This window comes from Panthera uncia, chromosome B1 (genome assembly GCF_023721935.1).
Source record: "Panthera uncia isolate 11264 chromosome B1, Puncia_PCG_1.0, whole genome shotgun sequence".
Classification (NCBI taxonomy): domain Eukaryota; kingdom Metazoa; phylum Chordata; class Mammalia; order Carnivora; family Felidae; genus Panthera; species Panthera uncia.
The window spans coordinates 45,550,325-45,622,413 of NC_064811.1; positions in this window are offsets into that span (position 1 = coordinate 45,550,325).

The window sequence follows — 72,089 nt, forward strand, 5'->3', positions numbered from 1 at the left end:
GTGGCAGTAAAAGATTCTAGGCCATGGGATGACAGAGGTATTTTTTCCTATAACCTACAGATCAAGGTCTTTTTTTTGGTGGTAGAGGCACTGGCAACAACAGTATAAACACATAAGACCTCTCAGGATCCCAATATCCTATGTTGTCTTTGATAAACTATACAACATCTCTGAACCCCGTTTTCCTAATCTGCAAAATGGGACAGTCCTTGCCCTGAAAACCTGTGTGTATTTTCTCCAAGATTTTGTCTCTGGAGGGAATCTAAACGACAAATTACTACTCAAATATTAATAGGACTTTGTCATTCCTTCACCTGAATAGTCATCTTGTATTGATAAGTAATAACAGCCAGAGGGTATTAGCTCAAATGTTGGATATACAATACATTTTAAGAGGGTAATAGAATGTCACCCCTCCTAAAATTGAGCTCTATGTACCTAAATGAGAGGTCCTCTGTGCCCTCTTAAATAGTGTTTCACAATCATTGCTTATGCACATCAACAAACACCATAGAATAATTAGGGAGAGTAGAAATCATTATAATGTCAGCCCTTCCTATTATTGAATTGTAACCACTCGATAAGGAACTGCCTAAAGCAATTGCTGAATGCAATAGATCCAACTGTATCTCTTTCAGAGCCAACAGAACCATCCTGCTATAGCCTGCGGGTTCCACACAAGGCCCTTCCCTCAATTAGGATTTAATCATCTTGGAGAGCAGCTGAGAATTTGAATCATTATTTTTTTTTCTGAGGTCCCATCAATCTTGTCTATCGAAGTAATTTGATTTTTTGATTTCTCTGTAAGAATACTGAGTCTTTTTAGTGGAGAAAAATGATGGGGTGAAACAAAGTGGAAGAAACTAATTTTTATATGATATTTAAATAAAACTCCTAAAAAATTTGTTGTTTTATTTTTTTTTTTTAACGTTTATTTAATTTTGAGACAGAGAGAGACACAGCATGAACGGGGGAGGGGGAGAGAGAGAGGGAGACACAGAATCGGAAGCAGGCTCCAGGCTCTGAGCCATCAGCCCAGAGCCCGACGCGGGGCTCGAACTCACGGACCGCGAGATCGTGACCTGAGCTGAAGTCGGGCGCTTAACCGACTGAGCCACCCAGGCGCCCCAAAATTTGTTGTTTTAAATCACTGCATTATGCCTGTACCTTAAAGCCTTGGGAGGAGGAAGGAGTCCCTTTGAGGGCATCACTACTTATTGCTCAAATGCAGCAGTTTAGGCCACATTTGCCATTCAGGTCTGGAGGTAGTAGGTATTGTGGTTAAGAGCTAGGGATTTAGAGACACATGGCTCTGGTTTCAAATCCCAGCTTCACCATTTAGGAACCACATAACCCATATGTATTTATTGCCCTTAAAACTCAGTTTCCTTGTTCCCAAGAAGGAAAAAATAATAGTACTACTTTGGATTAAGATTATGAAAATGAAATGGAGTCAATGACCTTAAGTGTCTAAAACAGTTCCTGGTCCATAATAGTGTTTAAAAATAGTAGCCATCATTTTTTAAAGTTTTTGTTGTTGTTGTTGTTGTTGTTTATTTTGAGTGAGAGAGAGAGAGAGAGAGAGAGAAAATGAACAAATGGTGGAGGGGCTGAGAGCAGAGAGAGAGGGAGAGAGAGAGGATACCAAGCAGGCTCCATGCTGTCAGCACCAAGCCCGATGCAAGGCTTGAACCCACAAACCATGAGATCATGACCTGAACTGAAATAAAAAGTTGGATGCTTAATTAACTTAGCCACCCAGGCAGCCCATTTTTAATAATAAAAGCTATCATTTTATTGCCTTGACACACCTATCTTCAGTTCACCATGATGAAAATTAGGTCAATAAATGAAATTAGATGGATTTTTTTGAAGATCAAGATCATCATGGGAATATTTAGAATTAGTCATCATTCTCATATTTTGAAATCATAGAGTTTAGCAATATGTACTAAGGGACACCAAAGTGGAGGAACATATTGTTTATCTTTGTTTTTATGCTATCTTTGAATATTTGGAGATTAATTTTTAGCTGATGATTAAATACATTTATTGGTATATAATGATTACTCATTAGTTATCAATGAATCAAAATATCTCCTTTTTTTTTGAGACTGTTGTAGGAAAATAATGTGAAGTAAAGTTTTTAAAATAAACCAACAACACTGTTTCTTTCAACCTTAAAATAAGGCCTTAAGTACTCTTAGACAATTGATTTTGATTCTTTTTTTAAAGTTTTTATTTAAATCCCAGTTAGTTAACAGACAATGTTATATTAGTTTCAAGTGTACAATATAGTGATTCAACACTTCCATACAACACCTGGTGTTGATCACAGCAAGTGCACTTCTTAACCACCATCACCTATTTTACCCATCTCCCTCCCCCCCTTCCCCTTTAGTAACCATCAGTTTGTTCTCTATAGTTAAGAATCTGTTTCTTGGTTTGCCGCCCTCTCTCTCTCTGTATCTCTCTCTCTGTCTCTCTCTCTTTTTTCCCTTTTACTCAATTGTTTTGTTTTTTAAGATCCATATATGAGTGAAATTATATGATATTTGTCTTTCCATGACTGATTTATTTCAGTCATACTCTGTAGCTCCATCCATATCATTGCAAATGGCAAGATTTCATTCTTCTTTATGGCTGAGTAACATTCCATTATATATTTATATTTATATTTATATTATATGTAAATTATATCTTCTTTATCCATTCATCAGTCAATGGACACTTAGGCTGTTTATATAATTTGACTATTGTAGGTAATGCTGTTATAAACATTGGGGTTCATGTATCGCTTTGAATTAGTATTTTTGTATTCTTTAGATAAATACCTAGTAGTGCAATTGCTGGATCATAGGGTAGTTCTCTTTTCAACGTTTTGAGGAAACTCCATACTGTTTTCCAGAGTGGCTGCACCAGTTTGCATTCCCACCAACAGTGCAAGGGGGTTCCCCTTTCAGTTTTTGATTCTTTCATTACATTTTGGTCTTACTCTGGTTGGAAGTCTGATTATATAGCCTTGAGGTTATGTTTCTGTATCTTTCTTTATCTCTACATCATGAACTCCTCAAGAGTGGAAATCAAATGTTTCATCTTCATATCAAACAAGGATCTCAAACAGAACCCATAGCAGATGCTATTCTACCCTTTTTAAGGAAGAAACAAAGACATGGTGAATGGACAACACCTTGCTGTCAAGCCAAATTAGAACTTTATTCTTGTGTTCATAGGATCCTAATTTTGGAGGCCATCAGAGAAGGGTATTTCACAAAACTTTCTGGTTCAATGTTCAATCACCATTTCTATCAAGGCATTTTTTTCTCCTCTAGCTGTAATTGTGTATACTTGCAAGAGATTTTCTTAAACTTTAGCTTTATGTAGGACTGAAGAAACCATCCTTGGTAACATATTAGCTCACATGTATTTAAGACTACTGTCTTTACTCTCCAACTGAATAAACAATCCTATCACTCATTTTTCTCAACACCATTTTTCTTATCTCCTGAAACTAATAATACTAGTAATAATAATTATAATTATAAGTAACATAATAATTAACGTGCTACGGACTTTACATACACCAAATTATTGCATCTTCACTAAACTCCAATGAGAGTTATTATTGCTATCCACATTTGACATCTTGGAAAACTGAGGCAGTTTAAATGGTTTGCAAAAGATCACGTAGCTAATAGATAGCAAGCCAGGATATAAACATAGAATGTGTGCTCTTTTCCATTATGCCTCCAAATTGCTTTCCTCAGAGTGAAAACCTCTCTCTCCAGCTTATCATTTGTTTGGGATTCAATTGTGTGATACTGGCACTGTCTATGATAATGCCAAGTCATACTTGATATCCTGCATTTTGTGAAGGATAGGGTAAAAAAAAAAAAATGAGGACTTCTGCTATTGGCCAAGAAATATTGCCATTAGGATTGCACTTCTTTGATTCAACCAGAAAAACAGAAGAAAATATGTGAAACAACCATTTTTTTCAACATTAAACAACAGGCAGTGTGTATCTATTATCTCCAAGTAAAGATAAAACCTTAGGCTAGTCTAGGATTGCCTTGTTTTAGTGTCTAAAAGCAGTTTCCAGGCTGCCATGGAGGAAGGTATGGAGGGAGAGAGAGAGAGAGAGATCTTAAGCAGCCTAGAAATCACCCCAAGTGAGAACATAGATGTCAGAAGACAGGGGGCTTGAATGTATAGGGTACAGTACAAGAGAGGAGGGAGAACTAGATCTGGAGATTTGCAGGCATGTGACTCTCTAATCTTTTGCTGGGTACTTACTTGGACATTCGTGATGTGAATCTGTACAAAACTATGTATGTGTGGGGCGGGGGGGGGGGGGCGGAATGCTAGAAAGTAGTCGTTGAACTTGCAGCACTTAGTCTGGTGTAAGAATAGAGGATCATAGAGGGAGGTGACTCAGGAAAGCACTGCATGGCTTGCTGGGAAGGAGCTCTTACTTTTAGAAATGAGGATTTTTTCTTTTTATCGCTCACTACCTTATCCGGACTTAAATGGAAACATTCCAATTGAGTGACCTAAAGTTCTCTCTGATGTCTCTCTGCTAGGAAAGGAAGGTCCATATGCTAACTAACTGGCAAGAATTCAAATTCTGAACTCCTCATTTGCATTCCCAAGGACCAGTCACGAGCCAGGGTTGATGAATGCAGCTTGGTAGAACATATGATGAAAATAGTTCAGTGAGTAGATTGTTGGAACTATCCTTGGCCATTGCAAATATGCAACACATGTCCAATTATAACATAAACTTTTCTTTTAATTGAATAAGTTACTTTATTTTTTTAAAAAGGAATTTTATATTATCGTTTGTATTTTAGCAGTCAAATAGGGAGTTAACTCACATGGTTTTGGATGGTTGGGGATACATTTCACATTAGAGTTAATCTCACTGAATCCTCAAATAAGGAAAGGACCTAACAGATTTCCTCTCATTTCTTTAGAATAATAATGTAGGGGCCAGAAGAATAATTATTGGTATTAGATACTTCCTCATTATCGTCTTAACAGAAAAGACTCCAATGATGAGTAAAATAATACAAGATAATGGGAAAATGGAAATAAAACAGTGTCTTTTGCTATTGGAAAATAGGCATATTGAGTGTACTTAATATGCTCTGCTTAAATCACATGCACAAGTTTTTACTGTTTCAGCTACAAAAGACTCTGTTAAAAGTGGCTTTCTTGGTGATGAAACAGACAGTGATGAGGAAAGAACAGACATAATTTACAGATACTTTCTTATTCACTTATACATCTTTAGAACCAACGCTATTTGATATCTCTTACAGTTAGAGTGAGAAACAACATGGAGCTAATAGTTAAAGGTGAATAATCTTTTGATTTACATGTCTAAATTTTAGGGTTTGGTCAGTTGATTCAGTGCAACTATTTTAAGTATTCAGTTTATAATCAGTATCTCAGGGGGAATAATGATCAGTACAGGGTTGAAACTTCTCAAAATATCATTTAACCTCTTGGTTTGACAGTTATCACTAACTAGATCAGGGTAATAACAAATCCTTTGCCAAGAGTATTAACTTTCTATTACTGCATAACTAATTACCACAAACTTAGCAGCTTAAAACAGTACACACTTATTATTTCACAGTTTGTACGGCTCAAGAGGCTAGTCACAGAATAGCAGAGATCTCTGTGCTCAGGGTCTCATAAAGTTGCATCAAGATATGGCTGGGGGATGCCTGGATGCCTCAGTCAGTTGGGCATCCAACTTCGGCTCAGATAATGATCTTGTGGTTTCCGGGTTCAAGCCCCGTGTGGGGCTCTCTGCTGACAGCTCAGAGCCTGAAGCCTGCTTTGTGGATTCTGTCTCCCTCTCTCCCTGCCCCTGCCCAGCTCATTCTCTCTCTCTCTCTCTCTCTCTCTCTCTCTCTCTCTCTCTCTGTCTCTGTCTCTCAAAAAACAAATAAAACCTTAAGAAATTTAAAAACAAACAAACAAACAAACAAAAAGATGTGGCTGGGCTGTATTCCTGTCTGGGGATGAGGAACAATCAACCCACTTCCAAGCTCACTAAGGCTCTTGGCAGAACTTAATCTCTTAGATCTCTGCACCAAGAGCCTTGGCTTCTTGCTGGTTATCTGCCAGAGGCTGCAATTTCCTTCTACAAGTTGCTCACAATTCATAGACACCACTCATAGTTCCATGCCATGTGGCTGTTTCAATATGGCCACTTATTTCATCAAGCCAGCAAGGAGGGCCTTTTGAGAGTCTGTTAGTAAGACAGAGTCTCATACATAGTAAGCAATTACAAAAGTAGTATTTCTTCACCTTTGCCATGTTCTGTTGGCTAGGTGTAAGTGACAAGCCCCACCTATGATCAGGGGGAGGGGATTACACAAGGATGCACCTACTGGAGGCAGGGACCATGGGCAGCAGGCCTGGAGTCTGTCTGCCACATCAGCTGATGTAATATTGTTGTCACAGCCAGACAACAGACATGTGGCATGGATGTATCTCTTTCAGAATTTAACCTGTCATCTAACTTTCTTTACTTTTGCTAAACATAAATGCCAAAAACATTCTGATGAATAGCAACCATGTTAGAAAATCTAGAACAACAGTAATGAGCTCGGCAATTAATATATTTTATACTTGGGTTGCATATTACACTTTTTAGAGCTTCTTTGTTTGTTTGTTTCTTTCTTTTTTCTTTTTTTTCTTTTTACTTATAGGTATAGTGATAAGTGAGAGATATCACTTATGTGCAAGTGATATTACACATAAATTACAGGAAAGGAAAATCAGTGGTTTCATAAGAGATGGGGAGATAGAATATAGTCCTGTCCATCCTCAGTAGAATGTTCCTTTCAGTGAATTTCACCTACTTTGAAAACATGACTAAAGTCCTCTTTCCATCTGTTTATCACCCAGCAATTATGAAGCAAGGTAGTTGCTAACAAGAAGCTTGAGAAATTGAGAATTCCGCATGGATCTAGATTTATTTGTTGGCAACTACTTCATCAACGTTTATTTAAAAATGAAATTTTGAAAATAATAATAAAAAGAAATCTTGTGATTTCTACAAATGAGCCTTATTTTCCCTTGAAAAGAGAGAACACAACATTTATATGATTAAACTATCTTCTGAAATTGTGATAAGGCACAATGTATTCTAGTTTATCACTTCTATATTTTCTTGTTACAAAAATAATACCTTCAATATGGTTAAATACAATTCTGTCAAAGCAGAAAAAAATGTTCTTTTCTATGCCACAATTTTCACTTTAGTGGAACTTTGAGTATAACTTTTTCCTGATTTTCCTCTATAATTTCCTCCAGGCACTGAAGACAGATCAACATTTTACATTTCATTCATCTTTACCAAAGGATTATAATATATATACTGTCCAGTTTGAAACACATTTAAGAATATAGTATATGCTAATACTGAGTTCTACAAGAAAAACATTTTTTCTTTATCATTAACTTCAATGGGCTAAATATAATTTCTCAATCATGCTGGGCATTCATACATATTTGATGTATTAATTTTCAGATATCAAAAATGTCAGTAATAAAATAAAACAAATGTGTTTTGAGAATTTGCAAAGAGAAGGTGTCAAAAGCATCAAAGATGTAGCAATTCTTTTTGAGTCAAAAACTCATTCACTTTTCACTGTGGCTCAACTTCCATAAATGCCATCAGGCTTTGCTGCCTCCACAAAGAACACATTTCAATGAATGGTTAATGTATTGGTTTTTCTTTTAAGTAGGGGGGATATTGGCAGGTGGAGTACCAAGAAATTTTATTGTATCATACAGATTGAAAGCATTTTGGTAAAATATTATGAGACAATGTATCGTAATTGCATGACTTACTCTTCAAACAGTAAAGTGAGACTCAAAATGTCAACTAGTGTGAGTGACGATGGTTTAGATGTGGAATGAAATGCTCTCTCCACTTCAGTTTCAGTTGGTTGCTCCGTGTTAGAAAGTACTTGAGGAATCCAGCAGTATGATTAAGAAGACTGTCAAAAAGAATGTCTTTAGAGGAAGCCAAAATTATTATTTGGGTTGATACACTGGTATAAAAATCAGAGCCATTAGGGACAAAGCAAAGAAAGAGTGAACTTCTAAAGATGCAAATCTGTGTGAAGGTGTTTTCCCAGTTATTACATCTAAATTCTGAGACTCTGTAATTGATAAACACTTGGAAAAGTGATGATGAGACATTTTCTAATAATGACATAATTCTAATCCATCTTGGCTGGTCATCCATCAAAGCTCTGTTTGTGATGCTTTGATTGATGGAATGAGAAGAAGGAATCATTCCCTATTTTAGTTAAAGAGTGAAAGGACAGATTCACTTTAAAAATTGCACTCTGCTTTCAGGATAAAAATAAATATCTCTTAATCAAATGGATACTATCAAATAAATAACTAACTTGTAACAGATCCTTAGATCTTATGATAGCAATTAATACTGCCACAAAAACAGACACACAAACACTGCCATTAGATGAGAAGAGTTAGCTCTTTGTCTTCTAATCCCTCTTAACTGATTAGCCTGAGACACTGATGAGAGTGCCAGGATGTGGGTCACTAGAAGTCAGATCACACCTCCATAACCATGGGAATCAGGATAGCTCCTTCGAAAATCGTTTGAACCAAGTTATTGCCAGGATCTAAGATGGGGAGATAAGAGGATTAGAAGAAGCAAGGGAAACCAGGGTAAGGTTGTCTAGGCTACTTCTGGGGATGGAAATACACAGTAAGTGAGGGGCAATGTCCATGTGCAGGAAAGTTCCATTTAAGGTGAGCAGGATGAAGTGGGTGGTGTGCACGTTTATGGACTTTGTATTGTGACTTGGAGGAGAGTGACAATCATAAATATTCCAGAGAGAGCCTAAATCTGTGAGACAAATATATCCACCTAAGTCATTCTTGTTGAATAATTTTAGAGTAAATAGACACTGTAACTGGAGTAAATATGTAAATGCTGTGATTAATACAATCCTATAGGCATTTCTCAACTTCATTTTATTTAGAATTAATTATATTATTGGACAAAATGAGAACTATTTAAAAATAACAAATACTATTTTAACAAGTTGTTAAAGAACATTTGATTGAGTCGCCAAAATCAAATAAACTACATATGCCAAAATGAAGAGCAAAACAAAAGGCAAAATTTGTAAGGAAATATTTGAGAATCAATTACATGATTCTTTGCCAAAACCTGGTAGTATCAAGGGTCAGATTAGTGGAGACTGAGAAAGAATTTCCTTGGAAAGACTCTATCATTAGCCTCACCTTCTAATCCAATGTAGAGGGAAGCATGGCATGTGCCCTCTGCATTGGAAGAACAGGAATAAATAGTACCATGGACTGGTGTCTGCATCCATCTAAGACACCTAAATGGTGAGTGATGAAGTGGCTCTGTGGGGATGAGCCTGCATTCCATAAGCATCCGAGGGCATGAGCATATGAGGGCATATGGGTGAGCATGTCACTTGCAGCCAATGTGGGCAATGGTAAGATCAAACTTGAGTAAAATTATTTCAAGTCCTCACAAAGTGGGTTGCCTGGATGAGCAAACAAAGTCAGCAGAAAAAGTTTGGATGTGAATTGCCAGATTCTGATAGGTGGAGGAAGAGGGAAGTGATAGAGTGAGTGTGTGGCCCAAATCAAGGATATCGCAGGTGAGAGAGCCTCAGCAGTTGGGACAGGACCAACAAATGTACCCACACCAGAAAAAAAAATCAACTTTAAATAGCAGCTAGGTCCAGAGAATTTAGAACCATTTATGACAAGTACAAATGTTTCCCTCTCTAATATCTTTCATTCCCTATGCTCCAATTTCAGATTATTGAAAAATCATGGTTAGTAATATAATGGAAGATGGAAGGAAGGAAAAAGCATAAGCTGAATATACCTTCTTCACTGGACCATTTATATTTCTCTCTGCTGTAGGCCCTAGCAAGGAGCATAGTATCCGTAACTGTGAGTGAAAGTAGAATCTTAGATTATTAAGTTAGTCTAGATATGGTAAGAAATGAATAAAGTCTACATATTCATTGCTTTAAAGAAATATTAAATTATCTTAGTTTTGAGTCCTAAGCAAATTTTACCCAAGGTAAGAAAAGCTAGCTTTCTTGAACAAAGGTAAAAGACCAGGGAAGAGGAAAATAAAGTGGCTTGGCAGTTGGATTCCACTAGTCTTGCTTGTTCATTGTTTGGTTGTGTTATATGTTGGGTCCATTCAGGATTTCTTTTTTTAACAGTTTACATACATGACAACAAAGGTATGTTGGATATTCGTCAAAATTCCGTAGACATGAAAATGGAGCCAGGAGTTTAAGGACAATTAAATGAAGATCAGAGTTTTAATTATTATGGGTATCCCAACTTTTCAAGTCCTGCTGTATTTGATGATTTAAAGTAACTGTGAGTCTAGGGTGCCTGGGTGGCTCAGTTGGTTGAGAGTCTGACCCTTGATTTCAACTCAGGTGATGATCTCAGGGTTGTGGGATTGAGTTAAGCCCCATATTGGGCTCCATGCTGAGCATGGAGCCTGCTTGGAATTCTTTCTCTCCCTCTCCCTGCCACTGTCCCTTTACCTGGCTTGTGCTCTCTCTCTCTTGCTCTAAATTAAAATTAAAAAAAAAAAAAAAAAAGAAACCATGGATCTTATAATCTAAGAGTCACTATATAAGTCATGCCAGTACTTGAGTTTTCTTTCATGCAAGAGGAGGGGAAGGATTTACTAGACCAGGTGAATTTCAAAGAGAAAGTGGGAGATAAAGTCTCTTTGTGATTATATGCTATGTATCATGATTTAAAGACCTACGAGTTACAAAAAGAAGAAAAATAACAACAAAATCATCCCACCAGAGGCTGAGTTTATATTCACCACATGATTTAGGCTCTGAACATTTGTTGTCTCCATTTCTATAAGAACTTGAGTAAGTCCTCTAATGCTAACAAGGTTATTTGACAAAAGGAAATTCATACTGGTCAAAATCCAATTGATATTGAAAAATACCTGCTTTTTCATTCTTGGGGATTTTCTTTCTCTGTACCTCTAAGTATAGCTCTATACTCAGTGCAATGCTATTTAAACTTTTTTTTTAGAGGGCATCATGGACTCCTTTAACAATCTGTAGAAATTGCTTCTCTTGCTCATAAACATGCACAGATGTAGTTAAGGCTGATCTGCCACTTTTAGTCTCTCTCTTTCTTAGAGTAAAATTTCCCCCTTTTCAGTGGTGGAACCCACTTAATTGTGGAACTGACCCACCCCCCCCAAGTAATCAACAGAATGAAAAGGCAACCTGAGGAATGGGAGAAAATATTTGCAAATCATATATCTGATAAGAAGTTAATCTCTAAATTATATAAGTAGATCCTAAAACTTGACAGAAAAACAACTATTATTAACTCAATTAAAAAAATGGATGCAGGGCCTGAATAGCCATTTTGCCAAAGAAGACAAATACATCACCAATAAGTAAATGAAAAAATGCTCAGCTTTACTAATCATCAGGAAAATGCAAATCAAACCCACAATGAGCTATTACCTCTCTCCTGTCAGGATGGCTATTATCACAAAGACGAAAGACAACATGTACTGGCAAGGATGTAGAGGAATTACAAGTCCTGCACTCTATTGGTCGAATTGCAAAATGGTGTAACCATTATCAAAAAAAAGTATAGATATTCCTCAAAAAAATTAAAATAGAACAACCATATGAACCAGCAACCCACTTCTAATATATATATAGAAAAGAATTAAAATTAAGATATCAAAGAGATATATTATCATTCCCATATTCATTGTAGCAGTATTCACAATAGCCAAGCTATGTAAAATGTGGAATGCACATTGAGATAATATTCAGCCTTAAAATAGAAAAAATATGCAATATGCAACAACATGGAAGAATCTTGAGAACTTTATGCTAACTGAAATAAAATAATCACAGAAAATAAAATATTACATGATTCCACCTGTAAGAGGTAGCTAAAATAGTCAAATTCAAAGAGTGGAATGGTGGCTGCCAGGGTTTTGGGGGTGTGGAAAATGGTAAGTTACTAATCCACAGGCATAAAGTTTCAGTTAAAACAAGATGAATACATTCTAGAGATCTTCTGTACAACATTGTACCTATAGTCAACAATACTGCATTGCATACCTAAACATTTGTCAAGAGGGTAGATCTCATGTTAAGTCTTCTTACCATAATGAAAGTTAAAAATAGGACCAGACCTGTTACCTAGGTTTAACTCTTCAGCTATGCCACCTCCCTCACCTCAGTGATTCATTAATGTATGGGTACACAACCTAAGCTAAATCCAGTAGACTTTTATTAGTCAGGGTTCTCCAGAGAAACAGAACCCGTAGGACATTCAGAGATATATAGAAAAAGATGTGTTTATGAGCAATTGGCTCTTGTAATATGGGGATTGAGAAGCCTTACAATCTTCCTTCTGCAACATGGAGACACAGGAAAACTGATGGTGTAGTTCCAGTTCTGAAGGCATGAGAACCAGGGGAGCCAATGACAGAAGTCCCAGTTGGAGTCCAAACGCCCAAGAACCAGGAGTGTCGAAGTCTGAGGGCAGGAGAAGATGGATGTTCCAACTGATCAGAGAGCCAGTTCTCCCTTTCTTAACCTTTTTTGTTCTATTCAAGGAGGGTAGATAGCCCACTATAATTGTGGAGGATTCTGTTTACTGAGTGTGCCAATTCAAATGTTAATGTCTTCCAGAAACACTCTCACACATACACCCAGAAATAATGTTTTGCCAGCCATCTGGGCATATCTTAGCCCAGTCAAGTTAACACAGAAAATTATTCATCACACCCCTCCATGGAACTTTCTCCTGAGACATGGGGAGGACACTCTCTTTTCCTCAGATTCTCAGGTGGCAAGATGTGAGTCTTGAGCAGGTGGAAGATAACTTTTGCCACCCTTTAAGTGTCTGTTCTAGAGGTAAGGAAAAGACAGAGTTGTAATTTTCCTTGTGCCCCAGGAACAAGAATTTCTTGAAGCCAACTGTGTTCATTAATTTTTGGTAGCATGATCTAAGAAATTCCCTTTTTAATTTAAAACGTGTTTTCACTGGGTTTATTTTTTTTGCTAACACATGTACTAATTGATAAAGTTTGTTTATAATTTCATGGGTTTCTAGATCCAAGAAACCCATTAACTTCCCAACTTAAGTTGAGAAAGCTTTTCTTTTACATCAGTTTTTGAAATTCAGTCCTGAGAAAAAGAAAATGTAAACAAAGAAGAGGGAAAGACAAGTATCTCCCAATTCTTGAGTATTTCTCAATTCTCTAGTATTCCTGGTTTACCTTCATTGCCTCGGAGGAAAAAGACACCACATTAAAACATTGAAAAATCCAGTAATATGTTAATGTTTGTAGGAGAAAGAATAGATGGTTAATATATAGTCAATCATGGAATTTATTTATAATTCTAGCTAATTGTTCCCCAGAATGTGGATTTATTTGTGTCTCAGCAACCACTTAGTACCTAATAGGTAATCAAAAATAACTGTCACATGTATGAATAAATTGTGCACATATATGAATAAATTTATAACATGCCCAGTCATGAATGCCATATGTATTTTTATAAACTTAATACTGCTTCATTGTGTTTCTTGGAATGCTATACTATTTTTATCCTCAAAACTACATGAAGTATTTTCCTAAGAAGGTAGAGTTGCTGGTCAGATGGTAAAGAGAAGATGGTTTTGTGTATGTGTACTGTGCCTATCTCTGTGTATATGTATTGTTTGTGAGTTTAGATTTATACTCTAAAAGAAGAAAGAACTAGTTTTTGAAGGAGAGGACTCTACCAATAGATGGAAAAGGGAAACTCCAAATTTTTTCTTAAATTGCAAAAAAAAGTCACCCACTGAGAAACAACTGGTAGACTATGACATAATAACAATAAATTATACATTCCAGGTATGATAAATATCTCAGGTGAAAAAATTTAAATCTTTCCTTTGTGATAAAAATTACTATGTTTTGGGGCTCTTGGGAGGCTCAGTCAGTTAAGCCTCCAAGTTTGGCTCAGGTCATGATCTTGAGGTTTGTGAGTTTGAGCCCCACATCGGGCTCTGTGCTGACAGCTTAGAGCCTGGAGCCTGCTTCAGATTCTGTGTCTCCCCCTCTCTCTGCCCCAATCCTGCTCATGCTCTGTCTCTCTCTGTCTCTCAATAATAAATAAACATTAAAAAATTAAAAAAAAATTACTATGTTTTTCAACTCTTTGAGTTATGATAAGCTTTCCATTGGACATTTTTTAACATGTATTTGTTTTTGAGGGGGGGGGGCGAGGAAGGGCAGAAAGAGGGAGACAGAGGATCCAAAGCAGGCTCCCCGCAGTGAGCTCAGAGCCCAATATGGGGCTTTAAGTCACAAACTGTGAGATCATGACCTGAGCTGAAATTAAGAGTCAGACACTTAACTGAGCCACCCACACACCCCTCTACTGAACATTTTTTCCTTTTTGAATATCATGTTGCATATACTGTCTTAAGTCATAATTCAAAGCACCATCATCCCTCTGCAGGGCTTCCGCAATGGCCTCCTAAATTGGTCTCCCTACTTCTGACCTTGCTTTTTAGTCTGTTCTCTACCATTTAGCCAGAGTGATCCTGTTAAAATGTAAATGAGACTCTGTCATTCCTGTGCTCTATCCAAATCTTTTCATGGCCTTTAAGCTCTATCCTACTTGGACACTTGCTACTTTTCTGACTTCGTCTTCTGATATTCCCCCTTTTGCCTTTTCTCTCTTTTGGCTAAGAATACTGGCCTCCTTGCTGCAACTTTAATTTATGCACTGCTTAGAATACTCTTCCCCTAGATACCAACATGACCCACAGTCTTACTGACTTCAAGTCTCTGCTAAAATGCCACTTCGTCAGAAATACAACTCAGATCACTTTCTATAAAACAGCCACTTCCTACCATTGTCACTTTTTTCTCTTACTCTGACATTGTTTATTGTCTATCTGCCTCCACTTGAGTATAAACTCAAGGAGGACAAGAATTTCCTTTTGCTCGTAGCTGTATTCCTAATTTTTGGAAAAGTGTGGAACCATCATGAAAATCTGTTGGATAAATGCATTTTCTCAACACAGAAGTAACATGCACTGATTTTATGGTATAGGTACCTAGATAATCACTGGTAGATAAAAACATTAACATCTAACATTTGCTAATGAACCTGAGACAGAAGTCAAGGGATTTGTGGGAGATAACACATTAAAAAGATAGAACCAAGTCTAGAGACCCTGCCTTCAGAATTTTTCCCCTATTTTTCTTACATCTTGTGAGTGAGAATCAGCTGGACATACTTCCCAACCATAAATCAGTAAAGCTTCTGACACCTGACAAAAGGGCAGAGTAATAAGCTGCCTTATTTATAAGATGCTGTGCTCAGAGAAAAAAAAATCTATGTGGTAGAAACTAACTGTTGAGTATGATGTAACAGAACTTGGAGGATATGCCACAGCACAGTCAGAATTCAGCTTTCAAACCCCTTCTAGAATGTCATGCGGCATTATGCATTGTTAAAGAGCTGCCAGCTCCTTTCCCAGAGGAGATTCCATCTCTGTGATGGGTGAAGCAGTTGTCTCTGCTGATCTCCGAAGGTTCTTCAGCCCATGAGTTCTTTGTGATTATGGATGCAAGATATTATGAGTGTGATATGTTAAAAACAACAACTCATTATTCATGACATTCAAATGTAACTTGCTTGCAGGAAAGACTTAACTTCTTTTCTGAAGTGGTGTAAGCTTTCAAATTAAATACTTATAGGAAGAAATATTGGTTACCTTATGATCTGTGTAATTATAGATTAACTCTCAATTCTTTTATTACTTTTCATTCATTGTGCTCAGTACAATCCATTGTATATTATATTTGAACACAGAACAAATGTGTCATACACATTTGTGTCATACATCCCTTTCTGGCTATGCTGTCCGTCAGCCACCCCTCACCATTCTTATACAGGATCCAATTCACAGAGGAAATATGGTAGGGTGCACAGGGTCAAATTTCTTCCACGTATCCTTTTGCCCCTAATTCATCATTTTTCTCCTACTTTGGTCATCCTCTTTTATTTTTAGGCCTGGTAAGATAGAAATAGAAACCATGTTGTGGGGCACGTGGGTGGCTCTCAGTCAGTTAAGCGTCTGACTCTTGATTTCGGCTCAGGTCATGATCTCATGGTTTGTGAGATCCAGCCCCATGTTAGGCTCTCTACTGATGGCACAGAAGCTGCTTGGGATTCCCTCTCTCCCTCTCTCTATGCCTCTACCCCCTACCCCCACTCCCTCACTCTCTAAAGTAATAATAATAATAATAATAATAATAATAAATAAAATAAAAACCATGTTTAATTGAAGTGATTTTGATTAAAGAAAATTCGGTAAGATTGAAGAAGGCAATATAGAGATAAAGAGCTAGGGACGTAGGGGGAGAGATAAATAATGAAAGAGGGAATACAATGAAAGAAAGGGAAAATAAATGGGAGAGTAATATGTGGAGATGAGGAAGTGAGGTTTGCAATTAACCTGGCCAAGGGGCACTTGCCTAAGAGAACTTTTTCCCTACCAGCTTGTCTTTTTCTCTAAACATGGCGAGATTCCTTTGTCTCCATGAGGCCCAATCCTCAGGGACTTTAACAACACAGTTTTTTGTTAGAGGGTGGAACATCATTAGAAGGACTAAAAAGGGGGAAATGGGATAGAATATTTTTTTATTATTTAGTAAATTGTGTCAGACAATGCCTAAAGTTGCTTTCTACTTCAAGTCATAAAATTGTCATTCTCACTTTTAACCTGAATCATTTTTAATATTAAATTGATTTTATTCTTTTTCTGTGTTATATGAACTCAGGTTGTTAGGGCATGTGGCATATCAATGCCTTCTGTTGTAGAATGACACCTTGAGGGACCTACTAACCTCAACTTCTGGTGTCCTCCAGTTGTCTTGACCTTGGATATTGACTCAGCACAATGATATTTCAGTGCAGTGAACTGCAGTAGAACTCAGGTGCTAGTGTTTGATCCATTCCTGCTCAGAGGTAGCCCAGTACACCTCTTCTGTATTTTGTTAGGGCCTACGATTAGATAACAAGACTGACATGGCTCCTCTCATCACAGCATTTTAAGTCTCATGCAGGAGACAGATACATAAAAAATTATTAAAGTGAGATACATGTGGTAAAGAAGAAATGCAAAATGTAGATGTATATAAAAGACTGACAATCTCTGAAGAAGTGACATTTAAGGTGAGACCTGAAAGTTAATAAGAGTTAACAAGTGAAGGACAGAGTGGGAGGAAAATTCCAGGTGAGGGGAGGCAAAACTCTATGACAGGAAAGATCATAATATAATAAGGAACTGAGGAAGTGTTGCTGGGGCAACGGGTATGAGACCGAACATGGCATGTAATTGAAATGGGGGATGTAGGTAGGGGCCAGAATACTGAGGTGTTAGAGGGTATGAAAAGTTTTTTCATATTATTACTCTGATGGCAGTAGAAATTCCCTGCAGGTATTAAGCAGATGAGTGACATGACTGACTTAAATATTTTTAGTCAGGAGACTTTCTTCCCTGCAGGAGAGAATTGATGGTGGCTTGGCCTGGCAGATGGAAGTTGGGTTGGAGAGAAGTTGATAGCTTCCAGAGACGTTACAGAGTGACTTTTTTTTTTTACATTTATTTATTTTTTGAGAGACAGAGCATGAGCAGGAGAGGGGCAGAGAGAGAGGGAGACACAGAATCCAAAGCAGGCTCCAGGATCCAAGCTGTCAGCACAGAGCCCAATGCGGGGCTCAAACTCACAGTGAGATAGTGACCTGAGCCACCCAGGTACCCCCAGAGTGACTTCTTAAATACTAAGAAATTCAGATGCTTTGGAGAAAAGACTGAGTCGCTGGCTGTTCTGAACCATCTGGATTCAGAATTGAAATTTATTTTCTGATAATTGCCATAGTATTTATGGGAAAAGGGATAGAATAGTTGGATAAAAAGTATATCTCAAAAGATGAGGGAGGTTCAGTGACCATCTACAGTGAGGTTCCACGTGGGCACACTATGTCTAAAGATAGTTTTCACACAGCCTTCTGTCTGTGCCAGTGTGATAGCTCTAACATAGTTTTTACCAGTTGTTCACTGCTAGTCCAAAAAGTGTTAAGTGTTTAACTACTTCATTCATACCATCATGATTGCTTTTCTGATTTTTCCAGTCGAAGTGTCAACATATTTTTTCAACACCAGTTTTTTCTTCTAGTATCTAAATGAAATTAAAATGACTAGATAATTGACTTTTATTGGTTTTTTAACCGAGGAATAAGATATACACTATTTGGATGTCTAATTGTTCCTCTTTTCTAACTATGTAGAGGATATCATCATGGACCTTGCTCTAATGTATACACATAGTGTTACAGCAGGTCAAGTATGTGCTTTTGCACAAAAGGTTGACATTGTCTTCTATCACAATGGTAGCATTCCAAATTTATTTAAGTAAAGGCTGGTCAGTGGGAATTAAAGTTCCATATTAAGTAATTTAGAGAAACTATGGGCATTGCTAAAATGGAATAAGGGGCTGCAACTTGAAACTGTGCCCATTAAAAGCTGTCACTTTCAGTAAATTATTTAATCTCATTAATGTCTGATAGTTAAATCAAATGCCATATTTCAAAAATATCTGGGTTTTTTTTGTAAATAACAAATGATTGGCAGTTTATTCATGACTAATAAAATGTTTTCTTTATTATTTAGCTTCTAACATCCTAAACTAATTGCATCATTCATATTAAGAACTTTAGAATTGTCTCTATTTAAAATCCCATTGTGTTAAATGCCTCACCATTAAATAGCCACATCATTAGTTCAAGTACAGTGGGGAAGTTTTTATCCCATTTTCTAACCTGGTATATTCAAGTGTCCTTGAATATTTTAAATATTTTACTTGAATCACAAATCTGCAATATAGGACATCCATCAGATAAGAGAGAGAAAATCAGTGGGAGCAAATCAGGAAGAGACACATTTATTTGTTCACCCAGTTTTGTTTTCATTCACTTGATATACTCACACAGACTCATTTACTGACTCAATAATTATTTTGACAAATCCCTAGCAAGTATGCACGTGGGTTTCAAAGTAGAGAAAAGACGATACAGCACGATGATGCCCACAAAGAGCGCGAAATCTCTTGGGAAAGTTACGTAAGTGGTGCCTGTATACGATCTGTGGCATTAAAGATATCCATGCAGGGAGCTCTATCTCCTTCAGCTTGATGAAGTCAGAAGAGACTTTTCAGAGGAGGGAACTTGATTTTTTAAGGCATGATGATGAGATAGCTAATTGGATCGGGGAGCAGAAACATTTCTGATAAAAAGATACCTGTACAGGCTCTGAACAAGTGAGTGAACTTGAAACACTGAGAGGATGTCAATCAGCTATTAATGGCCTGTACCCAGAGTGTCCTCGTGGTGGAGAGGAGTGACAAGTGAGGCCTCTGGTCATGTAGGAGTATCGGCCTTAACACCAGATTCAATGAGAAGCTCTGAGGGCTTTTTGTGGTGCATGGGAAATGCTGTTAAAAGACAAATTAAAAAAAAAAAAAAAAAAAGGAAATGGAAAACACTCAAATCCACCCAGAAAAATAAACTTATAATTGATGGGAAGTACCATGCAATAACCCTTTTAATAGCCGCGAGGGCTTATGTAAGGAGCATGATGTTGAAATGACTGTATCTGAAGGGGGATATGGTACAGAATGTATTTTCATGGCAGAAATCCCTGAGTGACTTTATTTTTTTTTTTAATTTTTTTTTCAACGTTTTTATTTATTTTTGGGACAGAGAGAGACAGAGCATGAACGGGGGAGGGGCAGAGAGAGAGGGAGACACAGAATCGGAAACAGGCTCCAGGCTCCAAGCCATCAGCCCAGAGCCTGACGCGGGGCTCGAACTCACGGACCGCGAGATCCTGACCTGGCTGAAGTCGGACGCTTAACCGACTGCGCCACCCAGGCGCCCCAGAGTGACTTTAGAGTTAAAAACAATGCTACTTTGGGGCGCCTGGGGAGCTCAGTTGGTTAAGCCTCCAACTTTGGCTCAGGTCATGATCTCATCAATGGTGAGCTCTAGCCCCAAGTTGGGCTCTGTGCTGACAGCTCAGAGCCTGGATCCTGCTCCGGATTTTGTGTCTCAATCTCTCTCTGCCTGTTTCTCTCTCTCTCTCTCTCTCTCTCTCAAAAAAAAAAAAAATAAACATTTAAAAAAAAAAATTTAATGCTACTTCAGAGGAGTACCATTCACACACAACTCAGGAATTGTGTAAATGATCATGTTTCTTTTGTGGGTTGGCTGAGAATGTGTAGCTAAATCTGAAGTCCTACCAACATAAGAGAGGATAATTTTGTTATACCCATTGAGGCAAACTACTGGCTTTACTACATCCCTTCTTTCTTTCTTTCTTTCTTTCTTTCTTTCTTTCTTTCTTCCTATTTATTATTTCATGATACCATCATGTTTTCTTTTAGGTGTCATTTTGTATGTATAAATGTATTAAATGTATAAAATGATAGTAATAGCTAGCTGGCATTTACTGAGTACATACAATTTGCTAGGCTTTGTTTAGGTGCTCTGTTATTTCAAAAAGAAACCTATGCAGTAGGTACTATCATGACCCCCATTTTAAAGATGTAGAAACTGAGGTAGAGGCAGGTTACTTGCTTTGCCAAGCATGGTTGCATAGCTAGGACGTAGCAAAGGTGTGCTTCTGGGCCTGTACACTTCATCACTTTGCTCTCCACAGTTTTTTTTTTTTTTCTTGTAACTTTTAGAATTGAAGTGGGGTATAATTAAAAGGCACTAAAATGCTGTAGGGAGGTGCCTGGGTGGCTTAGTTGGTTAACTGTTCGACTTCAGCTCAGGTCATGATCTCGCAGTTCTTGAGTTCAAGCCCCACATCAGGCTCTGTGTTGACAGCTCAGAGCCTGGAGCCTGCTTCGGATTCTGTGTCTCCCTCTGTCTCTGCCCCTCCCCCACTCACGCTCTGTCTGTCTCCCAAAAAAATAAATGTTAAAAATTTTTTTTAATTTAAAAATGGTATAGGGACTCAGGGATTCGTTGACTTGCATGTTTTATTCCATTAACCTTACAAATATTTTCTTAATGAGAGATTTAAAAATGTTTATTATAGCTTCTTTTTTGTATCTATTTTTCCTCTGTGTCTTTAATTCATTTGAAACATATTTGGTTTAAAAATTTTATAAATATTACCAATTTTCCCAATTTAGTAACCTCATCTTTTTCATTGACTTGTGTTGCCAAGTTTATCAAGTAACACATTATACCATTTTGGAGGAATACAGACTTCAATTGATTTGCCTTGCAATTCTTGTATTCTTTTACTTTCTGTTGATTTGTATTACTTATTATCTCATTTGCATTTCATATGTTACTGCATTGATTAGAAATGACAGAAAATGGTACATAATCATGATGGTATTGCTTTAGTGTTTCATTTTTAATTAAAATAATGGTTCTTATAACACCAATTACCGTGTTAAAATGATGCAAGGTGAAAGCATTCCATGTATTTGCCTAAGGCAATGGATTAATAAATGGCATACGTGGGACTTAGACCCATGCCTGTCCAGCTCCAAAGTCCGTATTTATAAGTACTATTCTATACTTCATTCAAGAGTTTCAGCACTACTAACACTTTGAATCTATTTCAGTGTTTTTACTGACCATCTCAGTAGAATGCAGAGTATGAGTTAAAGACACAACATGGCAATTATTTTAATGTTTTTTTGGTCTCGTATTTTTAACTTGTTGAGAAAATATTAGGCATATTTATACTCTATCACTTATATGTTTTACCTGTCATAAACTGTATAATAATTATTGCATTATAGGCTATCACATTTATTAAACACTTGGCTAAGTATAAAAGAAAACTCTTAGATGGAATCCACTAAAGCTTTCGCATGGATGGCACTGTTAGTCATTGGGCCATATTGCCCTCGCTGACTCAATGGGACTGATGGCTAACTTTTAAAACCTATTCTTGGGGCGCCTGGGTGGCTCAGTCGGTTGAGCGGCCGACTTCGGCTCAGGTCATGATCTCACGGTCTGTGAGTTCAAGCCCCGCGTCGGGCTCTGTGCTGACAGCTTGGAGCCTGGAGCCTGTTTCAGATTCTTTGTCTCCCTCTCTCTGACCCTCCCCCGTTCATGCTCTGTCTCTCTCTGTCTCAAAAATAAATAAACGTTAAAAAAAATTAAAAAAAAAACCTATTCTTTTAGACTTGTTTGTATTAACTTTCAAGCAAGTATGTTCATGAAGCAGACTTTATACGTTGCCATTTTCATGTCTTCGTTATTACTGTTGTCTGGCCGTTTTCAACCCATAATTCAAGATTCATCTGTGTCCATTTTCTCTACAAAGCCTTTTTCTGGACCACAGAGACCTTTCTTCTTCACTTTTGTAATTCTTTTCACATCTTACGTTAGTTATTCTTTTATCTATCAGGTAACCTGGAAGTGTCTGGAGTAGAGACATCACATGTGTACTTCTCTGTATTTCCTATAGCACCTAATACAGTACTAATAAATAGTAGACTTTCATTTTATGTTTATTGGAGGATTGGTTAATTGATTGAACAAAAACAATGTAAGTACTATTTCATTACTTTTAAGAGATTACACTATAATTATAATATTGGATTATTTTTTGCTCGAGGGATTTGGAAGTATTCTTAAATCATGACTAATGAAAACTAAAAGGCAATCAGTGGAATGGGAGAAGATATTTGCAAATGACATATCAGATAAAGGGTTAGTATCCAAAATCTATAAAGAACTTCTCAAACTCAACACCCAAAAAACAAATAATCCAGCAAAGAAATGAGCAAAAGACATGAATAGATGCTTTTCCAGATGGCTAACAGACACATGAAAAGCTCAATATCACTCATCATCAAGGAAATTCAAATCAAAACTGCGATGAGATAGCACCTCACACCTGTCAGAATGGCTAACATTAACAACTCAGGAAACAGATGTTGGCAAGGATGTGGAAAAAAAGGAACCCTTTTGCACTGTTGGTGGGAATGCAAACTGGTACAGCCACTCTGGGAAACAGTATGAAGGTTCCTCAAAAAGTTAAAAAGTAGAACTACCCTACCACCCAGCAATTGCGGTACTAGGTATTTATTCAAAGGATGCAGGTGTGCTGTTTCAAAGGGGCACATGCACCCCAATGTTTATAGTAGCACTATCAACAATAGCCACAGTATGGAAAGAGCCCAAATGTCCATTGACAGATGAATGGATAAAGAAGATGTATGTATGTATGTATGTATACATACATACACACATACATACATATGTATATATATGTATATATATGTGTATATATGTATATATATGTGTGTATATACACACATACACATACATACACATACAATGGAGTATTACTCAGCAATCAAAAAGAATGACATCTTGCCATTTGCAACAACATAGATGGAACTAGAGAGTATTATGCTAAGCAAAATAAGTCAGAGAAAGACAAATACCATATGACTTCATTCATATGTGGAATTTAAGATGAAAAACAGATGAACATAAGGGAAGGGAGGCAAAAACAATATTTATATAACAGGGTGGGGGACAAAACATAAGAGACTCTTAAATTCAGAGAACAAACAGGGTTGTTGGAGGGGTTGTGGGTGGGGGGATGGGCTAAATGGGCAAGGAGTATTAAGGAGGACACTTGTGTGTTAATATGTAGTAGATGAATCACTGGATTCTACTCCTGAAATCATTATTGTACTATATGATAACTAACTTGGATGTAAATTAAAAAATAAATTTAAAAAATGCAAAAAAAGTGGTGACATGAAAATGATAGAAATATTATTAAGAGTATTCAATTTTTTCTATAGAAAAACACAGAAGAGAAATATATTTAATGAGAAGACTCTAGAAACTGCAAACTTTGACAATGTTAAAGTAACCATATAGGTAACATAAAGATGGAATGGAAGCCAGTGGAAGTTGATGTAATTAAAGATTTTGCTTTAAAAAAAAATGAATGAGTTCATGAATGAGTCATGTACAAAGCTCAGAATTTTTTCCTATAAAATGAAGGTGTTGTTCTACAGTATCCACCACATTTCTTTCTCTTATGTTTTGTTCTGTGGGAATACAGAGAAGAAATGTATTAACATGGAGGCATGAAAAACATGGGACTTCATTTAAGTATTAAGGAATTTCAAAGGTCATCAAGCAAAAGGAAGGGATTCTAGGTGGTAGGTGATTTCACAATAAATAGCTGAAAGAAAACAGCAAATAGTCTATATTTAAATATTATAAGGAGATTAGCCTGGTATGGCTGCAGGCTTCTTAAATAGGCATGATGGGACATAAGCTTGGACAAGTGATATTGGGACAGATCTGTATAATACTTCCATCACCAACATGCAGAGGGCAGGTACTTAAGATGTAAACTTAAAGGATTTGGAAGAGAAAGGCTATTTATAAGGCACAATGCTGCTCTTAGGGTAAAAAAAAATGTTTCAGACATTACTTCATGGTTTTCTGCTTTGCAAGCCTAGCATGCATGGCATATGTGTCTGGATGGAACTGAAACAATCAGTTTTCTTTCTTTTTTCTCTGTTGAAGTTCTCCAACTTACTTTAAAAAAGAAAACCCCCAAAACTTCTAAGTTATTTTAGAAAGTACACAATGTGTCAAAGGTCCCTAGAGTTGACTTGGAGAAAGCTCTGAACATGACTTCAACTACAAAAGAAAGATTTCAAATATTTTATAAATGCTTGCTATATTACCTGTATCAGCAACACAGCTGGAGAAAATTACTGCAGAAACAGGGTAAGACCTGGTGGAACAGAGAGTGATCTGAGATTGATTGTCCAATAGTTCATGCAAGCAGTATTGTCTGTGCCGAGATGAACTTGCACTGGTAGGAGGAATATTATTGAAAGCCGGCAGAATCATTATATCCATTTCAATGAAAAATGAAATACTTAGGTGGAAGGGCCCATAAGGAATGGCTAAAAGCTGAAACATATAAATTTTACCTCATGAAGCTGTTTACTGACTACATAAAAAATATATTTGTTGAACAGGTGATGGACTTTACTGATGTTAGATCTTTTTTTTTTTCTTTTTTTTTTTTCAACGTTTTTTATTTATTTTTGGGACAGAGAGAGACAGAGCATGAATGGGGGAGGGGCAGAGAGAGAGGGAGACACAGAATCTGAAGCAGGCTCCAGGCTCCGAGCCATCAGCCCAGAGCCTGACGCGGGGCTCGAACTCACGGACCGCGAGATCGTGACCTGGCTGAAGTCGGACGCTTAACCGACTGCGCCACCCAGGCGCCCCTACTGATGTTAGATCTTAAATGGTGATCTACCCAATCACCAGAATTAATTAGAGCATGCTCACAATTTTATTTCCATAGGCAGAAATAGAAGATTTATGCTTTCATGTACAGAAGTACTTATTAATTATCAAGTAAATATTTCTGTGTTTCTGTAATGCATGAGAAATATTCTCCTTCTTAGATTGCCCTAAGGAAGAAAGTACTTAAGAGAAAATTCTCTTCTGATAAAGAAGATGGAATTGTGAATTTAGTTTCTTTGCTTAAGCATGTTCCACCTAGATGTACCTGTTTCCCCTGCACAGTTGTTCACAGCATCCAAGTGCAGTTAATCTCTCTGTTTAGTGGACATGGCTATTTTTGCAGTGCCTTAAGAGTTTTGTTGGTTGCCAGATCATTAATGGGCTATGAATTATGCAATAAACTTCTCCTGTACCAATAAAGAAGAAGCCAGCAGTGAAGTCTGGCCTGAGAAGAGATGAAATGCAACAATAAAGGCCATAAACACATTTTTTCAATTGAGAGTCTTATTAAGAATTAGAAATAATTCATGTTCAGATGGTTTTGTATGGCAGAGATACTGTAATGAAAGAGTTGCAGGACTTTTAATAAATTGAAAAGGAAAAAGGAGATCATCGTTGGACTTGAAGCAGAGGCTGTGTCTGGGAAGCAGGGAGCTCATTGCCTTTGTTTCCTTCTTTCTATTAAAGTCTCAGGCTAGTAAAAATTACACTTATAATCACAAGATTATGAACCCATATACAATTTACCAGGCAGTTATTTTTCTAAATAATAAACACAAAAGAAACAAAAACTTGCTGTTTTTCTAAAGTGCTTTCATGTAATGTCATCTTAAATTCGTATTAAAGGATCTAAAAATGTATTTTGGGTTTGAAGCTGCTTCCACTGATGATAAGCTCTTTGTGAAGCTGAGAGTGAAAGAATGAGAATGACTAGAATTTCTTCGTCAGCAAAATACCAATTAGGACGCTTTAGCCTGGAGTTGCAGTTCATTTTGAGACAGTCTGATGTGAAATTCAGTCATTTTATTTTTGGGTTTCTACACAGTGGAAAAAACACTTGGAATAAGTATGTATAGGGCTTAAAAGCACTGGTATGAGATATATGTGGTTCATATGTTCTGGCCCTTTTACTTACTAATTAAGCTTGGGATAAATTAGTTTTCTTTTATGGGTTGAATTTTTTCCCCTCCCCCCAAATCATGTGTTGAAGTTCTAACCCCTAGTCTGTCACAATGTGACCTCACTTGGAAATAAGGCCATTCAAAATGTAATTACTTAAGATGAGGTGATTAGTGCGAGCCTTAATCCACTATGACTGATGTCATGGAAGAAGGCAGTTTCGACACAGAGGTACAATTGGGGAAATATAACTTGAAAGAAACTCTTCTCCCAACTCAAGAACCCTTCCATAGAAGTAGTTTGTAAAGAAAACAGTTTTATTATTGAATGTGATTTAAACTAGAACGTGATGTGCATCACAATCTGCTAAGAGATTTCAAAAACAGAAAGAAATCCTCACCCTTTTATATCACCAAGCAGATACAACCCTTTACACACATGTTTTCAAGATGAACAATGACTAGTCCAATAGTAGAGCTTGATAGCACCTCTTGTCACACAGAGTTCCTGGTAACTTTACCTGACTGATAATTGGGGCGACTGTTTGTGCTAGCTAATTGGATTTATTCAGAAGGAAAACAAACTTCTCATATCTTTTTTTTTTAAATTAATGTTTATTTTTTAGAGAGAGAGTGACAGAGCACAAGTTGGGGAGAGAGAGAGAGAGAGAGAGAGAGAAAGAAAGAGAATCAGAAGCAGGCTCCAGGCTCTGAGCTGTTAGCACAGAGGCTGATGTGGGGCTCGAACTCACCGACTGCGAGATCATGACCTGAGAGATCATGACCTGAGCTGAAGTCAGAAGCTTAACCGACTGAGCCACCCAGGCGCCCCAAACTTCTCTTATCTTTATGACAGCAGGTAGTTTTACAACTTGGAACAAGGCCCTACCAAAGTTAGGCTCCTACCTTCCCACAGAAATGGGAAGATAGGAGTTGATCTCTGTTGAGGATTCTCCTTCCAGACACTCAGTAGAAACCAGCCCTCTTGATACATTGATCTTGAAGGTCTAGCCTCCCTGAGAAGGAGGTCAGAGCTTCCAGCACTGTGAAACAATGCATTTCTATTGCTTAGGCCACTCAGGTTTTTGGTACTTTGTTAAGTTAACCCTAACAAACTAATATACCCTTTATATTTCAGTTTCCTCCTGGAATTGGTGGGGTTTGGGAAGGCATGATAAGTGTAAATTAAATATGGTAACACCATCTACTTTAGAGAGTTGTTAAGAAAATTAAATAAGGTAAAGCACATAAAATACTTAGCAAAGTGCCTGGAGCATAGACCTGTTACTACCATTCTTCTTTATTATGCAAATTACACAGTATTTTGGTTGTAAAATCAAGAGGTCAGACAACATTCTCTCATTTGCTTTACATCTTTGAAATCCAAGTATTCTATTTTTCTTTTAAAATTATTAGACTCGTTTGTTTATTTGACTACAAATCAATTAAACTATACTGAGTGTCTACTATTAGTCAACAAGACTCATTGAGATTTCCTATGGAATATACATGTGAAAAAATAACTAGGTAGAGTAATAGAAATATAAAGGAATATTTGTGATATAAGGGAATATCATACAGAGGAAGCACAGAAGAGGGAGAAAGCAAATTTGGGGACAAAAGGGCTCAATGAAGACCGAACAGATTAGATGATGTCTAGAGTGGGATTTGGAGGTTGAATTTATCACCAAGGAAAGGGTGAGGATAGTCATTCCAAGCCCAGAGAACAGCAGCCCCCAATCTGCCCCCCGCCCCGGGGAAAACAATTAGCAACATAGAATATTGCTTGTTGTTGCAAATATTTCTGCAACCTAAAATTGTACAGGGAGCAAGAGGAGGTGTGGCTAAAAGAGAAGATATGGGCCAGAGTATTCTGGAACAAAGGGAGAGTGTTGAGTTTGAGATGGAAACTTAAAAACAAGACAGAACAAAACCTGAGGATGCAATGCAATAGGCAATAGAATTTTGAATACAAATAACATCTACCATGTATTGGCAGCTATGTGCTGGACCTGATTCCAAGTACTTGTACGTACATTAACAAATGGAATATATGTGCCAACACCATGCGGTAAATATTTTTATCTTCACTTTATAGGTAAAGAAACTCGGGTACCAAGAGCTCAGGTAATATGCTTATGATATATAAACTAGTAGCAGAGGTGGAATTGGAAGAAAAACGTGTTCACATTCATTATGCTATAGCAAAGGGTATCAGATGCTGTACATAGACTACTATCTGTACAGAGCAGATAGTAATCTTCATGTAGGAATCCTATCTTTTATATGGTACAGTTCAAATCCACATTTTTTGCAACATTTTCCCTGATGCCCTCCACCAGAAGTCATCTCCCTTGTTGTAAATTGTTGTAAATTGAGTTAGTACCTTTAAAAAAGGTACTTTTTTTATTTTTTAGAGTGTGAGCAGGGGAGAGGGGCGGGGAGGGTGGGTGAGAGAAAGAAAGAAAATCTTAAGCAGGCTCCATGCTAAGAGCCTGACCCAGGTATTTATCTCACAACCCAGAGATCATGACCTGAGCTGAAAACAAGAGATGGATACTCAACTGATTGAGCCAATCAGGTACCCATCAGTTAGTCCTTAAAAAAAAATAACGTATGGTTTATAAAACTTCTAAAATATGTACCAAAGTGACCATATGATTGCCTTAGCTTCCTTACATGAGTTAACACTTTAATACTATGAACTGTATGTGAAAAGTATATTGAAAATAAGAGGTACAAAATAACTATCTGGTGAATGAATGAGTAGAGGGAAAGAGGGGAGGAAAAGGAGGTAACACAACAGCAATATATTTTGGGAAACTGTTAAAAAGCCGAGTGATAACTGAGTGACCTGAGGCATTTTCTGAATACATGGAAAAAGCTGAAAAATAAAGATCTTTTTATGTTTATTTATTTTTGATAAAGAGAGAAAGAGTGCAAGCAGGGAAAGGCAGAGAGAGAGAGGAGGACAGAGGATCCAAAGCAGGTTCCTCACTGCCTGCAGAATGCACAACTCTCACAAACCAAAGGGCTCAAACCCAGGAACCATGAGATCATGACCTGGGTGGAAGTCGATCAACTGACTGAGCCACCCAGGCACCCGAAAGCTGGAAAAAAAAACTGGTTTCCATAAGTAATTCTCCAAAGACCTAGAAACTAGTAACACTGGGCTTCGCGATGGAAGGAAGGGCTGCAATCATCAAGGAAGATGGGATAAGGCTAGCCATTCAGGTCTGGTATCACAATGGGCTGGGTAAGGGTGGGTACGGTCAGACTACAGGGACAGGAAGGGATAGAAAACTTATTTTTTAAAAAAGCAACAAAGGATTTAGAGACTAACTTCATAAAGAGGGAAAGTGTGTGGCATTAGATATAGTGAACTAAAATTTGCTAACAGAGTGAAGGCAGAGGAGTTTTTTGTTCGATTATTTAAGGAGTGCTTAAGAGAGGATCTGATGCCTAGTTGATATTTTTATTTCCTCTACTTTGATACACATTCTCTAATTCTTACTAGAGACTTCTTTGCTGTTTGACTAATCTAAATAATCATTCTAAACCATTACAGACGCTTCTAACTAAAGCAAAGGTCAGAGGATGTTGAGGAAACACTGCCCTTTCGTGGAAATCCAAATGTCTCATTTTGCTGGAAACCATGTTTTGACATTTTCCTCAGCACATTTTCTGTGACCACCCTTTTTAAGTTTCATCCCAAGTCAGCATCCCACACAGAAACCACTTAGAGTTCTTGCTCTCATTTCTTCTGGGCACACTGTTCTGAGTTCCTGTACTTGGTCTCCCCTAGTATGTTAGTTCCATTTATCTGGCTATTCTGTAGTACTTCCCCTGAGTTGTCATTAAGAACTAATCATGTATGTGAGGTGACACTAATGAAATTTGCTGCATGTCAAGAAACACTTCAAGATTTTTTTCTGGAATATGAGATTCCCACACACTGATCTGCCCCTTGTTCTGTAATTCAATGTTAATGATATGAACTAGGAGTCTTTGAGGAAATCAATGGAGATACTCTTGTGATTAAATGGAAGGTTCAAATCTGCATCCTCAGTGGACAAATAAAACACACACCTTAGCTGGGGGTTTCTATTCTTTATCTCTTAGTTAGCTCCACATTTCTAAAAAAATTTTTCCTTGTATTCACACAACTGTTTCCTATGTTCTGTTCTTGAAGACTTCTTTTCTTTGTTGTTACTTCTTTTGCTTTAAAATATAATAAGAATGAAATTAAGGGAAAATGAAACCATATATTACATGGGAATAAAGTCATGATTTTAATTTGAAAACTTTTCAGTATCAAAACAAACATACAAAAGAAAGAGGTAGAATTCATATTCTTTTGAGAATTTATAATAGGATAGCTGCTTTATGACTCTTATTTGAGTCTGCATTTCCATAAGGTGGTTACTCTGTATCTCTGTTTAGGGACAAGAAACCTGAGAGTCTACAATAAAGTTGAATAGCCTGTTCAAAGCCATACAAGTGCATGGGTGTGATTTGAACTGGCTTTCTGACTTTTAAGTTTTTTGTTTTTGTTTTTGTTTTAAATACCACCTGTGTTTGGTCTTCATGAGGAGGAATGTACTGTTATAAAAGGGAATTAGCTGGCAATTGTATCCAGAAACGTCATAAGTTAACAGAGAGATCCTGAAGCTAGAAGATCGGGTTTTAATTTCCTTCTCCATTACCAACTATTGGTGGGGACTTGAATGGCTCATTTTGGTATAAAATCAAGACGACATTGTGAGAATTTAATGAAGAATGTGTATGATCATGATTTATAAATTCTAAGGCTTTATAAATTCTAAAGCTTTATGTAAGCTAATTTTATTATTGTCCAAAGTTTAATATAGGTGATTCCTGAGGAGGTTAAATCATCATAATAAGATGTGAAGATTTATATTTAAATCAGATCAGTAACTAATTTTGTAATATAAGTTATACTGTATTTAAATGACTGAGACATACAATCTTAAACCAATCTTATTATCCCTAAGAATTACTCCCCACCTTTTAAAAAAATATTGGCATAAGTATTTTATTATACTTTGAGGTGTGTGTTTACTTTTTCATGCATTTTTCACCTTTTGAATTTATATCTTTTCTCTGAACTTAGATAAAATTAAATGTTTAATGTTCTCAACATTTTATAATTTATTTGTTTAACCACGATTTAGGAAACACATTCATACTTACAAAATATATACTTATATATGCTATAGATTTTATATTATTTTAATAAGAAAAAAAAGGGAATTAGTATAGTAAATAAAAATACTTTACACACACACACACACACACACACACACACACACACACCAGAGAACAGAAATGGGACAGGGTCTAGACTGTTCTATAAATCAATTACTATTCCTTAGACATATGCATTTATGTAGCTTTTTATTATATGTTGGTTATTGCTTTCAATAATAACATGACTTATTATTAATTCAAGAATTATGTCCCTGGACCATTAAATTATTTTTGTCTGAATATAACAATGACTATAAATCTGGATCAGGGATGTTTTGAGAACACAGGATCTACCAAATGATGGAGAATGAACTGTGGATAAAAATTACTTTAATATATAAATATTGTTGTTATGGTATTTATTTGTAACAATGTTTATGAGATTATTTAACCTACATCGATATATTTTGCTTGTTACATTACCTATTTCCACATAAGGGGACATTATATGTGGCTAAAAGCCAAAATCTAGCGGATATGCCACTGTGTGTGTGGGACTGTCCAGCTGACTCCCTGACACATAGGAGGCCCTCATTAAATGTTGAATGTGAAGAGAGGAGAAGTTGTCAAAGATTTTTTATGTGAATCAGAAGAGTTTCATCTCTTAAAATTTAGGAATTTGCAATGGATGTGCAAGATACATTTTAATGAGTGCAATTAAAAATAGCTTTAATGAATAATAACATTGCATCTTAGGTGCTGATTGACCCATTCTTTTAGGAAGCATAATGAACAAGAATTAACTCACAATGGATAGAGAGTTTGGACTGCTTGTGGTTAAATGGGCCTTAATGCACTGGCAAGGAACCCTTCATTGGAAAATTATTTCCAAAGCAAAGTGGGAGGGGAGTGAATGATGAGGGCAATATATATCTGTCATGTTCTGTGTATTCAAAAGTATCAGAGGACCATAAGGATGGTGTATGGTTCCAAGTGTATTTCTTGGCTTTAACCAATGCTTTGTATCACAAGGAGCCATTCAGGTTTGGGTGATATCGTTTTCTAAATAATCTTGCTGTCATTTTATCTTGCCAGCCCCTAGGCCCCAGGCACTTGGCTTATGCTTTTGAGTTTTCATTTGAGCACACAAAATAGTAATTGCCAGCACAGGCTTTCAATAGTTCCTTCTACTCTGAGGCCACCAATACATTCTTTGAATTCCATCTTTAATTAATTACAGTTAGCCAGAGTTAACATTTGTATTTACAATGTAAAACATATTTTTATATACAATGCAAAACATCTTTAAGAGAAGAAAGGAAGCAAGTAAAAATAAGGAGAAATAGGATAATAAAAATCTCATTATGTAGTTGATCCTCTATCAGTATAAAACAAAACATAGTGAGCATGTATCAGAAAAGCTATACTGGCTGAAATTCTGCATTTCTGAAATGCTTATTCTTATATTGATTAGCTGATTAGTGTTAATAATGAGTTATGGAAAAAGTTGGAAGATTTTACTGGGGAATATAATTTATTACTCACTGTATAATATGTGTTTAAAGCACACACTGATATTAGGCTAGATCTGTAATAACTTGCTGGAAGTATGGGCTTGGGAGAGTGGAAAGAATTACCTCCTAGATCCTCCTGTGATTATTTTGAGAGACTGATCAAAATAATGGATTTTATCATACTTTTAACTTACTCTTACCTTATAGAAATTTTGACTATGCTTCAACTTGAGATTAATTGGTGAATTCAGTCAAGTGTGTGTGTGTGTGTGTGTGTGTGATTACTCATTCATAATGACATTTAAAATTCTGCGTGGATTTAATTTGCCAATGGTCATCCTAATGCTTCTGAACTGGGAAGTCTTTAGCAGGAGTTAGGTACCTGCCGACGGGACTGATTTCAGCCTCATTGTACCTCTGAGGTTTTATTCAAAGACCATAGTCATTACTTTTATCCAATACCAGAGTGCTTCTGATTCCTAGAGCCCACTTATATTGTGACATCCACACACGTTTTCTTTTTTTTTTTTAATTTTTTTTTTAACGTTTATTTATTTTTGAGACAGAGAGAGACACAGCATGAACGGGGGAGGGGCAGAGAGAGGGAAACACAGAATCGGAAGCAGGCTCCAGGCTCTGAGCCATCAGCCCAGAGCCCAACGCGGGGCTCGAACTCACGGACCGCGAGATCATGACCTGAGCTGAAGTCGGTCGCTTAACCGACTGAGCCACCCAGGCGCCCCTGCGTTTTCTTAAAAATTGTATTAAAAGTAATCATTCGTGGGGATCATCGAAAGCCAAATATTGAATATTCTAAACTCCAGCCTCTTATCTTTTCACTTACAAACCTCCTTTTTCAGGCCATGCACATTTGAAGTTCGTCTTAGATGACTTGATGGTGTGACTTTCAGTTTAATCATTTAAGAAATTTAAGCAGTTTAAGAAATGATTACCACTCACTAGGAAGCTGCCATTCAAATTTGATTTAATCATTCATTAATATTACTACTAATAGTATTTTACTATTAATCAATACTGCTTATATTCTTTATATAACATGCCATGCATTGAACTATTGTTCTGCATGCATTGCTTCTAATTCTTATGCCTGTTCTGAAAGATAAGTGTTACTATACTCTCTCCCTCATTTCACATATTGGGTAATTGAGGCTGACTGAGGCTCAGGAACTTTCTCACTTTATTAATTTCCTGTGAGAACCAGATACCGTGCAAGACCTTAGGGATATATTAAGTGCTTCAGGCATATTACTACAAACTACAGACATGAAAGCATGCCATCATTCAAAGGGCTGAAACTTTTGTTCTGTTCTGAAAGAGGAGCTAAGATGTTTTAACCTTCACCTTTGTCACTTCCAAATGTCCATGTTGTCTACTTTGAAAACTGGATCCATTTTCTTTCAGCTGCAAGTTAAATAAACCCAACTCAATCTAGTTTAAGGCAAAAAGAAGATAAATAAACAAAATTGAGTTTTATCTGGAGGACACTGGAACTGTTCAGATAATTGAAAGAAGAGCCTCAGAAACCCAGAAAATTGTGAGAAAAATTGTAGTTTAAACCAACATCCACAAGCCAGTATTTAAGGATCTTTGCTCTGAACTCAGTGTTACTTGCTGAACTCAGAACAAGTTGCTTCAACTTCTTTTGCTTCAGTAATCTTTTCCATACAGAATTACATGCACTCTAAGTAATAAAAAGGAAGCAACATATAATTTATGCCTAATATAGTAAATTATTATATATCAAAATGTGAGATGATCATTCAGGCAAAATATGTCACCTACAAAGGGGAAAATTTCAAAACTCAAACTACCACAGCAGCCACATGCTAGAATGTGATGACGACTATATCTACAAAAATCTTCAGGGAAAGGAAGTACGGTGACATTTAATAAAAGATAAAAACAAGAATCTCATTAAAAACAGCCATCCTAATATAAACTAATTTATCAGGACTAAGATGAAATATATTATATCCATAAATGTGAATGAACTAAACTTTTTCTATTAAAAGAAAATTATTTTAGGTTCAGATCTCAACAAAAATCTCAACTGTATGTCATTTTTAAGAGAAATATATGAAATGGACTCAGAGTGGTTGAACATGAAAAGATTAAGGAACAAAATCATAAAAATAAAGAAGAAGGGTGCCTGGTGGCTCAATCTGTTGAGCCTCCAACTCTTGATTTGGCCTCAGGTCATGAGCCCAGGGTCATGGGATCAAGCCCTGCGTCAGGCTCCATGCTGAGCATGAAACCTGCCTGAGATTCTCTCTCACTCTGCCCCTCCCCTACTTGGGCATGAAAGTGTATGCTTTCACTCTCTCTCTCCCTCTCAAAAAAAAAGTGGGGGGGTGGTGCCTGGGTGGCTCAGTCCACTGAGCTTCCAACTTTGTCTCAGGTCATGATCTCGCAGTTCATGGGTTTGAGCCCCTGGTCAGGTTCTGTGCTGATAGCTCAGAGCCTGGAGCCTGCTTCGGATTCTGTGTCTCCCTCGCTCTCTGCCCCTCCCCCACTCGAACTCTGTCTCTGTCTCTTAAAAAAAATGAATAAACATTAAACATTTTTTAATTAAAAAAATAGAGTGACTATTTTAATATCAGATAAGTTAATTTCTGATGAAAAAACAAGGTACATGACTAAAAAAGATTAAAAAGGAAAAATGCATTATCTAAACTGATTATCTTTTATGTTACACAAGTAGAATAGTTAGCACATCAAAATTTGTAGGCAAACTCATGAGGAAATCCAAGACAAAGTAGTACTTAAGAATCTGTATATTCTCATTTCTAGACACTGTCACCTAAAGTTGACGGCCAGATACACTGGATCAGCTGTACTCATTGGGGAGAATTCTCCTCTCCGCGGTCTCTCAGTGGGATCCTTCATTCTGGATCCTGCAGTCCATTCATGTCTTGTTTTGGCTGTGCACCCATAGTGAGCTAACCCATGTATAAAACAAGCTCAGTCTTTTTCTTTCTCATTCAGCTGGTTTGAGACACACTCCTACCTCTAAATGCAAGTCCAAAGAGGGGTACTTCCCAGGCAGCTTACTTGTGTAACTTCTTGCCCTGCTCTAGCTCATTCCAAGGTGTATTATTTCTGTTTTATGGTGGACTGTTATGGAGCAAACTCAACTTATGACTTGGAAAGTGCCATGGAATCTAGTTTATAATGGCAGTTGTAGGTGAATGATCAGATTATGTCTTATGGTCAAGCATTGCATTTCTACTAGGACTCATTAACATGTCAGGAAGCATTTCTCAAAGGCTATATAATTCTCTGTTGAAGAGGCCATAGCCTTGTTCTAGAATCCCATGGACCAGTGGTTGTGATTCTCCCACTGGGGCTTGCCATAGCTCCATATGGTATCTTTTCCCAACACTTACACCACTAACATCATAGTGTCTGCTGGATAGTATGACTCAAGCAATAATGCCTTTGTACCACAGTCTGAATTTGTGGCAGAATCCTTTCCTTCTCTGGAACTCACTCAAAGCTGGGCCTTCCATGTAACCCAGTATACAGGCTGGCTTGTTATGAAATGTGCCAAAGAGTGGTATGCTTCCTTCATAGTGGTAGGAAATGAATGATGCAGCAATCCGTCATTTACTTTGACCTTGCATCTGATGATTGGATCTCTAAAAACTTCATAGAAGCTGCAAATCTCAAGCATTCATATGGTTTAGCTCCCACCCTCTGCACATCATATATTCACTAAGGGCTTCAGCCATCTCTTGCTCATTTTACCAATAAGTATGATGTCATTGATGTAATGAGTCAGTGTAATTTTCTTCTTAAATGTTCAGATGGTTTACTCTTCAGACTATATTATGACACATGGCAGGAGATTTCCATAACCCTGAGGCAGAGCCCTATTAATGAATCCTCTCTTCTAATGGAAAAGAACACATTCACTAAATCAATAGTTTTATTAATCTGTTCTAGCACTGATACAATGTTTAGCATAGCTGCTATGATTGGGGCTACAATTTGTTGAAGCCTAGGGTAGTCTGCAGTCATTCTCCAGGATCCATTCAGTTTCTTCAGGGGCCAGATTTGTGAATTAAATGAAGATATGGTAAAGAGCTGCTACCCTAGCACTTTTTATGTCTTTAATCATATCAGCAGTCTCTGTTATTCTCTAGACTTGTGATACTGTGTTTCACTCATCATCTTGGGCAAGGTGATGGGGTTAAGTTTTAGAGATTTTGACTTGACCTTTCCTACTGTGAGAGCTCTTACCTCACAGGACAAGAACCCAATGTGGGAGTTACTTCAACTGCCAAGCTTATCAATATCAGTGGTGTACTAGGGGTCTATGCCACTGTTTGGGTGAGCCACTGGGAGCTTGACTTTTGCCAGGACTCTATTATTACCCAACCCCATAAATCTCTGTGCCAATGAGGTCTGTGGTGACACCTATGCCAACTCAGAGCCTGTGTCATATAGTCATTGAAATATCTTGGTAATTTTTATTCCTCAATGCAATCTGAGTTAATTGCCATATTCCCTTTGAGACACAGGGAATCATTATGGGTGCTACAGAATATTTCCTCTTCAGTCAGTGGGTTCTCCATCTAAAAATTGGCTTAGGTGTGAGAGCTAAGCAAGGGATTATAATTTTGCATTGCAGCAATAACCTTTAGCCTCCTACTCCTCCATTCTTGCCTCTTTCTGGTTGCAGATGTAGAAGTCGTTGAACCTTTGTTGGCTACCTGTCCTATTGCCTCTATGATTGCCCCGTTTCATAAACCACTTCCAAAACTTCCTTCATGTCAAGCCTCCTTGTCTGCCTCTCCTATGTTAGCAATTTTCTAGTAATTATGACCTCCTGGCTTCTGGCAATTAAATACTGCAACTTAACTTTTACCATTTTGAGGCCATATCATCCCTATAGATGTTAATGAGCCCAACTCTGTGGTCACCACTCTTACCATCATCCTTGGCCTGCAGCCTCGCTAAACTTCTATGTCATGCTGATGCCCCTGTCACCCATAGTTCCTGAATGCTTTAATGAAAGGTGCATTCTCTGGCCCTCCCATGGAACACATTCTGATGAGTTTTCTGATCTCACATATATATTATTCTAGCACACTTACCACCCCTCCTCCTCCTTCTCTGCCATTTTTTCCTGGGAAACTCAGACATTTACTCTTTTCTGGGTGCTTTCCATCACTTTTTCCATGTTTTTAAGAGCCATGCCAGCAGAGTTAGGCACATCCCTGGTATCCTTGTTGAGCTGTTAATTCCATGTCCTGAGAAGACATCCCCAAATCAATGAACTCTTATCCAGTCTTATATTCTAGACACCTTGGTCAAGCACTCTAAAAATCCAATGCTAGGTATATTTCCCTGGCTCCTCCTGATACATGCTACCTACCTAATTTATGCAAAAATTTTTTCATGTAGTCTGTTTTTATCAGTCACAGAATATTCCCAGCCTAATTATGGTGGGATTTAAATTGGGTTATTGACCTGGAAAGAAGGTGGAGGTAGCTGTTGAAGAGAGCACCTGACTCGAGCCCAGAGAGTTTAGGGGTGCAGATGCAGAGACAACATCCTCAAAGTCTTTAGGCAGATGGCCCCATCCAGCATGTCAGGTTCTTGGATTTCCCCACCGGAGTCCTCACCTTTGAATAACAGACTTGCCTTACTTGAACATTTAAATATCTGGAGCTCTGGAATGTTACCAATTAGATCATCAGCCTGTGGCTCAACTGAGCCTGTCTTTCCACTGCATAAGATAAAGGCCTTTAGAGAAATTACCCCAAAAGTTCTCTGATCTCATACATAGCCATTAACTCCATCTTAGAATCTATTGTTCACTGTGAGCCAATCCCAAGTCTCCATCTAACTGCCTGTTTTCTCTGACCACTCTGGGTGCAGTTATGATGGTCTTGAGTTTTCTGGGAAGTGGATACCAAAATGGGATTAAGCATGCGAAAGATTTAGTAGGAGACATGAATGTGAAAGAGAATGGGGAATGAGTCAGAGTTGCTAGAGCCGTGAGTCTGTCCCATATCTGATCCTTATGGAGGAGAGAAGGAAATCTAGGTTGGAAGGATGAGTCTTAGATTTCAACACAGTTCTAAAGAGTTCAGCAAGGCCCATAGGAGGTCTTTGAACAAAGTCACTTTAGTATCCCTGCTGTGCTCAGTTATTGGTTGGGAGGATCCCATGGGATGCTTGGCTCCAGAGCAAATGCCATGTTGGATTTGAGAGTGTAGCAGCTGGGGCCATCATTTAATTACATTCCTGAAGTCAGAGATTTGATAAGTGCATTTTCAGGGCTGGCACAATATCAGCACATCTGTACATCCACACAGATACATACATTCTCTCATACAAAAACACATCAGCAGAGCAATTGCAACTTATGAAAATTTTGTTATTAAGATATAAACTACTCACTCATGTGTTTATTATGATATATCACAATATACTGCATAATATTATTACGTGTCATTAGTAATTCTGGCTCATAGAAGGCATGCAATCATGTTTTAATAGTAGGAAATCTGTTAATAATTCAAAATGTTAATTCAAAATAAAAATCATATGATTACTGGAAATACTAAACAAGCATTGGCTAAAAAATTTTTTTAGCTGTTTTAGATTTTTAAAAAGTTCTTAGCGAAATAGGGATAGTTAGCTTATCTATGTATCTGTGTATCTATCTACATTTTGCATTATGTCTTATAATGAAATACCAGAATTTCACAATCAAGGTAGAGCAAAAAAGCTTAATTTAATTTTAATTAATTTAAAATTGCTCTAGAGTTACTAGCACTGTAATTAGTTGTAAAAATATATATAAAAAGATATTTATCATTGATTATATAATTATACAACTCAAGAGAATGACATGGAATATTATGATGATTAATAGGAACATTCAGTTATGTAGCTGCATCCAGTATCTACATATAAAAGCATTTATCTTTCTATATACAAACAAATCCAATGAGAAAATATTTACAGTAGGCAAATAATCTATAAAATACTTAGAAATAAGATTAACAAATGTATGCAAGACCCATGAGAAAAACTAATTTATAAAGCTACTTAAGATCATAAAATAGAGATTTAATAAATAGAAAGGCATAATCTGTTATTGGTCTGGGCATGTGTCACTTCTCTCAACTAATCTATTGATTTAACAAGATACCCTCTAAATACTGAGTTTTCAAAAAATGAGATAATCTTTTAAATTCTTATACCAAAAAATAAAAAAAATAAAAAAAAAAAACCTTGCCTGAATAATCAAGGAGTTTCTGAAACTGAAGAATACAGGCAATTCACAATAGACCTTATAGCTTTTCCAGTATCTGATTAGCATAACTCTTCAGTGACAAACTGACCCTTGTTCCATTTCTATAGTCACAAGGTCAGCCAAACTGTGTTAACTCAAGGTGTTGAGAGTGATGGATAAAGAGTTGCTTTCAGTCAAAGTATATTGTGTGCTTTATCCCAGAAATCTTTTCATTCATTTTTTTCGGGATTCAGCATGTTTATTCTTATTCCATGACAGGCTCAGTTCTTGATGCTGGGAATAAAGCGATGAAAAAACAGACAGTTCCTGCCTTCATGCCATGTACATACTAGTGGGGATCAAACAGTATACTGCATAAGTTTAAGGTTAAGAAGTGCCCCAGCCATTGTCAGTAGTCTCCAGTAGGTGACCTTTCCAGACAGGAATCTGGTGCTATTACCTTTTGCATGTAAGTCTAAACTTAAAAGGGGGTGGGGGTAGTTGACCTTCCTCAAGTTCTTAGCTCTCCCAGACTCATATTTAGGATCTACAACTGTGTATCAGTTCTAGAGAGCCAAAAAATTAATCCCTCACCCATCACTGAAGAATAGTTCTGCCCTCTTTCCTGTGAAACCTACCAAGCTTACTTCTTTATGTATCTTTAGTCAAATTTGTGTCATTTACCCAATTAAAGTCTATTTCTTGGTCTCTCCTTCAAACTGGACCTACTACCAGCATTTGTCAATTAAATGATTTATGTAGGAAACTATTGCTAACAAATCTTAAAATAAATTTTAGAGTTACAATACATAAAATAGTATAGCTGACTCAAAAATAAAAAGTCACAACAATGGAACATAATAGAGATCAGAAATTTATTCAAATAAATATGTGATACAAGGAGCATTGATTAAAGTGGGTCAATCATTCAATTAATGTCACTGGAAACATTGAAATTGCTCATGGGAAAACAACAGCAAGTTGGGCCCCTATGTTAATTATTATCCCACAGTAAATTTATAGTCAACAAAATTTCTCCTCCTCCTCCCTTCTTATCCTTCTCATCTTTCCTTCTTGTCCTTGTCCCTGTCCTTGTCGTCGTCGTCGTCCTCCTCCTCCTCCTCCTTCTCCTCCTCCTCCTCCTCCTCCTTCTCCTCCTCCTCCTCCTCCTCCTTCTCCTCCTCCTCCTCCTCCTTCTCCTCCTCCTCCTTCTTCTCCTCCTCCTTCTTCTCCTCCTCCTTCTCCTCCTTCTACTCCTTCTCCTACTCCTTCTTCTTCTTCTTCTTCTTCTTCTTCTTCTTGTAAGAACACTTAATGTGAGATCTATCCTCTTAACAAATTTTAAGTGCACAATACATTGTTGTTCACTGTAGGTAAGTGTTGTACAACAGATATTTAGAAACTATTAATCTTACTTAACTGAAACTTCATGCCTGTTGATTAATAAAACTCATTTCTCTTTCCCCCCAGCCTCTGGCAACCACCATTCCACTCTTCCATGAATTTGTTTATTTTAGACACCTCATAAAAGTGGTATCATGCAGTACTTGTGACTGGCTTATTTCACTTAAGATAAAGTCCTCAAGTTCTATCTATATTGACCCATATTATATATTTTTCTTCTTTTTAAAGGTTGAATGTTATTCCATTGTATGTATATATACCATGTTTTCTTTATCCAGTCATTAGGTTGTTTCCACATCTTAGCTCTTGTGGATACACTACAGTAAACATGAGAGTGCTAATATCTCTGAAATCCTCACTTTAATTATTTTGGATATGTATCCTGTGTATATATCCTGTGTATATATTTTGGAAATATGTAAAAGTGAGATTGCTGGATCATATTGCAGTTCCATTTTTTAATTTTTGAGGAATCTCCTTACTATTTTTCATAGCATTCCCACCAACACTAAAAAGATTACAGTTTTCCACATTCTGGCCAACACTTATTATCTTTGTTTTTTGATAATGACCATTCTGAAGTATGTGGGTGATAACTCATTATGGTTTTGATTTGCATTTTCCTGTTGAAGTGAAGATGAGTATCAGAGTATAAAATGGAAACCATTAAAAAAAGTACAAGAAGCAAATATTGGAGAACTTAATCAATTATTTGTAAGCATTGCAAAATATCCAGAAACAACAATAGAGACAATTGTTGAGTTAAATTGCATTACAAAATTTCTTTGTGGAAAAAAATTCCTTAAGTAAAGTCAAAATATGAGCAAAACTTGAGAACCAAAATATTTGTAATACATAGGAGAGAAAAAGTACTAAAATAGAACCTGATGTTTATTACTTCTCTTATTTCCTTATTGTGATTCCTTTGCTTTTAATGGTTGCCCTTTGTAGAGTTTAAGTGTATTTTGCTACTGTGTTTACTTTGATACTCTTAAAAATAACTTGTAATTATAAAAATAATATTTGCTTCTTCCTTTTAAGTAATTTAATGACAGTAAGTTCAACTTTGGTTAAGATGAAAATAGAGTAAGTTCACTCCAACTTTGGCCTTTACAGTTTTTCATAAGTTTAATTTAGAAGGTTAAGTAAAAAAAAAAGTCACTATTTCATATTTAAGTAAAGGTGTAGGAGATACATTTATATGTATATGAATCTGCACAATCTTTAATCTTCTTCAGGAGAAGATAAATCTTCAATGAGAAATAATACACAAAGTTATGATATATGTAAATGTCAATTTTATGGACAAAAAGGAAAATGTGTAGGTTATTCAGAAAATTGAGATGTGCTATTTATTTTGCTCTCCTTTCCATCCAATCAGTACTTAATCAAAATGTTCTTTTCAAAATATCACCTAAATATTCTGTGAATTCTTATTTTGTGTCAAAGCGTCCACAAAGAGAGAGACCAGGAAACTATGCCCAATAAATAAAGGAATATTTAATGATCACCTAAATAATATACCCATTTCTCCAACCTGAAATAGAGTTTCAGCAGTGTTTGCATGTCAGAAGTAATGTGTTCTGACCAGTATAATGGGTTTTGATTAGGTAAAATTACTGTGCCTCTTAAGACTTACATCTTCCTTCTTAGAAAACCATATTGGCACTGCTTCTTAGGAAATAATCTTTGATATAGCTGAGTGTTTGATTATCACTTCAATTATTCACAAGCTGCATTGTGTTTTTAATAATCATGGACACTTAACCAATCCCCAAGTAGTTAATGATATTACTATGAAGAAAGATGTGTATTTCAACTTTTAGACTAGGAAGTGTGCCTTTTTTTCTTTTTGCATTCACACACACACAAAAAACATGTTTAACCCATTTTAGTTATCTTGTTTACACAGGACACATGCTGACATGATTCCAGGGATGACACATTTATGCTGAAATATTGTGTACACTGTATATAATTGGTTTAATTAGTAATTTCCTTACCTATGTCAGATTGGTCTTTCAAAAATATTGATCAGATCATGTTTTATTCTTGTGCTTAAAACTCTCTACTGTTGTTTACACAAAGTTTCAAATATTCAACCTACTTAGAAACCTGTACTCTCAAATTTCTGCTTATTTCGACAGTCTTAATGTTGACACTTTCTCTCTCTTACTTTCTCACTTCTAACTTTTAGAATCCTAATTTTAGTAGTTCCTCTTATCTTCAGAGACATCTTGTTGTATGGTTCTTACTCTCCTTTTTTTTGTGGTGTCTGTGATGAGATGAAGTGAGGTGAATGACATAGGCATTTTGATGTAGCATTAGGCCATTGTGGACATTTCTAACAATATGTCAGAACAGGGATCATCTGATTCCCAAGACAGTTGACTACAGGTATCTGAAACTGTGCAAAGCAAAAACCTCAGATACACAGGAACTACTGTATATTGTCTTCTTCATGGTCTATTTTGCTTTTGTTTTGTTTTTTAATTTCTTGAACTGATCACAGACCTTCTCACCTTAAGACACATAATCTCTCCAGAATTCTCACTAAGATAAATTCTTCTCTTGATATTTGTTAAGTAATTATATATTCCTGTCTCTGGTCACTCAGCCTTGAGACCTTTGAGTTGAAATCTTTGAGTTTTCTGACATTTTTTTTTCTTTTTTATAGCTTCTCAATCTTATCACATGCCAGATGTTCTCACTTAACCTTCTTCCTTCCTTTGTCACTATGCTTCTGTCACTATACTTCTTCCCCAGTCAAGGACCATGTCTTCCATCATTTTGACAGCCTTCTACCTAGAATTTTGCCTCTAAACTTTTCTGTTTCTCTCAATTTTTTATGCCCAGGCAGATTTTTCCTCCCACTATTTGGTTATTTTAAACATTTGTTCAAAAGTCTTTAATTTTCCACAAAACCCATTGAGTAAAAAACTAAATAGTTTTGAAAAGAAGTCTTAAATTCTGTAACTTGTCTCCCATTATCCTACTATTTTCTTACACAAATCATTTGTTCTACAACTGAACATTCCCTGGATTTTTGGTATACATTTCTTCACCTGCTTTTGTCCATCCCCCCACATCTCCAATTACAGTCCTTTCTGATTTTTAAAGGAATCCAGAGACTGTAAATTCAGGCATTATGATGCTTCACTGAAAACTGTGAGTGATGTATTATCACAATTTGCAACGGCTATTTGTTTCAAGGCATATCTAATACCTTGACAACAATTTAATTTCATATAACCTTTATTAATTCTGGTTCCCTACCAAGATAATTCCTCTTCTGGGAGCCAGCTGCTAGTCCTCTATTCAGACTTTATGTTTACTTTCCACTTGGGTAGTTTGCCTCATTGATGCCAGCTTTTCTCCTCCTATATCCATAATTTTTTAAATGTTTATGTATTTATTTTGAGAGAGACGGAGAGAGCACGAGTGGGGAAGGGGCAGGGAGAGAAGGAGAGAGAGAATCCCAAGCAGGTTATGTGCAGAGCCTGACATAGGGCTTGATCCCACCAACTGTGAGATCATGACCTGAGCCAAAATCAAGAACACTCAACCGACTGAGTCACCCAGACACCCCTTATATGCATACTTTTTGCTATGTGACTTTGCAGTTCTTCAGACCTGGAATCAAATATATTTCCATCTCTCTTGGCTTTGATATTGGTTCTATGGCTTGTTTTGGTCAACAGGATGAGGTAGTTGTGATAATGTACCATTTCTGAGCTCAGACTTTAGAGGCTTCATATGTTTCTGCTTGCTCTCTTGCACATAGGCATTGCTGTGAAAACAACATGCTATGCCTAGTGGGCAGTCCAGGTACCTGCAGTGAGAAACAGAGGTACTTAGTTGCTTAAGTCTAATGTAGAACTCCCCAGCCAAGCACAGCTTAGATTGCTATTGAGTTTTGGGGTGGTTTTTAATGCAGCAATGGCAATCAGATTCACTTATACTAACACAGCTTTAGTTTATATTTTGGTTATTGCAGTTTTCTTCTTACTCTGACTATATTTGACAGAGATAATTCATTTTAAAATATTACATGCTATGTTATTATTTTTGAATGAATTAATTACACTAAATATTTCATGTATATTTTATTTTTACTGAATTTATATTTATCCTGTCTGGGAAGGGGCCATTGATTGTTTAATCATCATTGAATTCATCCAAGCACCAACTATACTTAGTACCCTGCACAAAATAAGCATTTGTTAGTGCTTGTGAAATGAATGCATTTTAAACTTACAATATTTTCAATGATACAAATGTATATATAAATTTAAAAGTATTTTTGATTACCAGCTGGCATAATAGTTTGTAATTTGATCACTGATTCAAAAATTTAATTAATATAGTTATTTTTATTTAATTTATATAGTAATTTTTGAGGATTCTCTTTGGAACTTAAAGGGTGGCAGAGCACACCCACATTCATGGCAGCACTGTTCACAATACCTAGAAGGTAGAAGCAATCCAAGTGCCCATTGACACATGAATGGATAAACCAAATGTGGTATATATACATGCAATGGAATATTACTCAGCCTTAAAAACAAAGGCAATTTTTGACATATGCTACAACATGGATGAATCATGAGGACATTATGTTAAGTAAAATAAACCAGTCACATAAAGATACATACTGTATGGTTCCACTTATATGAAGTACTGAGAGTAGCCAAATTCACAGGGACAGACAGTAGAATGGTGGTTGCTTAGGGATGGAAGAAGGGAGGAACGGGGAATTGTTTAATGGGTATAGAATTTCAGTTTTACAAGATAAAGAGTTCTGGAGATGGATAGTGATGATGGCTACACAATAACATGAATGTGCTTAATGCCACTGGATGGTATATTTAAAATAATCAGAATGGTAAATTTTTTGCTATGTGTACCTTATAGTAAGAATTTTGAAAAAAAAAGGAGGGAGTAAAAAAATTATTAGCTACTCATAATATGTAAATCAATGGATATGAAAAGGCTTGATTAGATATTTAAATCTTGATTTAAGTTTGATGCCACTACCAATATTTGTTTGTGACAGTTCTATGTAGTGAATGAGTAAATAGAAGCTTTACATAGTAACTTCCCTGTAGTGAACCCACATACCCGTGGTCTAGATGGTGGCCTGTGCCTGTCACATGGCTAAAGTATGTTGATCACTATCACTATAGCAACAGTTTAGCAGGATGGTTAAGAGCCCAAGCAGGGTTTCCAGTTCCAACTCCAACACTTACCAGCTGTGTAAGCTTGGGTGAATTGTTTACTCTCAGTTTCCTCATCTCTGAGTGAATTAATGAATTGATATACATATAAAGCACTTGGAAAACTGCCTGGCACATTGCAAATATCACAATATCATCTATTATTATTATTGTTGTTGAGAAATCTTGGGATTAGAATCTGAATTCTATCACTTTTCCTAAAAGTCTGGCAATAAGGATGTTTTACTAAAATATTACCTATCCTTTCAGGACTCTGCTGATTCTGAAGGATTGACTGTGCTTTTGGAGGAGCTTGCCAGATTCTCCTCCCTTTGATTCATTTCAGGGCCATCTCTAGGCAGGTAGCTGGTACTTCTAAGTGCTTATCCAGTCAAGCCTATGCAAAGTAAAGGGACAAGGATTTACAGCTCAGAGCCTCTTGGTTTCTATCTTAAATGTGCCCAAATCTGGAATAAAGGGGGGAATGAATCTTTTACCATGATATAGGTATTTTGGCCTCTTTCTCTCCTTTTAAGTGCACTTTCCAATAGTCATCTCTCCTCCTTAATCGTTTAAATAATTGGCAAGCACTGCAGCCCTTAGCAGAAGGTGGGAGCTTATTTATGTCTCTTCTTTGTCTGTAAAGACAAAAGAGAAGAACAGATGAGATCAGATCAAGGAGCACTTTGTTTTATAATCTCTCCGGAGAAATCTAGGAGTTCCCTCCCTCCATGCTCATATTTCTTATTGTGAAGCACTAATGAAGACACTAATTAGTCGTTCAGCATGGACTCCCCTTGGATATTTTCAAGACCTACTTCTTTCCATTTTGCATATGCTTAGCTTGTATGTTTCCTGTTGTTCTTCCCAAATTCTGTCTGTGGGATAGAAGAGAAAACCAAAGCAACAGCAATTCTCCCTGTTTTTTTAAGATGCAATATGTGTTTAAAAGCTCATATTGAGTGCATGTCAAAGGAAATTTACTGCAGTCAGACAAACACTAAATTGGCAACACATCAGGTAAAAACAAAGTGCCACTGATTACAATAAAGCTCAAAGATGAGAAGTCCAAATCTTCTCCTGATAGATGTCCTGGTTAGAATATTTATGTTCTTATTAGCATACTGCAATGCTGAGTGCAGAAAGTGATATGACAAAAAAAGTATTCTCGATGATTAACACCAAACCTGTGATTCCCAACAGCTCTGATTTCCTGCTCATCCTAAGTTTGAATTGCATTGGATATATCATTGATTTCATTAGGTTCACTGATTTCATTAATTCACAAATATTTGAGAGTTCTTCTTCTATTCAATATATTTTTGTATAAATCTCCCAATAGGTAAAAGTTTACCAAATTCATCAAAGTGAAAGACAAATGTGATGAACAACAGAGTTAATATGAAAATTATTTTGGAAGACTGGATAAATGGATCTAGTCTAGCATTAGGAATCTTGATTATATATATATATCCCATATCCTCATAGTCTTTATATATATATATATAAAGACCTGCACAAGTATAGTATTTGAGAATATTCTAGGGTTTTAGCTTACTGTATGTTCATTTTGAGTCGACAATATTATGCACTGATAAGTAAACAAAAAATAAAAATACAAAACAACAATTAGTAAGACCTTAGAGTGCAGTCATAGAATTTTAGAAGAATACACTTCTAAGGAGACATTAGCAGATTAGAATGGATTCTTAGAAGAACAAACAGGATAGTGAGGAGTTTGAATAACTCTCTGAAATAAAAGACCGCTGAACTTGAAAAACCAAAGCCTTAGTACAGTAGTTATTTTTCAATATTGGAATTATTCTTCATGATCACAGAGATTACATATCCATCTGTTTATTCATTCATTAATTTATTATTCTACTTATTCAGAAATATTTATTGGAAGATACAATGATCCACACACTGTGTAATCATAATACAATGATGAACAAAAGAGACGTGGTCACTGGTCTATTTGAGATTATAAAATGAAAAGATAAATATCATGGGTCAAAACAAACCCAATGCAAGCAGATTTCACATCATTATAAAGAAAACTTTCTCAAACAGACCTGCTCCCAAATGGAATGGATTCCTCGGGGCTGATGTTCTTGTTTCTGTGTTTGTTTCTAGAGGGATCACAGGCACCAGATGGCCACTTGTTTGGAAATTTAAACACTGAGTGAAGTCCTATACCAAGTCTTCCTCTCCATATCATTTTGTGAATATGTCTTTACTTCAGTCCCGTTAGTTGAAGACAATGTAGTAGGCACAGCTCAAAGGAAATGCTATGATAATAAAATAACCAAACAGGAAGCATTTTTTTTCATGAGTAAACTCAGGCTAAAGATGATCAATATTAAATCCTATTTTTAGGCTTCCTAAAGATTATATCCATAAAACTTACAAATTACAAAGATTGTTATTATTTCTATGATAGGGGATGGGGAAAATAGATATGGAAAAGACGATTTCTATTCTATGGCAAGTAGAATTTATAAGAAGGGGTTATTCAGATGTAAGTTACAAAACCCAACACAAATTTAAGATATAGGCAACGTATTTATACATAACTATGTGGAAGTCTAATGATGGATAAATCTTATAGTAACAGATACTCATATTTTTCCAATCATCCCATCAAGTATTTGCCTTTTTCTCTCTCCATCTCTCATCTCAGCTCTGCTTTCTCTGTGGTGAGTTTATTCTCAGGCAGCCTCTTTGTATGTGGCAACAATGAGATCCCGTAGTTGGTTCAGTCTTCAGATGTCCAAGGGACTTTGCAGTATTTCATTGAAGGAGTCTTTCTTCCACATAAAATCCTTATTGATTCACTCAACATGCTTCTGATTGGCTCTCGTTGGAGAGTGCATACATTTGTATGCCCAAAGTTATGATCGAGATTGTAATATAGGTGGGGGGTGTGACCAGTAGTATCATGCTGTGTGGGGAGGGATAACTTCCCCAATAGACTGATTGCTCAGGAGGCTAAAGTATTGGCCTATTAGAAATAAGACTATTATAAATACTATTCTGCTGGATTCATTAATTTTGGAGTTTGCATGATATAACTGGATAAAGAGAATGTCAACAACAAACTTTCATCATGGTTGGATTAATTTTATATATTAGTGTGAGCCTCATATTCTCCCCCAATATCTAAAAACAGGTAAGGATCCAAAGGCATCCTGGAATTACTAAGCCAATGAGATAAGGTGTAGTCATATCACAAAAAATTTATCTCACAACTTTCTCTACATACCTTTCTCTACCCTAACAGATTTCCATCTATGTGAATAAGACCTCAATTCTATCACTAGATCTGTGCTTAACCTGCTCAGGTATGAGATGACAATACTTCATATATATTAAGATTTTTTTCATGTAAAGATAGTGTCTAATCTTCATAGCATCGTCTTGAAGATGAGAGGCATTATCCTTATTCTCTACATGGAGAATTGGAAAGCTTTCAAATGGCTCCAAATCACTAGCTAGTTGAGAGCTAAGTATAGTAATTCTAACTAGTACTTCAGTGTTCTATCTGCCAAACCCAGAAGGCAAAATGTTATGCAAGTTTCTTCTCTTATTCATTTCAATTCAGTTCTGCTCAATTTGATTCACTAAGCAGTATTAAAAACCTACAATGTTCTCAAAGTCATATTACATACTCTGGACAGTGCAGAATATGCATAAGGCAGAATCCTTGATCCTTAAGTGTTTCATAATTTAATTGCAGATACAACACATAAACTCAAGGAATAGTTGCATAACAATTTGAGTTAATATATACTCTAATTCCTAGCTGGAAAAAGTGAGATAATAAATGCAATTATACTTAAGATATTATAAAACAGGGCACCTGCGTGGCTCAGTTGGTTAAGCATCTGACTTCGGCTCAGGTCATGATCTCATGGTCTGTGAGTTCAAGCCCCACGATAGGCTCTGTGGCTGACAGCTCAGAGCCTGGAGCCTGCTTCGGATTCTGTGTCTCCCACTCTCTCTGCCCCTCCCCTGCTCACACTCTCTCTTTCAAAAAAATAAACATTAAAAAAATTTTTTTAAAAGATATTATAAAACAAAGTGTAACATTCACTTTTTTACATACAAAAGTCCTCCATAACACAATTTTGAAATTTGTTTTTATAATTTATCCTGTCTAAATTAGTTTGTGTATACCTACAGGACGCCAGCCAAGGCCTTATGTGCTGCGTGCATGACGGTGACTAAAAAATACCATCTGGTTCACATGGAGTTATAGTTTACAGGAGGAGATATATTAAACAAATATGTATATCTACCAACAGTACAACTTGTTATATGTCCTCTGAAGGGAAAATCTAACTTTCTAGGAAAAGTGCAACAAGGAAACTGACTTGTGTTTAAAGAAAAGAACTAAAAAGTTTAAGGCAGAGGCATTTCAGCTGAAATCTGAAGAATGAGTAGAAGTTTGTCAAAGAAAGACTGAGGTGAAGAGCATCCTTGGAAGAAGAAAGAACTTGAAAGATATGCATCTCAGGGAATAGCTTAGAACAGGTAAATAAAGACATTTAGAGACACAACAGTGTGGTTTCTTATAACTCGTTCTTTAGATTTCCCCAATAGATTGGGGCAAATGAGAATCTGACATTACATTTGTTCAGAAAATTAGTGGATGTCTTGGGACTAATGAATATAAGGGAAAGTTCAAAGGCAGAAAACAGATGATTAGCAAGAATTCTTGGGTAGGTTTAGGTCAGAGTTCTAGAAAACAGAACAAAGAGATTTAAGCTATCCATAAAGTCTGTGCTCTAACAAAGGGCTTTGAAGTTACTGTGAATATTTTAGACTCAATCCACTAAATGGTAGATATATATTATAGGATGTTTAAATATCTTTCTATTTAATGGTATGTTGTCTCTTTAACAACCTCAAAAAAACTTAAGAACAAATCTTATAATTTTGTGTTTCCCATCAGTACTTCAAACACTGCCTTGAACATAACAGGTGTTCAGGTAAGTTTTGTGGATTGATTGAAACAATGATTCATAGTATAGGTTTAGTAAAACTTGATCTAAGCAATTATGATGTTTGGAGTAGGTACATGCTTTCAAGAAACTGTCATAATGGTTTTCCATTAATTGCTTCTTTTGCCCCATTGTATCTTGTGCATTACAGCATTCATCCCTCTGCAGCAGAATCTGTCATTGCTTCTGTATTGGGAGCCCAGGCAGTGATTCTGCTGGAACCATTTGTATGCACGTTATCTACAAAGTATGTGGCATGAAATAAGTGTGTTATATTTACTGAGTGCCAGAATGAGCAAATAAATGAACAAATGAGTCAGTGGAAGAACCCAGTCATGTTAGATTATGATTTAGTTAAAACTGAGGCAGGTGAAGGGAAATAAAGAGAAATACAGACTATACAACATACATTAGTTGCTTAAGAATCGTGTACCGAATAATGCTGCAGTGAGAAAAACAGATATGATTTGACCATGCACTAGATATGTGAAAGGCAGTGATGAGTTAAAATATGAAGAAAATTCATACTTTCAGTGGATTTTGAACTTTTATGTGTATAAGAATCACTTGAGGTGTTTTGTTGTTGTTGTTTTTAAAGAGCACATTTACTGAGGCCAACTCATAAAGGTTCAATTCAATAGATTTCACAAGAATACTAGCACTTCTAGTGCAGGTGGTCCAAGACCACACAGAGAAACTCTACATTAGATATAAATGGTAGCTTCATTTACTCTATTTGAACAATTGAAAGGAAGATAATTTTGCTCCCTTTAAGTTGGTAAAGGAACTAACAACAAGTTGTTGTTAGAAAGAAACAATATATGATGCTAATTTCTACCTTTGACTCTTGACCTGGAGAAAAACAGCATGAATTTTAAGCGGACTCTCAGTATCATTCATTACTTAAACACCTTTAACCAAGTATTTTGGGCATATTTCAGCAGTTTAAAAACTAACGCTCTACACAGAATCCTTCTGGAGCTTTCCCTATACCTATGGCTTCACAAGCAATTATATTCTTAACACCAGGCAAAGGTGATCAAAAAGAGAACATCATGGGACCATTATAAACAGCAAGGCTAAATGTATATCTAGCATGGCCAATTTGTAACAGAATTTCCATGAGTGCTGCTATTCTCCTTTGAAATGAAATAGGGGATAGAGCCAAATGAAATTGAATTGTGGGTCTGTTTGGCATTCATTCCCACATCTCCTGGGAAAAGCTAGTTCTCCTACTCCAGCCATGTGGTTTTAGTGGGACTTCTATATTTTCATATGACTCTGGGTTTCTGGCAATAGTTAATTTCAATGAAAATGGTCACCCAAACTGGCTCAGATCTTCAGAGGCATGTCTTGGGAGTCTTGAACTAGGAATGGAGAAATGTGTTCACTACCTCATATCTACTAGTGAGATCAATGTGCTATAGCAGTTGTTTTCTGCTTTAAAGACTGACTTTGCCAAGGAAAATCACAAATGTATGCCTAGGTGTGGAGGAATAAGGACAGAAGGAAAGAGAGGAGACAGAGTGATGGGTAGCAGTCCAGTCTCTTGTTTCTGTTGTCTTGAAGACCATTCACCCTTATCATGGCTATATACACTAAGAACTCGCACAACTTGCCTAAATTAATTTGTGTTGGATTTCTTTTTTTTAAATAGAATTTATTTTTTAGGGAAGTTTTAGGTTCACAGCAAAATTGAGCAGAAGGTACAGAGATTTCCCACGTAGTCCGTTCCCCATACATACATAGCCTCCTCCATTATCAGCATCCCCACCAGAGTGGTGCATCTGTTATAATTGATGAACCTGTATTGTCACATCATTATCTCCCCAAGTCCATAGTTTACATTAGGGTTCACTCTTGGTGTTGTACATTCTATGGATTTGGACAAATGTATAATGGCATGGATTCATCATTATAGTATCATAGGGTGTAGTCTCACTGCCCTAAGAGTCCTCTGCTCTGCTTATTCAATCTTCCCTTTTCCCTAAGCTGGCTTTTTGACATTGCAACCAAGGATTTCTATCAAATTTGCTTGTGGGGTTATTCATCAGTGACTCTATTAAAGTAGACCTGTTGTGTGAATTGTGGAGAGTTAACTCTTTTGAGGAATACTTCTTATACTGTGAAACTAATTTAAAGTTTGACATAATTATGCATTGCATTATAAGAGAAACTCCTTGAATGAAAGAGAAGACAAAAAAGCTTTTTTTTTCTTTTCTTCTTCTGTTTCCTGCCTATAGTCCAATCTCAAAGGTAAACATTAAAGAAACTGCATTATAGAGGCCTTGGATATGGGGAACAACATATCACTTTAAAATCTCATTTTCTTAAATATGCTTCTATTACACTTCACTGGCCAGAAATTACACTTTTAATTCTAATGATTCCGTGCCAAGGTCTATTTAAAGTGTCTCCTTATGTTGCAGAGATATTTTTCCTCAAATCTTCTATGGATTATGTACATTTTATTAAGTTATTCATGTTTTCCTGTCTCAGTAACAAATGGTCCACAATGTTTTCTTAACAATCATAAATAATCTGTTCACTAAAATGCCCAAACTTTTGCAAAATTCAATCCCTCAAATCTCATTGTCTTAAATTTAAAACTCACTCATGCAATTATCTGAAGCTCATATATCATCTTTGATGATGTTCTGGTTCCCCTGCCACTTGGTGAGTGATGATTACCAACTTCTCATTGTCTTCCTGCTTTTACTGTTGAGATTTTTTCCTTTAAAGTTGAGGTTTCTGTTTTGTCATAGGTTCCTATGAATTGTTCCTCAATACTTTCTTAACTTTGAATCTTGAAACTGTATTACAATTTGACTTTTTGCTTCTATGACCTAAGGCTACCTACTCACTTTTTTCGAAGTTTAGGGAAGAACATGTCAGAGAACATCATATTATGTAAGCCTACGAGAAGAAACATATTAAAGTATACCCAATATTTTAGAAAAAGGAACTCTGTGTCTCTCTAGGCCTCATAAAACAAAAGTAGAGTACAAAATAACTGGGGAGAATGGGAAGGACAACTTTTAACAGCAAATTTTTTAAAGAATGGGGAACTTGGCCTTGCTTCTGTTTTTTGTTTTTTTAAGAATTCAGCAACTGTTGGAGATGAGGTAGCCAAGAAAGGTGAGTGTGACTTCAAATGGAATAAAACCCTAACAAGTGAGGCTTCAAGATCCACATATATATATATTTTACTGTCCTGTATATTTTGCATACAGAGGACCTGTGCTCTTCAAAGCCTAATAAAATGGCTATGTGAGATACACCCAAGACAATTTCCCATCACTCATAACATTAGGAAAGGGTCAAGAGGGAGAAGACTTTCTCATGTAAAGCTTATTACATGTGAACATGTTTTATCTTTAGAAGGAGAAAAAAATGTTGAAATAAAGGTTTTTATCATTACTTTCTAGATGCTATGCCTGTCGGTTTCTTACTTACATTGGTCTCCAGATATTCTTCTGTTCAAATTCAGAACGCTACAATTCTGACAAGCTTCCCCTATGAGTTTTCTAAGCTTTTGAGAAGAACAATAGTTCAATGGTTTGTTGAATTTGAACTGCCATTTATTAAGTATCCTCTAAGTGAAGACTTGTTGCATAATATTTTTACACACTTTATAACAGGAATCTGTAATTATCCTCGTTTTTGTTTCGAAGATTTCAAGACTTTGAGAGGTTGCTTTAATTGTCCTACTTTTTGAAAATGGGAAAAGCCCACTACAATACCAATCCTTCTACTAGTTCATATGTTCTTTGAAGGGAGAGTCTAAATGTTACACTCCCAGAGACTTGTATGTAGTGACCTCTGATTTGTTAAATGAGTGAAAATATGAAGCAAATTTAAAATCTTTAGTTGCATTCCTTTGACTCATAGTCTTTCTGTATTCCTTTGATTACAAATAAATCATTAAAAAGGTTTTTCCAGAAGTATGTGTGCCAGATGACATTGGAGTGGGATTTCTTTTCAAGTGCACTTCTTTTGAATGAATTTATACATGTAAAGCATTTGGAACAGTCCTGGCTTAGTGTAAAGGCATCAGTGATTTTTTCTTTTGCTATTCCCAGTATAAAATGTCTGTTTATGATTTAAATTTATATAAATGCTAATGACACCCACTTAATAAAGAAGAATTTTTTTTTTTAATTTTAAAGAATTAAACTATTGTCTTGACTGTTAAAGCTACTTTTCTCTTGGGAGAGCACCCTTTCTAATTCATATCATAGATTATGAATTTATTCATGCCTATTTGATTAGAGAAACATCACTTTCTGTCTCTGAACATGATGAATGGCTCCTGCTCATTTGAAAGGTGACAACGCAACATTAGTTTGATTTTCGCGTAGGGCTGTAATGATCTTTGCTAATGGCCTGGAGTAATAGATTCAGATGAAAAATTAAAATGTTTACTGTCGTTCCTCTGTATCATGTAAGGAGAGTTCTTCAGAGAACATCGTTTTCATTATCGGGGATGATTTATCCTTTGTGATTTATTTTGCTGTGAAATCCACAGGGCAGACACATTTCTGACTTTATATACAGTTTCATCTCTTCATGAGGCAGCAAGAAGTGAAATAACCTCTCACGAAACATTGAAAGCAGACACTTATTATGTGAAACAGTTTGAACTATTCAACATCCAAAGCTAATTCTGTCGTGCTTTGCTAAAATAGTGCAGCATTTAAATACTGAAGAAGCAATATACTGATAATGAAACCATTTCCAGGCAAAGAACTTAGAACAGGTATTTAGTCTGGAGAGTTTCATTATAAATGTCTGTGCATCCTAAAAACATTTCAGGCTAATAGAATGCAAAGAACTGCATTTGGAAGGGAAGGCATATACCTGTTTTAATCAGAACTTGATATGGGAAGGACCTTTTTAAATGAAGATTCCCTTAAATATAAAAACAAATTGCTTTGTTGGGCAATTAAAACACACATCGAACTAATTCATCTGTCAATATTATTCACTTAATGCAAAGTTATGAAAGGACTTAAGGCATTTCTTTAATACTAGGAAATTCTGGGGTAAAAAAATAGATCAGATTAAATTTATTAATTAGCACATTAGAACCCACAAGTATAAATTTATGATAAAAGTTGAAGTGTTAATCCTGATCATAGTTGTTTTACTGACTCACAAAAATGAGTTTTGATTTAGAACACTGTTATTCTCTTGTTTTGTTTTGTGTGGCTTCTGATTGTGGTGTATAAATGTTCAATATAAACATGATGTGCAATTGGTTCGCAAGAAAGAAAGGTTAAGAAGTAACAGCTCATATTCAAAATGAAAACTCTTGCTAATTAGGTGATAGAAACCTGTTAACCATATTGTAACCAAATTATAAAACAAAGAAACAAAAAAAACCACATTAGTTTAAAAGTCTAAAATAAAACAAAACTGAAAAAAACCCACATTAATTTAAGTCTTTTTTATGTTTATATTTTCCAACAATTTTTTTTTCCTCCAATGAATTTTTTATTTCTCTTTCCCTGCCACCCACCCTTTTTGATAACTAAATTTAAAAAAATGATTATTTTAATGGAGTTTACCAGTTTTGTTTCTTTGCCTTTAATCTTTAGAGCAGTGGTTAAATAAGACCACACATGCCAGCCCTAGTCCTGCATCAGCGCAGGTAGGAGAGGCTGGTAGGTAACATTTCTAAGCTTTGGTTTCCTTATCTGTGCACAGAGATAGTCACAGCACCTATCTCATAGTATGAGAATTAAATAAGATAATGCACATAAACTCAATATAATATACATGTTCAATATATACTATTTGCTTAAAATCTTTGACTTTAAAATTGTAGGGTCTCGATCTGAATTTTAGGAAAAGGCAGTTTCACTGGGGTCAAGCTGGCAGTTTCAGATCTATTAATGACAAAACTTACTGAGCTGTGTCCTTAAAAGAATTACATTTTATTCTTTGAACAAGGTACCAATGGGCAGTTCTAGGTGAAGCCAGGAAGAAAGTCTATTTTTACCCAGGGTCTTGGATCCTCAAGCATCTTTACTCAGGAATGCATTGTAATTTCTTCCCAGGAATGAAACATGGGCTTACGAGTTATTATGCTCTTCACCAGAGCTGTTCTCCTTTTAGGTAGGTAGGATTGTCACCTCCCCCTTGCTTGTCCATTTGAAATAGGTAGGTTAGGGAAGTTGAAGACCAAGGAAAGAGAAATGCAACACAGCTTTAATTCTAGTTAATTTGTCCTGAGCATTTTTAGGTCACAAGTGGAGAAAATCTGAAATCAATTTCTGAGAGCTATATTTCTGAGTCATCTACCCTCAAATAAATGTGGACTTATGGAGACACAGTAAAAATGAAGTTTTGTTTCTATAGTACAAGCATCACCATTTTTTTTTTAATATTTTTATGTCAGGTTAACTTCAAAATTCTGCTCACAGAATTTCAACAAAACTTAAAATAAACCAACAACACTGCATCTATAAGTCAACTATTTTGTAAATATCAGGGATGTCTACCAAGTTACTTGTGGTAAAATCTCAGTATGACTGGTCAGAGAGGCATTTGCTCTTTCCTAAATGTTATTCCCTGAATGCTGCCCATGGCTACCTCAAAGTCTAGTTTGGTGTGTTCTCTTTAGACAAGTCTTTGAGTTTTTTAATACTTGGACTCTGAATCTACAGAAATGGTCAGATTATACTTGTGCTTGTTTTTACAAATTCTGCATATAGGAATTATCTACTTCTATAAATAGCTGTCCATTATTGGCTTATCAGGTAAGGGGGATTTTGATATATAGATGAGTTGGTTGCTAACAAAACCTCTGTCCCCATGGTTTGGGGACTATGAAAAATAATAAATGCTATTATAGACACCAAAGACCCAACTATGTCAAAACCTTCCCTCGGGTTGTTGCTAGACTGCAAACATCACATAATCAATAATGTGAGGTATATCTGATAGTTGTAGAGTTCTTTCAGTGGGACTTACCTTGAAGACATGAGATTAGTTTGCCTTCATTGATGATATTTGACTCAAAAGTTCACTTTATGAAAATAAACAGTAGTGTTTATTTTCGGTCAGATACTAGGATGCCAAGACTGACTTTATATTCCTAGGAGAAATGGGTGTTGACTACAAGAGTGTTCATTTAGTAGACTAAATTAATGTTTAAAATGGCACATGCATTGAACGGGTATGACAGTATCCAAGCTATAATTTAGCAGTTGCAGTTCTGTCTATCTATGTTTGTTGTCCTGACAAAGTGCTGTTTCTTTTTTTTTTTTTTTTTAATTTTGTTAATGTTTATTTATTTTTGACACAGAGAAAGAGAGACAGAGCATGAGTGGGGAGGGGCAGAGAGAGAGGAAGGCACAGAATCCAAAGCAGGCTCCAGGCTCCAAGCTGTCAGCACAGAGCCTGACATGGGGCTGGAACTCACCGACCTTGAGACCATGACCTCAGCCAAGGTCAGACGCTTAACCCACTGAGCCACCCAGGCGCCCCTTTACAAAGTGCTCTTTCTAGTATAACAGGATGGTGCCACCCATTTTCAACAGATCTGAAATCCTGGTTCTCATCCATTTGCCAGCACCAAAGCTCTGCTTGCTGTAGTTAAGCTCTGTTGGTCTGGGTACGTGTCATTTGTTAATTAGAAATAAGTCCTTTATGGTGATTCAAATAGTTTACTAATCTTTCAAACTAGTTAGGGTAAGAAATCTAGAGCAATTTGATTCTCATACCAGTTCTTTTCTTCTTTCTATCTACCTGTCTGTCTGTCTATCTATCTATCTATCTATCTACCATCTATCATCTATCTATCTATCCATGCATCCATCTATCATTTATCTTTTTCTGAGTAATTATATGTGTGTATTGGGTATGGATCTGTATATTGAAGATAACTGGAGATGAAAAATTAATCATTTATTTGTCTAGTGGATTACAAAATTGAACCTGATCTTCAATACAATAGTGCAGAAAAATATATCTTTAGTTGGGGTATGAACAATCTGTTCTTCCTTTTCTAAGCCTCTTTCACTCATTAACACTACCAGAAAACTTTAAATTTCCTATCCTACTTAAATCTTAGCCCAATCCAATCATTTAAATAATATCTTCAGGGGTGCCTGGGTGGCTCAGTCAGTTAAGCATCTGACTTCGGTTCAGGCCCTGATCTCACGGTTCATGAGTTTGAGCCTTGCATTGGGGCTCTGTGTTGACAGTGCAGAGCCTGAAGCCTGCTTTGGATTCTGTGTCTCCCTCTTTCTCTGCCTCTCTCCCTCTCTAAAAAATAAACAAACATTTAAAAAATTTAAATAATGTCTTCAGATAATATGAAGTTCTTCAAAAGTTTTATAGACATTCTACAACATCATCTGTCTTTAAGGAGATCTCATTTGGGGTTCAGGTGATCTTAGCATGGAAGAGATGAGTCACTGAATAGAGTGACCCCTCATTCCTCTAATCTCCAGGAGATGTTTCTTACCCACTTTATGGCTGGGTAGTCTTCTGGTCACTGAAACTGAAGTCTACCAGTGGTCAGGTCTTTTGGCTTAATGATAATCCTGAGGCACTGTCTGGCTCAGCAGGTTTCATTCTGTCTCCAGTAGGGTTTGGAGACTCCTTGAGTGTGTCTGGCTGTGAATTTCATTCAGTCCTGATGTGGGTGATCTGCTCTGTAGCTCTCAATCCACAGCCATCTGCTCTTCTAAGAAGTCCTCCATCTGGTATCTCCATTATTTCTGGGTCCCCTCTATTCCTATAACCTAAATGGTGACACAAGAAGGTAAAAATGCAGACTGTCAATATGGATTCTCTGACCAGACTACAGTAACTAAATTGATAGGTCTGTACACCATCTATATTTCAGAGAAGGCAGTCTGAAATATAATCTCTTTGAGGATATATGGGGGTGAAAGTACATAGGGGTGAGGTGAAGATGGCAAAATAACGTATTAGCTTTGCTTTTGACATTATCCACATTTATCCAATACAACTCACCATCACTTAGCCAAAGTCTTGAAATGGGAATTTGGGGATACATATGAATAACCATTTAACTCCTGTTTCCTTTTTTCTCTCCCTCTAAATCCAAAGCTTGAAATAGACATGTCAAAAGGTCTTCTTTACCTTGGGAGATTTCTTTCTTTTTTTTTTTTAACCTCTTAAATCTCTTCATCTATTTTGCCCATCCCTCTATCCCCTTTCCTTCTGACAACTACCAGTTTGTTGTCTATATTTATGAGTCTGTTTGTTTTTTTGTGCATTTGTTTTGTTTTTTAGATTCCACATATAGGTGAATCATACAGTATTTGACTTTCTCTGACTGACTCTTTTCACTTAGCATAATACCCTCTAGGTCCATGTTATTGCAAATGGCAAGATTCCATTTGTTTTTTATAGCTGACTAACCTTGGGAGATTTCTTTAGAGGGAATTCCATGTACATAGATGTCCCAGACTTGATTGTTTAAATACTAATGAGGAAATAAAATAATTTAGAAAATTTTCTTCTAATGCAGTAACCTGCCATGTGTAGTACTGTAACTGGCATTGGGGAAATAGTGCCTCACCTTGCTGATTGCTCTAGTCCTCACCCTTCATATTGGCTTATTGGAGGTCTATGAAAGAATTTAATAAGGAGATGGAGTTTCTCTCCTCACATCTTAATCCTAATTGGCTGCAGTACCTTACAATGAGTGAGAAGTCACAATCATGATTGGGGAACTAATTTTCTCATCTTAAACCTCGGCAATTCTTATGAAAATTGGCAGCGACGTATTATCCTACCCAGTTTTGTTTGTCCTTTATCTTGCTTATGAATCATGAAGAAAAAAAACTGCAGTTACAATAAATTCTGAAACCAAGTCCTACAGCTGGGCCACACCTCACAGGTTAAGGGCACAGTCCTCCACAAGACTGGCCCCACTATTGACAGAGGCCACAATTCATGGATCCATAAGCCACCCTAACTATTGAGTACCTAGCTATCAATTTGTGAGTTCCTACTGGCATGACACATAGAACCCAGGAAAGTGCTAAGCTTACAATTAAAGTTTAATATATTAAATGATACAAATTAGAACTGGCTAAAGGAAGAAATGCATAGGGTGAAGTCTAGAAAGGAAATACAGAGCTTCTGGTTGCCCTCTCCCCCTGCATTCCTGAAAGAATTACCTCATCTTGTCCACAATACTCAGTATTATGAACTAGGGAAGCTTACCTAAGCTTTTGGTGTCCTGAATTTGTATTGGGATTCCATCACATGCTGCTGACCTTTAGTCATGACCTTTAGTCACATGACTGACCTTTGGTTTCCAGCTTCTCCTGGAGATCACAACTGATACGGTATATTCCAAAGCCCCTATCATAGGGGCATTTTTTTCCTTATATTTGGGATATATTAGCCTTATTTTGGATAACAGAATTCAAATATGTATCTCATTTCTTTTTTCTTCCCTGGGGTTAAGGTTGATTATCACTGAGCAATATTTAAGAATTAAGAAACCTCCTTAGTGTTGACAGGGTTTAACAAATGAAGGATTTTAGTATCACAGGTCACATTTTAAGACTGCCTATTGGCCAAAGCAACCAGGCAGACAGGAACATTCTTATTAAGCAGGACATTCCAGGGGCCTAGAGATCACCTCTCAGTGGTAGCCTAAGGCAAATGTCAGACCTCTTTGTGGACAAAGTGAATGCTCCACTACACAGCTAGAGCCTTTTATAAGCAAATCCCAGGACTTGTATGCAGGTCTGCACTTGTAAACACACCTGAACTTGTACATGAATCAGTATTTGTCTTCAAGAACCGAAAATAAGTTGCTAGTTAAACTTTATCTGCTTCTTTTACTTCTCTTTGAAAAGAATATTCCTCTACATTAATTGCATGCACATTTTTATTTTATTAATCTAATAACATATGTATAAAATGCTTTTCAGTTTCAATTTCTGTTTGTTAATGTAACTAAACCCTGACGTCTTAAGTAGTTCAACTTTAGTATGTCTTATGGATATAGTTTCTTGCAAAATTATGATCTTGAGGACAGGGAATATAAGTCTTTTTCATTTTTTATTCCTAAGAGCATCAAGTGTATGTGTTTCATAGTATTGTTACTTGTACACATTTATTTTAGTGAGTGTAAGTGAATGTAGTCAGCAGGAGGATTACATCATAGCCTATAAAAAGAATCGGAATGTAACTACAATGCTTGAAGAAACTTCATGTTCAAATTAACCTAATTATTATAGTGACGAGTCACAACAAAATGGGAATCCAACTGGTGATAAACATTGGCAACCCTTATCACCACAGAAGGCATCACTTCCATCCCAAACATGGCACCACTTTGTATTATTTAGTGCTGTAATATATCCACTTCTAATAAAGCCAGGAGACACTTCCAATGTATTTTTTATCATTTTTTATCTGATTTTTTCTTTCCATAATGGGAGTTTTAGCTTTAGTCTAAGCCGTTCCTAACATATTCAGACATGTTTTGCCTGGAATCAAATTTACATGAGGATATTAGAAAGAAAGCTCACAAATATCCAAGGAGGGGGTGATTGGAAGCTCAACAGAGAAGCTCATCCCCAGATTCTAACCCTGTGGGGAGAACTGCTGTAATGGGACCTGAAAGGCCTTGTCACCAGGGAAACTTGAGCTGCTTGTGGCAGAAGAACCCCTGTGCTGAGTACCAATATTTGAGTTAAGGCAGGGCAGAAACTTATTTATTTTATTATTTTTTTAAAATGAGGATTCAGTGAGGCTTCTCTGCACGAGGAAATGCAGGGCTACTTCAGGAATTTGAGGATCTGCTGCAGCAATAGCAGGGGAAGCCGGAGCGGGAGGTTGGAAGTGCTTTATGGGAAGACATAGGAGTCAGCCAGGAGATGGTTGAGGGTTGGATGCTCAAGGTAGCATGAAGTTACCTCTGCCCTGCTTCAGGGTAGTGGAGGGCATGGGCAACATGGAGATATCACGGCTGATGCTTTTGAGATAGAGAGGGCTTATGATCAGCAACCGTGTGACATAGAATCTCAGAAATTATTGTTGACAAGAAGCTAGAGGTCCTGTATTACCTAGTATGGGAAGATAGACTTGATTACGATTATGATGTTCCCACTTTAGATGCTCTGTTGATGAAATATAGGTTATTTTTTCCAGCCTGTATTTTCTGTAAAAATGGTACACATACTGTCTGTTATTTCAAAGTTTACACCAGATTTATGACCACTTTTTATGCAAGAATGATCACCAAGAAATCATCAGCAATGCTACATAGCTCACAAACATCACTAGTCTGCATCCCCCTGAATCCCCTCTATTCTCCTGACCTCCACTGCTTAGGAAGAGGAATACACCCAAGGTCCTGATTCTTAAATTTCCCTTGGGAAAGGGCTGTGTTTCCTGAAGGCAGGAGTAATGGAAGGAAATAAAAACAAAATGAGAAGAAAGCAAAGGAAGAGGCATGCCGAGAAGCCTTTTGATTCTTTAGTTTTCTCTTTGATTCTTGAGTTTTCTCTTTGATCCTCGTAATGACAACTCAGAGTGGATTTTAAGTAGAGGAGCTGCAGGGATGAGCTGTGTGTTAATATTCTGGGCTTAAGCTAGAGGGAAGCTTTTGGCACAGGGAACGGAAGCATGTTGTCCTGCCATCTATCGAGGCAGAGGAAGACCTGTCACGAGATAATGATGAGGTCACCACAGGCAAGGATGAAACTCCTATATTACTCAGGGCTCTCCAGAGACACAGAACCAACAGGATATATGGAGATACAAGAGGAAATTTATTATAGTGTTGCGCTGCTTGGTGCCACGTGAGACTGAAAAGATTACTCAGAGTCTAAATGGTTTGGAACAATGGGCGGCGCTGAGGGACTGCACCAAGAAACACTCTGTTCTGAAGACAGGGCTGGGTGCAGCCCCCAACCTGGGTAGCTCTCTTGTATTTATTGGAGTGTGAACAATAGTATGTGGAAACGAAAGCAGAAAAATAAGTTAATAAATCACAGGAGACATACCACGACTCTACCTGACCGCCTACGCATATACATTAGCAAACTCCGCAAGAACGAACGGGGCAAAGGGGTAAGGGTGGGTTCAGCATCCGTTAGTAACCTAAGCATTTCATCTTGGAAGGAAAAACACTTCTGATGTTTTCAGCCTATACTCTTTTCACCGTGTCTTGTTTTTCCCTTGGTTGAACAGCTACTGTGTCCGGCGTGTGCTGCGTTCAGCACGCAGTGCATTTGCCTTACTTTTATCTCTCCTGTCCTCTGTATTCCCACATTATAGGAATTAGCTCACCTGATTTTGGAGGTTGAGAAGTCCCGCGGTCTGTGATCTGCAATCTGGAAAACTAGGAAAGCTGGTGATACAGTTCAGTATGAGTTCAAGGTCTCAGGCTGCTGGTATAAGTTCTAGAGTCGGAAGGCCAGAAAAGTGGGAACTCTGCTGTCTGAGCGCAGGAGAATCAGGATGTCTTAGCTCAAGAAGAGGAAGAGAGAATTCACTCTTCTTCTGCCTTTTGTTCTTTTCAGGCCCATAGGGCTTAGATGATGAGGATCTTTTTACTTAGTCTGCTAATTCAATTGCCAGTCTCTTCCAGAAACACCCTCACAAACACACTCAGAAAAAATACTTTATCAGCTATCTGGGCATCCTTGAGCCCAGTCAAGTTGATACATAAAATTATTCATTACAACTCCTTATGTCTTTGTACGTAAATCCTATGTTTGCTCTATCTCTTCACCCCAATCATGATCATTCCGCTCAAGGATTTAAAGTTGGTGAATTTTGCAGCAATTCTTAAAGGTAAATTTAACAAACATCTTTCAGCATTATGTTTTCCCTATTTGTTCATGTAGGGCATTTTTAGAGTTGACATACATTATGACTTAAACATTTTGTGAATTAATCTGTGGGCATAGCCAGCATATATAACACTATTTCACATGGAGACATATATTCTGAATTTTAATCAAATATCATATACAACTATTGGGCAGAATGACCTCCCAAAGATACCCACAGCCCAATCCTCACAATCCATAAATACTTTACCTTACGTGGCAAAAGGGACTTAGCGGATGTGGTTAAAGTTAGGAGATCAAGATGGAAAGATGATTCTGTGTTATCCAGATGGGCCTAATCTAATTATGAATCTCTGAAAGCAAAAGACCTTTCCCAGCTAAGGCAGACGGTATGGTCAGGGGGAGATGTGATAATGGAAGAATATCAAAAAGATGCAGTGTTCCTGCTTTGAAGGGAGAGGAAAGGACCCACGAGCTAAGGAATGTGAGTGGCATTTAGAAGCTGGAAAAGACAGGGAAACAGATTCTCCCCTATAGCTTTCAGAAAGAAACACAGCCCTGCCCACACCTTGATTCTAGCCCACTGATGCTCATTCACATTTTGACTGCTAGAACTATAAGGCAATACATTTATATTGTTTTAAGCCATGAAGTTTGTTGTAATTTGTTGTTTCTAATGTATATTTCTAATAATAATAATAATAACACATATTTCTAATATTGTATAGAGCCTATCCAATTAGTAAGTTGGAGACTGCTTGTATTAACTGCTTCTTCCAAGTTTAAAAACACAGTATTTTTTTCACAAAGATGCTGCCCGCTGACCTACATGCAGGTACATTCCTACAAACGGACATGCAACACACATTCTACTATCTTGTGAATCTATTTAAGCACGGGGTTTAATGTATGTTCTCTCATTTAATATTGAATATCATTTCAGGTAGGGACTAGTTCGTGATTTCCTTAAGGTTCTAGAACTATTACGTGAAGGAACTGGAACTAGTCAGCCCTGTCTGACTCCAAAGTCTGCTCTCTTGCTGCACCACACAATGAATTCAAACCTAAAACTGTCATGTGTGATGTTCTTTGTGTTTTATTTAAATCTGTTATGTAAACTAAAATAATGTAAATCGCTAAAAGGCACACCTAATGATAAAGTTAAGTGATGCAAACACAATAATAAAGGCTTTCACTGCACAGTGATTTCCTTATCCCAAATATTCTATTGTAACCTTAAAATGAATTTTTTTTAATGGAATACCCAGAATGTGTTCTTTTCCAGAAGGACCCTGCCAAAGCATTATGTTACTAAAATCATTTTGATATATGCAATCTTAGATTTAAGAAACATTGTAAAATTATGGGCATGCTTGTGAAGGGCAGCATCTCAGATGCAGATGAATATAATCTTATAATACTTGTCATATGTTCTTCTCTCAGGACAGTCAGTCCTATGTCTGATCTCAGCTTATCCCCACAATTCACACTGACAGACCTGCTGGGCTTGGCATTTGTGTCTCTCTTTGGGATTCTGTGCTCACTCCTGGGACAAAGGCCCGGAAGATAGGAAATTCAGCTAATGATTTGTGTACGTGGGTTGACCAGGAAAGAAGGAGCACTAAAATTAAAATAATAATCAAATAAAAAACAGAGTATTTATGGTGGGAGTGAGGTGGTGTGATTTTTTTTTTCTTGATTCTCATCCCAGTCAGCAGAATGGTCATGAGAAGGATTATAAGGGCCAGGAACTGAGATGTATAACTCTGAAAGACTGAAATACAAGGCCGTTGTTATACTCATACAAACACTCTGCTTCTGAACTCACGCAAGAAAGAATTGAGTCATTATCATTCTATAAATTAGTCATTTTGAGAACTACCTGGCTGTTTGATTGCCCTCCTTATAATAGAATCTTTTGCTACTACTTAATAAATCTTTACTGCAAAGCCAAACAATGTCCAACTTGAGATTTTTGCTGTCAGGATGAGAACATCTCATCGATTCAACAGGTCCCAGTATTGTTGCAACTGAATCTGAAGAGAATATAGTTTAACTCAGTGGAGTACATATGATGTCTTTATTTTTTTTTTTAAGGCTTATTAAAGTAGACCAGTTGGTGCATGTGGAATGTCAAGTGTGATCTAGATGCTGAGCAACACGGGACTGAAATAGTGTTTCTTGTCTCACGAGCTAATCTTTCAACACACATTGATATGATTGAGGGCTAATGGATGAATAAAGTATAAAGAAGATAAAAGAGACTTTGTCATAAATGTAAAAGAATTGTTCTCCTTTGAGGTTTAATTATATTTTGCTTAATAAATTCCTTCAAAATATTACATTTGGAGCTTTACACCCTAATGAATTTTATCAGGGTAGTTGTCAAAAAATAAACATGAAAAACAGTGTCTAGAGGAAAGCAAAAATGTCATGATTAAGACAACACACTCAAATACAGATATATCTCCGGAGTCTGGGATTTATCATCCTTTTAATTTTGAAAAACAATACTGCTGATGGAATTATTTCAAGAGTTTTCTAAAGTATATTAATAAAATAGGAATAGAAGTCAGAAATTAGAGCATCTGAAGAAAATTGAATAGATATCAGGAAATGAAGGTTTGGCTAGGGCATTCCCACTGTAGTGGGAAGTTCAAGTTCTGTACAACTTGAACTTTTTCCAGAAAGAATTTCCTGTGACTGGCGACTATTAGTGTTCCCGTTTTTTGTGGGTCCATTTGCTAATTTAAGTCAAACCCCATAAGGTCAGTATTTTTATCTGTGTATCCCTCAAATATGCTAGTAGAGTGATAGGCACATAATAGGTACAGAACACAATAACTCATGTTGTAATAATAAAAGAATAAGAGGGATGAAAGGCAAGGACCAAGTGTCTCCTTGGCTCTCAAGGCCACAAACTTGAAGCCTAAATGTGGGATTTAAAAATTTCTTATTGCAAAGTCACTCTTACTATGAAATACTTAAAACAGTTGGGATGACATTTAAATGAAATGGAACCAAATTGTTACTGCTTTTAAGCCTCTGTGTATTGAGATTGCAATGTGACCTACTCCACGGCAGTATTTTCATTTACACTTCCCATTCATTTCTAATGTCTAGTGACATTGTTCTCTGTGTTGTGTCTGCCAGAATGGATTGAGGCCATCCAGAGAGAGACAGATATTAGAACCAGCAGAAAGTGATTATAGGTGGCATCTGGCAGGAGTCATTTTCTCTTAAGGCTTTGACATGTCATTCCTGGTAAATCGGTTCTATTAGCTATCTAAAGGCACCAGATGTACCATAGGAGATTATGCCAATAAATCTTTTGTGGATTATATATATTTTTTGCTATTGCTGATTCATTGCAGCTCACATAGGCTCAACTCTGTTTGTCTAGAAATGGATTCCAATTTAAGCTTCTTAGGTGTTTCCTTACCGAATAAATGTTTATGAAAGTTGTTCTTGCGTGATATGACCCAATACTAGAGATAGATTCTTTTAGCAGATATTGGTATATTGGTAAACTATTTTATCTGCTTGACTTTGGAATTTTTCAGTAGATATTGTCTTGGTGAATTCAGTAAATAGCGCAAGTATATTTTAGTAAAATATTTTCATTGATTCCATCTGTGTAAAATGACTAATACCAGAGAGTTCAAAACATGTAACAATAAAATGAATGTACCAAGATTAGTATTTGGGGACTTATGCTTGTTTGATGATAGATGCGAATTGGGGTCTGGATTTAGTGCTGTACATGCTCTTTTGGGTAGCCTCTCTTCACTTTAAGAACACTAGCCACAATTAAGCTCATTTGTAAGTTTATTACATAAAGTCATGTCTACATTTATTTAAATTCTATACTTCCTTAAGGGTTCAATTGATGCTTGATTCTTAAAAATTCTCATTGATTTTCAGTAAACATTAATGCCTCTCTTGTCATAATACCTTAACACACAGAGCCAGAAATAGCTATCACACTTAGATTCTTTCTTCCATATAGTTGCTGAATTTCTACTCATGCCTCAAGATCCAGATCAAGTAGTTACTCTTTGATTCATCCAAGAAAACTGATCACTGCATACTTCGTGCCCCACTTGGGTGTGGTACATACCATTACCTGTGTATATATGTCACACTCTATTATTATTTTATGTTTTTATTTTGGTCTCACTTACCCTTCTTTCCTGACCTCTTTTGGTATTTGCTTCTCAATATATAGTAAAGCAGAAGGGAAAAGTGAAAAAGACTGTGGGAGAAATATGAGCTCTTTTATATCTTGGTTTTTTATTTTACTTAATAGCACTCAAATCTATTAATATGTTGATGTGTTTTAAACATTTGCTTAAGCACTGCTCTTAAACAATTCAATCACTCAGTTTTCATTGGTTTTATAGGTATTTTTTAAATAGCTACCACTGTGCTCATCTCTCTGCTTGGTGCCATAGAGGAGATCCCATAGTATTAAATAGAGTATTTACCTTCAAGGAATTTATTACTCTTTAAAGAGACAAAAGATACATTCCTGGAAAACATCAGACTACACTAAACAGAACCCGAGTTAAATGCCAAGTTGAACAATGCAGAAAATTAATAACATGGGATTTGGAGATGAAGAAGAATATCCAATGGCAAACAGAAACTGGGGGTGGGGGTGATATGAAAGACCTTCAGGGGGCTAAAGTTCACTTTTATGTTCTTCCTATACCAGTATCCATTGCTTTGCACAATATTCTTAGTAACTTAATCTTTGGAAATTCCTCTGACCTTTTAATTTCCACACTGAAGTTGAAAACACATCCTTCCACGAAAAATTAGAAGCAGAAAACTAGAGGTAATAAAACATCTCTGTAGAATAGTGTGGCCATTGTCACTATTCATCTCTGGCTCTCAGTCAGTCTGTGAGATTTAATACTCAAGAACCAGTGGATCCACTTACTGAAAGTTGTCTCATCTGCAGTGAAGTCATCATTTTCAAGCCTGACTTGTTCTTTGAAGAGAGTCAGGGAAAAAAACACTACCATGGTTACCTTCTCAAATGCTCTGTTACTTAATAGGAGTAAGGGCCTCACTCTCATACTTCTTTGCTTGTGGGATGCAGATGCATGAATAAAGTGGTTGATGATGGTTTTATGATGTCAGAGAAACTTTTATATTACTGAATCTGACACTATTAATTTCTCTCCTATAATTGTGTCAATAGCATTTTGTAATTTAATATTAAATCATTTTTTATAAATAACACATCGGGCATCAGTCTGCCTCACTCTGATGTCTATGGGACGCCTGCCAAGGATATGGTTGATGAAACACAACCTTAGACAAGCTCCATCTGTCCCATTTAGACGATATACAGTGTCAGAGCTCAGTGGTGGAAGTAATAACTGCAAGCTGCTCTCTGGACAGACAACAAGAAAGGGCTACTGATCACACTGATGAAAATAAACCCTTAGGGTGGGTTGTAGTTAATATAAATTTAAACTAGATAAGGACTTTCAAATAGACTTCTGCATTTAGGGCTAGTGTCATGTAGACAAACGAAGTGGCTATATGTCAGCTCATTTCAAATATATATAATTTTGATGTTGATTTCTCCCTTTTAGAAAATAACACTTAAAGGACATATTGCTGTATAAAATATTTCCTAAAAGGATCAGGATTCAAGGGCATCTTTAAGCTAGGTCAGAAGCTTATGATTCAGTCAGGCTTTACTGAGAAGTTTCCAAAAACAAGGTCAGAATGGAAGAATGTGTTTTATCCAGGGTCAAATGGAACCCTATCATTGCATTCTGAGGTTTAATGGCAGTTTAAATGACCACATAAAAGTCATTAATGCAGATGGACCTCTTGGAAACAGAAAACTTCTAAAAAACCTAAAATTCATTGAATGATGTAGAATTCTTCCCGAAAAGGTTTCCATCTGAGGTTACCAGCAATTATGTAGAAATATTTCAAGTATGGACTTTCTTGATATGCTTTACTTGTATTTCTAATAAATATTAAACTAGTTTATATGTGTTCTAGGTATCTACTCAGTCCTTAGAAATAAAATTTGGGG